The 65685-nt window shown below is 41.8% G+C and overlaps 1 protein-coding gene and 1 non-coding gene across 2 annotated transcripts; one reads left to right on the forward strand and one right to left on the reverse strand.

The window, feature by feature from the left end:
- Positions 1-25058: 25058 nt before the first annotated feature.
- On the reverse strand, positions 25059-60433 carry ACBD3 (acyl-CoA binding domain containing 3). Its single transcript, XM_043923276.1, has 8 exons — positions 59990-60433; positions 43588-43729; positions 42731-42871; positions 39690-39848; positions 37804-37978; positions 33225-33411; positions 30856-31140; positions 25059-27184 (listed from the first exon to the last, which is right to left on the reverse strand). The coding sequence occupies exons 1-8, from the start codon at positions 60273-60275 to the stop codon at positions 26973-26975; spliced, it is 1587 nt and encodes a 528-aa protein (XP_043779211.1). The 5' UTR covers positions 60276-60433; the 3' UTR covers positions 25059-26972.
- Positions 49929-50035, forward strand: LOC122708342. Its single transcript, XR_006345129.1, has one exon. It is a non-coding gene; the product is annotated as a U6 spliceosomal RNA (small nuclear RNA).
- Positions 60434-65685: the final 5252 nt, after the last annotated feature.

Below are 65685 nucleotides of genomic sequence, written 5' to 3' on the forward strand. Positions count from 1 at the left end.
GGCGGCGCGGGTGGCGGTGGGCGAGGAGGAGCCCCGCCAGGGCCCCCGCACACCAGCCCCCCGCCGCCCTTTGTCCGCCGCGAGCCCCGCCCCGCCGCCCCCGCGGCCTCCCAGGCCTCGCCCCTCGCGGGTGAGAAAAGCAGGCGGGTGTGATTGCCCGTCTCTGCCGCCGAGAACGCCTTCTCCGGGAGGGCAGGTGATGGCTCTGAGTCACACGGCACCGCCCGGACCCGATCGCAGGTCTCGGGGCCAGCGTGAGCCTTTGGCGGATGTGGGAACCGCACCCCTCCCGCGCCCAGTCCCCCGGGGGCCGAGGCGCAGAGGCGGGGACAAGGCCGCCCCAGTCCCTGTGAGGGAGGCAGTTTGCTGCCTAAGTCCCCGGCACCCTCTGGTTTTCAGAAATCGCCCTTTATTTGCAGAGCCCAGTCAGGAGGCGCCGCTTCCTGGACTGTGAAGTCAGAACAGGACGGGAAGGAGTTGCCGCTGCTGCTTCTGAGGATTTGGTCCCAGCTCCTGGGTGCTGCCCGGAGAAGACAGGCTCTTACTCGAGGGGCGGCTGCCGCCCAGACAGGGGAGGGGAGCGTTCCGCGAGCACAGGGGGCCTTGCCTTCCAGCGCAGGACCGATGCCGCCGGACGGACGTGGGGGGCAGGGGAGATGGTGAGGGGCCGGCGGGCGGGGTGGGGGGTGGTTGCTGCTGGAAGAGTCAAGAGGCAGATGGGGGACGAGTAGAGAGCCCCACCAGGGCCTCTGTCTGCCTGCGGGCTCCGGAACCTGGTACATGGCAGGCGTTCAGTAAACACACGTCTAAGTGTCTGTCAGGACGAAGGAGGGGCTTGAGCTGCCTGGATTCCTGCTGAGCAGAGGCGGCTGGAAAGATCTGAGAGGACTGTTCGGAGCCTGGCAGCCCAGGGGCTTCGAGGGGCAGTGAGGAGGCGCCTGGAAGAGAGAGGCTCGGGGCTGTGCCTGGGTTGGAGAAGATGGGCCCAGCGGGGATGACGTTGAGGAGGGTCTGAGGGCTGGTCGAGGGTGGTGAGGCACCCGGGAAGCGGCCCGCTGAGGGCTGGAGCTGACTGCTTGTAAAAGTGCCAGTCGACAGCAGTACACACAGAGGACTCCTCACCAGCAAATGTTTCCCGGCCCGAGCCTCTCTCCAGCTCCTCCCTGAAGAGTGCTCGGTGGTGCTGGCCATGGGCGGCCTGTCCAGGTGAGGCCCTGTCAGGCCAGGAAAGGCCCGAGTGGGAGCCCACCAAGCCTCTTAGATCCCCGAAAAGGCAGCAAAGTCATCTCCCGTGGTTGTAGGAACTGCCCGTCACTCACATGCTCCACTCTAACATCTGGGTTCTGAGGCAACTGCTTGCACCACCAGCAGCCGCTGGATGCATGGATCACGGGGTTTTGCGCTTATCAGGGTCCCTCACACATGTTACCTATGACACCTGAGAGGGACTCCCAGGGCTCAGAAAACAGAGAGACCAAGGGAGTCTAGGCTGCTGCCACTGTTTGGGCTACAGCGCTGCTGGACGCAGCCCCCTCACCGGCCATCACTCAGCTGTAAGCTCTGCTCCTGGGGGAGCTTCCACTGCCCAAGCTGGGGTCTGTGCTTGCACCCCATTGCCCAGGAGAGGGGGCACCCTACAGCCTCTGAAGTGGGAGGAAAGGCCCTGCCTCCTAGGATGACTCACACGTTGCCCCCAATGGGAGGGCGGCGTGATCACTGACAGCCCAAGTGTTTGATGCTGAGAGCTTCAGGGGTCTTCAGCAGGAGGGGCTGGACCCCATAAGGCTCTGAAAGGACCCCTCCCCACCATGGGGATGATGTCGTAGGGAGGCACCCCCGAGGCCTGAGTAGAGTCTCGGCTGCCAGGTGTGAGGCTGAGAAGGAGATCCTGAGGGGAGGGGAGCAGAGCCACTGGGGAGCCTGATGGCCCAGGACGGAGGGGCTGGGAATTGGATCAGAAGACCAGGGCTGTTTCCCCTGGGGGAGAAGCAGGAACTCAGGTTAGGTTTTTGTTTGTTTACTTACCTCTTAAAAACTGAAAAAGAGGACTTCCCCAGTGGTCCAGGGAAAGACTCCGAGCTCCCAGTGCAGGGGGCCAGGCTTGGATCCCTGGTCAGGGAACTAGATCCCACATGCCACAACTAAGACATAATGCAGTCAAATACACAAAAGAAAACAACACACACACACACAACTGAAAAGAAGATATACAGTAAAGATGTGTAAAATGAAAGGCCTCCTTCACTCTTCCCACCTCGCCCCCACCAGGTTGTGTGTCCTGACTAGCCCTCTTAGACATTTTAAACTGATGTGTAAGCCATAGGTCGGGTTTGGGTTGGTCTTTTTTAGTAACTGGAATCATGCTGTATATGTTGTTCTGTGATATGCTTGTTGGAAATGTTTCCAGTCCTGCATACTCCTTTTAGCTACTACATAATATTCCATAGAATCAGTGTTTGCTCTTTTTTTTTTTTTTTTCCTATTTTAACCAAATGATTTTATTGAAAGTTAGATAGCTCAGTTGGTAAAGAATCTGCCTGCAATGCAGGAGACCCCGGTTCGATTCCTGGGTCAGGAAGATCCCCTGGAGAAGGGATAGCCTACCCACTCCAGTATTTTTGGGCTTCCCTCATGGCTCAGCTGGTAAAGAATCTGCTTGCAATGTGGGAGACCTGGGTTCGATCCCTGGGTTGGAAAGATCCCCTGGAGTAAGGGAAAGGCTACCTACTCCAATATTCTGGCCTATAGAATTCCATGGACTATAGAGTCCATGGGGTTGCAAAAAGTCAAACTCGACTGAGCGACTTTAACTTTTCAGGAAACATAACCAGTGAATTGATAGTGCCTTGCTTAACATGCTGCTGATAGTCACTGGATCCAGACCCAAGCACCAATCCTCACAGCCATCCTAGGACCACACACTCTGGAAGGAGTGACGTGCCCCTGTCCCTATTTGGGTCATCTATCTCTTGCAGTCCTGTCCCACCTTTGAAAATGTTTAGTTTCTTTTTTTTTTTTTTTTTTGGCTGTGCCACATGACTTATGGGATTTTAATTCTCTGACCAGGGATTGAAATCATACCCTTGGTAGTGAAAGTGTAGTGTCCTAACCACTGGACCGCCAGGGAATTCCCCCACCTTTGAAAATGCTTCGGTTCCTCTCAGGTTGAATCCCCGTAAAGTCCCTCTGAGTTGGGAGGATGAAATATCAGTATTTTCCTTATATAGTTAAACCAGATCTTGATTGGGAGTTCCCTGGTTGTCTAGTGGTTAGAATTTGGCGATTTCACTGCCAAATTGGTCCATGTTCAACCCCTGGTCAGGGAACTGAGATCCCATAAGCCTTGTGGTGGGGCCAAAACAAAAACAAAAACAAAAGTCTTGATCAGAAGGGTTCATTGACTTTTCCAAAAGCATTCAGGGACTCCCTCCAGCACCTGCTGGGCCACCTGCCAGTTTGCACCACATTTTTCCAATTCCTGAGTGTACCTGTGATGATGTCTTTGAAAGGTGGTTGTTTACCTTTTCTTCTAATTATTAAAAACACTTGGATGGGAAGCTAGAAAGAGAGAAGGCAGTGAAGGAGGGGAAGTTCCGACTGGGGGAGGAATGAGCATCCTCATTCAGTTTTTCTGTCACTCTGGAAGAAGGGAATTAAAAAGCTGTGAACTTCCCATTACTGCAGCTGCAACAGTAGATTCCTGATGGCTGCTGGGTTAAAGGAGCATCTGATTGGTTTCTCACTTCAGCATTTCACACTGCAGGGCATATTCTCTTACTTGGGCTAATCTCATTAAAAAATATTTTCCCTTTCTAAATATTTTGAAAAGAAAGTCAGTTTTGTTTCCATTTTCCTTTTCTCTCCATGAAGCAACTTCTGGAGCAGAAGAATGTGAGCCTTGATCGACAGGATGCTGCTTTCTGGCCAGCTGCCCACCTTTCTCTCTGCCCCTGATTTTGTTTTCCTACAGTGTTCCCCGTCTTGATGGACATTCCGGTTGTGTCATTCTGCTCTGATTATGCCCACTTTTGTGCACACGTTTGAGTACAGTGCTGGGTGGGACTTGAAGGGGAGAGTCTTGGTGTGAGTCCCTGCCCATCTCAGGAGAAGGAGTGTTGACTTGGCATCCAGCTGGTACCCCACTGCCTGCCAAGACTAGGGGGAGACTGGCTGGCCTGTGGATTTGGGACTTAAAAGTCCAAAGGCAGCCGAGTGACTAGGTAAATCGCTGGGTTTGCTTCGGCCAGGTCGGCCCACTTGCGTCCACTAGATGGCGCCAAAGCCGGTAAGATGAGGCCCGGGCGTTGGAAGCCTCGTTGCAGCAAGGGTTCCAGCTCCTGACCCCTCAGTTCCGGCACCTGACCCCTTTCTCTCACTGGTGAAGATTCTCCCAAGGCGTCCGGCGCCTCACTTAAACACCTTGGAGGGCTTCCCTGGTTAAACACACAGGGCGCCAGTAAACAGCCTCGTTTGTACTCCTTTCTCAGTCCTGAATCAGTGGGTTGTTCCATACAAGTTTCTGTTGCTTCTTGACCCCTAAATAGCAGATTCATTACCAAAATCATATTGTTTTAGGTCACTACCTTCTGGGGGCGGTGTTGTTTCACAGCACTGGGAAGTGAAACATAAAACCTAAAGTTGGGGTGACCAACCATCCCAGTTTGCTGTGGACTGAACGATTTCTGGGGACTCAAGAAGTTCAGTACTGACACTGAGGGAGTCCAGACACATGGATTAAGCAGTGATTCTCAGACTTTCATGTGCTTCTGAAACAGCTGGAGATTTACTAACTCACAAATGGCTGGGTCCTACCCCTAGAATTTAGTGGGTTTAGAGTGGGGTCCAGTAATTTGCATTTCTGCCAAGTTCCCAGGTGCATTGCTATTTCTGGGTGGCACACAAACTTCCAGAAAGACTGGCCTGAATGAAAGACTTGAGTTCAGTATCTGCAAATCCCAGTTTACTGCATGTCCGTGTACTTTCTCTGTGTGATCCAGCAGTGTGGCAGGAAATGGAGGAGGCCTAGGTCCTCTGAGTGTCAGCCAGGAGGAACCCACATCCTCCTGGCAGGGTGGCCGGGTGCTATGGAAACAAGTCTGCACCCAGAAGTGCCCAGCCTCCTTGGCACCTGCTTCCCAGAGGGAACCTCAGCCCCTGGGGAGGAGCGAAGTGAACAAACAAATGTAGAGATCGGCCCTTGGCCAGGGAGGGTGTGTGCAGGTCCCTACCCTTCAGGAAGCAACCCAGAGCAACCTGAAGACAAGCAAGCCTGTGCAAAGGAAACCACCCACCTCCCAGAGTCATGAGTTTTAGAGCTAGAGGGGGTCTCTGCAATCATTGGGCCAACCTCCTCTTTTTAACGGGGCGGGGGTGGGGGACATGGGCTCAGGGGGAGCCAGGAAGACAGGCTGTGAGTTGACATGTCAAGACCACCCATCAAGAACGAGGTGCAGTCAGAAGCCTCTCCCAGCCACCTTCCGGGATAGTTCTCCCTCCTCTCAGACTCTGGCTGCAGCTCAGCCTGGACGCCCACAGGTCCTCACCCGACCTCATGGGCCCTCCACGCCATGAGCATCCCCATCCACGTCAGCATCTGGGGAGCTGCAGGCCGGAACAGAGGAAAAGTAGAAAGCGACTGCTGCCTTGTGCCAGCCGGGCCCCAGGCTGCAGCGTGAAGACCGTGGGTTCCTGGACCGTCCCCCCGAGTCTGCAGTGGGGCCCGAGGCACCAACCTTTTCAACAGGAGCCCTACACAATTTGGATGCAGGTAGCATCAGCCAGACTCTGAGAAGCCACCCCGCAGCATCTTCCACAGCAGGCCACCGACAAAGAGGTGATAAAGTGACAGAAACTCGACTCGAATGCACTTGGGAGGAAGTGGGAGTTTATTACTGGTTCTAAACCCCAGACAATGGACAAAGCAGAGCAAGGATGTCATTTGGCCTCATGGACAGTGGGAGCTGAGGGAGGCCTGGGATGCGTTCTCTCGATTCTCATGGCTGATGTTTCCATCCAGCTGGAAATAATCACCCACGGGCCACACCTGCCACCATGGGGACTGACTCCCAAATTAAACTCTGGGGGAGGGCGGATTGGGTCAGGTGCTTCTCCCATGAACTGTGATCAGGTGAGTGGGGCCTACGTGGGCCCCGGTAGCCCAGCCTGGTCAGTACCACTCAGGGTGTAACGGAGGGAAATAAGGAAAGAAGGGAAAACTTGGCTCCAGCCTGTGGAGGCTTCCCTCAACCCCTGGGTCTCCGGCAGGAGACCTGGTGTGGCAGCTAGCCTCCAAGACGGCCCCATGATTTTCGTATCCTGGTGTTCCTGGGCCTGTGCAGTCCTTCCCATACTGAACAGGGCTGACCTGCGTGACAGATAGGATGTTGCAGAAGTGATGGAGTGTCTTCCAAGGTTATGCTTTAACAGACTTTGCAGCTTCTTGATCACTGGCCCTGGGGAGCCATCTGCCATACTGTAAGGACATCAGTTGGCCCTATGGAGCAGGGCTGGAACCAGGGTGAGTGAGGCACTTGCCTCAGGCTAAAAAACCTTTTTTTTTTTCTTGGCCACACTGTGCAGCACATGGGATCTTAGTTTCCTGGCCCGGAATTGAACCTGTGCCCTTTGCCATGGAAGCGCAGAGTCTTAATCACTAGACTGCCAAGAAATTCCCAGGCTCAAAATTTAAGGGTGCGGGGGCTTCCCTGGTGGTTTAGTGGTTAAGACTCTGCTTCCATGGCAGGGGCACAGGTTCAATTCCTGGTTGGGGAACTAAGATCCCATGTGCTGGTCTGGGAAGATTCCAAATGCTTCGGGCAGCGAGGCCCGTGCACTACAACTACTGAGGCTATGAGCCACAGCTCCTGAAGGCCGCACACCCTGGAGTCCATGAGCTGTGACAGGAGAAGCCACCACAATGAGAAGCTTGTGCACCACAACTAGAAAGTAGCTCTCACTTGTCACAACTACAGAAAGTCTGTTCACAGTGATGAAGACCCAGAAGAGTCACACACACATCAAAAAAAAAAAAAAAAAAACCTTAAGGGGGTGCCAACAAAGTCGGTAATCAAAATTAATATTTTAATGTAATATAAAAAAGTAAAAACTCATGGGGGACTTCCCTGGTGGTCCAGTGGTTGGGACTCCATGCTTCCACCACAGGGGGCTTGGGTTCAGTTCAATCCCTGGTTGGGAAGCAAAGATGTGGCGGCCAATTAAAAAAAAAGAAAATTCCTCAAGCAAAAAAATCCATGATGAACAAAGTATCAAATTTCTCCATAAAGACAGGCTCAGTACTGTCTGAACCATATTGGAACTCCAAGCAAAAGGGAAAATCAGTAATAGTAGTCCAAATAGCAATTCTGGAGCCCTCCAGGAGAGTGGGAAGTCTCAGTCCTGGAGCTGAGGAGCTCGTGACATCCACTCACTCCCCCAGCAGTTGACTGGATAAGAAGAAGGCATGTGTATCATCTTCCAGCTCCAGGAAGATGGCAGATCTAGCAGGGCCTCCTGTGTCTGTCTGTACTAGGGCGACTGAGCCAGAGGTCCGCTTGGCCCAGCAGAACAGTAGCTGGCCAACAGTACCTGGTCTGCAGCCTGGTAATGACAGTGAACAGTACCAGCCACATTTGTGGATTGCGGATCATGCATCAGGCCCCCTGCAAAGCCCTTTCCCGGTGTTAACTTCCCTCCTCAGTGGGGACCTGAGGTACGTTCTGTCCTAATTACCATTTTACAAATGAGGGAATGGAAATACAGAGACTTAAGTAACTCCCCCAAGTTTACACAGAGAGTGGTTGGCATCTGGATTTGACCTCAGGCAGTCTAACTCTGGAAGCCACAATCTTCATTACATTTGGCTGAATCTGAATCTCAGCCCTGCCAAGTATTTGGTCTCTATATTGGGAAAACTGCTTCACTTCTTTAGGCTCAATGTTCACCTCTGTACAATGGGGAGAGCAGGTGAGCGCAGGCTTACAGCACTTAGCACCGCGGTTAGTACGAAACCATGAACATCAGCATTAGCCATTATTCTTCTTCTGTCTGGTGGATGTGAACTTCAGATGGTAGCCTCTATTCATGGACAGTTCTCCCCCTCCACTTTTTTTTGGCCACGCTGACCTGCTTGTGGGGTCTCAGTTGCCCCACCAGGGATTGAACCTGGGCCCTTGGCAATGTAAGCGCTGAATCCTCACCTCTGGACCACCAGGGAAGTCCTCTTCCACTTCTTTTACTGGCTTGAGTAACTATCATCCCTCACTCAGTAAGGACCCCTTGCTTCTGGTGGGATTGTATGTACTCCTCACCTACCCCTCATGCAGTGAAGCTCAGAAAATCCAGAAAGAGCTATGGGAAGCTGGGGAGAGACTGGTGGGTGGGGAGAGGGACAGGAGGCGTCAGGCTGGGAGAATGGGGCCTGGGGGCAGGAAGCACCCTTAGCTAGGGGAGCCCTCAGGGCCCCAAGTGAGCCGGCCTGCCCAGGGTGCCCTGGCCCCGCCCCGACTTAGGAGGAGACCTTTCTGAGAAGATACATGTGAACACAGACTAACCTGTCTTCTCCCCGCCCTGCAGCCACCAGGGCAGACTCCAGAGGCCTGACAGCGGGGAGAGCTGCAGGGAGATGGCGGAACCACCTCTGCCCTTCCTTCCCTGTCACCCTCCTCCCCCATTCATGCTCATAAAGCAGCTTGTGGGCACAGGCTGAGGGCCAGCGACTGTGTGGGCACTGGTGTGCTGGGGGCAGTGAGCTAATGTGCCAGGTGGCGCCTGCTGGTGCCACTCCCCCCAGCCAGGCCACCCAGCTATCCCATCATGATTTCCCAAGTCCATCAGGTATTCCGAAAAGACTTGCTCCCTTCTCTTCCTAGCGTCCTGCCTCCTCCCCTCCTGGGAAGGGATGGCATTCATCCCGCGATGGAGCCTGGTTCTGTGAGGAACCCTGAGACATCGGGATGAAAGGTGCTCGTGGGATTCTGGGTTCCGGTCTGCAGAGGAGGGGCGGGGAAGGGCCGATTTGGTACCTGTGCCTGGGCTGTGGTAGGAGGCCATGTGAGGACAGGGGCAGCAGAGAGGGTTCTGGAGTCCCGAAGCTCATGAGGGAGTAGAAGCATCCCTAGAGCAAAGGCCTGACAGAATAACCGGGGGGAGTTCTAGGGGCGTGTCCTGGGGACACAGATGGGGAGGTGGAGGAGATGGTGTGAGCTTTGTAATTAGCCTGCCTTCATAATTTTGTATTTACCTAGAACCCTCTGGGACCTGATTAGATCTGCTTTTTAGAAAGCTCTCTGGCTGTGCTGCAGAGAATGGATGGGTGGGTGGGGAGGTTAATGGAGAATGGGGGCTGGCCCTGGGGAGAGCCTGCTGGCTGCAGAGTGCTTGGGAGGTGGGAATCCACAAGACTTGGGGGCTGATGAGGAAAGAACCTAAAGGGGACACAGTCTGGGAATTCCCTGATGGCCCAGAGATGAGGACTCGAAGCTCTCACTGCTGAGGGGCCAGATTCAATCCCTGGTCAGGGAACTAAGATCCCACAAGGTACAAGGCCAAAAAAAGAAAGACAGTTCACTGACATGGGGGATTGAGGAGGAGGGCAGATCTGGGGAAAGTTTCCAACATCCACAGGAGAATCCAGAAGGGACCTGGAGAGCATTGTGTAACTGGGGTGTCTCTCCTTAGGAGCAGGAGGAGCAGCCCCATTGTTTGTAAGGATGTCATTCAACCCTCCTCCCCCAAGCCCAATAACATAAGCCAGAGACTTACCTTACTCTCCTCCTCCTCCCATGTGACTTAGACCTGCAAAACTACTCAGTTTAAAGGGTGGATACTCTGTGGCTTCCGATGGCTCAGTGGAAAAGAATCCACCTGCCAATGCAGATTTGATCCCTGGGTCGGAAAGATCCCCTGGAGGAGGAAATGGCAACCCACTCCAGTACTCTTGCCTGGGAAATCCCATGGACAGAGGAGCCTGGTGGGCTACAGTCCATGGGGTCGCAAAGAGTCAGACACGCCTGAGCGACAGGACAACAGAGAACTAAATCCCCATGCAGCAACCAAAGATCCTGCGTGTCACAAGGAAGAAGGAAGATCTTGTGTGCCACAGTTAAGACCTGGTGCAACTAAATACATATATAAAGCAGACCATGTCATACGTTGGTTTAACCTGTTTGCACAGGCTGTCTTCCCATTTAGGCCTCAGACAAAATAACCCCCGAGAGAAACCTTCTTGATCACCCCTGTCCAAGCCAGACTAGTGGCCCCCTGCTCAGTATCCCATCGCCTCCCCCCCTCCGCCCCATTATCTTCTTTACTTTCTTCATTACTCTTTCGTTATCTGACATTCTTTTTTCTTGCTTCCTTGGTCTGTCCGTCCAGCGTCCAGCAGGATGTCGGCTATCTGACAGCAGGGTCCTTTCTAGGCTTGATGCCCCAGTATCACCGGCGTCTGGCGAGGGTGGGCAGGGGGCGGGGGTAGGTGCTCAAGGGGTATCTGTGCTGCTGGGGCCCTGGTCCAAGCTGTCTCCGAGCCCTGGCATATGAGCAGCCTGGGTCAGGGGCAGGTTGAGGGAGATGTTGCCACCCTGCTCTCTGCGTTTCCTCCAGCACGGCCCTCCCTCCCTGCTGGCCCTCCAGCACCTCTCTCCTCTCCTACGGACCAAGTCTGTTGAGTCCTGCTCAGTGATGACACTTTTCTACAGAACCACCCATCCCTACTCTACTTGGGCAGTGAAGCCAGGAGCTGGCGGAAGCTAGGGGAGGGGCGTGGGCTGGGCAGAGCCGAGCAGAGCAGCAGCACTAACTTTGCTCAGGGTCCTGTGAGATCGGAGAGAGCTGAGAGCAAAGCCATAAATCCACATCTCCCATGCAGGTTTCCAAGGTCCCTGTGCCCTCACAGCCTCTCTATGGGACCTGAAGACCAATCAGGAGGCTCCCTCCCTCTGATTCTCCAAACCACTGTTTACTACAGAGGAGCTCCTGTTTCCTGGACTACAGAGGAAGCGGCCCCTAAATCATGTAGGTGCCTCCCCTGGTGCACAAAAGGGGTGCAGCTAGAATCCTGGGAACACTGGCCTTTAGGTTACAAATGGGAAGAAGCGGAGGTTAAGAAGATGAAAGTACCTAAAGGCTCAGAAGGTCGGGAGAGGATGCTGGAGGCCAGTGCAGCAGAGGATTTCAAGAAGGAAGTTGCAAACAGAATCAGTATGGCAAAGCAGTCCAAGATGCAAATATGTCAAATGGTTAATCACAGAGACTGCTGGTAACCTTTGGTGAGGGCAGAAGCCAGACTGGCACTGTAGGGGCAAGAAGTCTGGGACTTCCTGAGTAGCTCATATGTGTGTGATGGACAGGAGATGGGGCAAAAGCTAACAGGATTCAGGAGACATGAGCCTTTTATAAGATGGAAAGTGATGGGACTTCAGTGGTGGTCCAGTGACCAAGACTCCATGCTCCCAATGCAGGGGGCCCAGGTTGATCCCTGGGCAGGGAACTAGATCCCACATGCCGCAACTAGAGATTCCGTGTGCCACAACTAATATTGAGGAACTGAAGATCGAAGATCCTGCATTGCAGCCAAATAAATAAATTTAAAATATATATATATACACACACACAGGATGGAACGTGAGCATGCTTACACGGGAAGGGGAAGGCAGCCAGGGAGGAAAGAGAACCTAAACAATGCTGGGAGGATCTGGGGGATGGGGATGGAATGGGACCGGTGGAAGCAAGGCAGAGAGGTGAGGTGATGTGGAGCAGAGATGGAAGGGCCTTCTCACTTGTTGGAGCTGGGGGTCGAGGGGTGGCAGGCCTGTAATGGTTGTTGTAGGGGAGCGAGGGTTGTGCAAGGACGTGGAGGGACCTGAGGTCACATGACCTGGACCAACACCCTCGAGGGGGAGCAGGAGACTTTCTCTCCAGAAGCACCTGCCAGCCCAAATGTAAACAAAATCAAGGGTTTTTTCTCCTCCTCCTCCTCCTCCAAACCCTCATTTTATGGAGGTAGCAGTATTGTCTGTACTTTGGTAGCAGTGTGGTTCCATGAGAGCGAGTGTTAACAATAAAACCAGCTGGATAGAAAATTCTCCATAAAAGCCAACAACAGCAAAACTAGCCAAAAAAAAAGAGAAAAGTTTCCCTGGTGGCTCAGCGGTAGAGTCCGCCTGTCAATGCAGGAGACACAGGAGACTCAGATTTGATCCCTGGGTAAGGAGGACCCCCCCACCCCCACCCCCAGAGGAGAGCATGGCATTCCACTCTAGTATATTCTTGCTAGAAAAATCCCACGGATGGAGGAGCCTGGCAGGCTACAGTCCACAGGGTCCCAGAGACATGACTGAAGTGACTGGAGCACAAGCCAAAAAGAGTCGGGGGCAGGGGCCGGGGGTGGTGGTGGTGTCAATAGGTCTACATTTATGGTGAAATAATAGTAATGCCTCTTGCAAAATGACTGGAGAAAACCGGGGTATCAAAACAGGTCTCCGTGTGAATGACTGGTTAGCTCCAAATCTAATTTTGGTTCTACTGCAAATGATTATATGCTTTTAGGTAGGTGCAGTGTTTCCTTTTGTTCTTAACGTATTGTTAAAAGGCAGTGGAACTAGACAGCTGCAGACTCCTTGGGCTCGGAGGCTTCCAGCCTGAGAAAGTTCCATGAGTCAGCAGCCCTGGGAACAGCCTCAGGGCTCAGTCTGGTGGCTCTGCCTGCAACTGGCAGCAGATCACCGGTACTGTGGCCACCTCCTCCCTGAGGTGGTTGTGAGTCTGGAACTTGCTTTAGGCCCTCATTTTTCCTTTAAATTTGTCTCCAGAACTTGGGGCCCTTTCTGGCCAAGATAAAGAGCTTCGTAGTTTGGATTCCAGAAGGAACCACGCCCTCTCCCAGAATGAAAGAACTGCCCAGGAGGGAAGAGGCTCTGTCCTAAAACATCTCCGCGATCAGTTCATTTGGTCCAAGCTTCCCATTTCACAGGCTGAGATACACAAGTCACCCCCCAAAAGCTGTGTTTTGTGAACCTCACAGATGGTGTTAGCATGTATGTGCCCTACATACGGGACAGGGTAGGTGGGTGGACAGGGCTGTCTCAGAAAGACTGGGAAACTGAGGAAAGAGGGAGGCAGCCTGTTCAGACACTAGCAATTAGTACCCGGAGCCAGAATGTATTAGAGATCTGTGGCACACCCATTTTGGGGCCAGAAGAAACCAAATCTTCCCTTTAATCTTCTATGATCTCCATGGGTAGCTGGTCTACAGGTGTACCCAGTGCTGTTGTATAATACGGAGATTTCCCAAAGATGCTATAGAGGCATATAATCCCTCAGGCAGAAATAGTATTCATAGAATACTAATAAATGAAACATAAGGACAGTGTTTGCCACAGGATTTTTAATTCTTTAAGGGATTTAATTGTATTAAAGAGCTAAATGAATCTGTTCTAAGAAAGATTCCATTCCCCTTTCACAGCCAGTTCATGGTGAAAGGTTTCTGGAGACAGGTAGCTGTCCTCAGAGACAATTAACTGGGGCTTCAGGCTTTGTCGTGGTTGCCTTATTCAAAAAGGCTGAACTCTGCCTCCTTTCGAAGACAATGGGCTGCTTTTCTGGGCGCCTGAAATCCTCAGCTATCAGAATTTGTTTTGTGAAGTTTGCTCAGCATTCAATTGTTCTTTCGATGAATTTGTAGGGGAGAAAGTGGTCTCCCCGTCCTATTCCTCCGCCATCTTGGCTCCTCCTCCTCAAAGGCTGAACTCGGAGGAGTCCCTGACAATCACTGTGGGGGACAACACAGGCAGAAACCTCACAGATTGTTGAGAAAAGGACCTTTAAAAAAAAAAAGAAGGGCAGAAAGAAGATGCTGGGAAGCTAGGTAGTCAAATAAAGGTCTTTGAGGAGACTACAGACGGATGACAGGCTTACAGAATGCACAGCTCAAAGTATAATTGCCAACTGGCTGTGACAAACTTTTGTCCTCACCAGACCCTGGACTCTGAAGCTAGCTCTCATTATAATCCGGAAGCCCAGTGGATGGATGTGGGAACATCACTGCTCTCTATTCCCTCTATTCCGCAATTTTGCTTATGCTGCAAGTAAGAAAGCAAAAGCCTTCAGAAAATCAATCTGGGGACTTCCCTGGTGGTCTAGTGGTTAGCAGTCTGCCTTGCAACACAGGGGATGTGGGTTCCATCCCTGGTTGGGGAACTAAGATCCCACACGCCACACTCGAGCTCACGCCCTCTCGAGCCCGTGTCACAGCTGGAGTCCCTGGTGCTGCGATGAAAGAGCCACGTGATGCCAAGGAAGGCCCTACGGAGTCAAATGAATTATTAAACAGAACAAAACAAAAAAACATGAGGAGGTGCTGCCTTTCCAAGTGACTCCTTCAACTGAAAAAAAAAAAAAAAAAAATCAATCTGTCCAACACGAAGAATTAGAGAAAATATTTGCGTATCATTTTATCTGTGAAAGGACTGATACCCAAAATATATATTATAAAGAATGTCTACAACACAGCAACAAAAAATCAAACAACCCAGTTTAAAAAGTGGGCAAGAGACATGAACAGACGTTTATCCAAAGAAGACATACATGGGTAAACCTTAAAGACAGATATTATGCTAACTGAAGTAAATCATAAACAAAAAGGACAAATATTGCATGATTCTACTTATATGAAGTACACAGGAGAGTCAAATTCATAGAGAAGGTAAAACAGTGATTACCAGGGGCTGGGGCAGAGAAGAAATGGGAGTTACTGTTTAATGGGAATGCAGTTTCAGTTTGGGATAATAAAAAATTTCTAGAGATGGACACTGGTGATGGTTTCACAACCCATGAATATACTTAATGCCGCTGAAATGTACACATAAGAATGGTTAATATGGGAATTCCCTGGTGGTGCAGTTGATATGAACCCACCTGCCAATGCAGGGACACAGTTCAATCCCTGGTTTGGGGGATTCCACGTATTTTCTAGGTTTACCATTCTTTGTTTTTTGGCCATGAGCACAACATGTGGGATCGTAGTTCCCTGACCTCATGCACTGGCAGGGCGGAGCCTTAACCCACTGGACCAGCAGGGAAGTCCCAATTCACCATTCTTAAGTTGTAGAAATGCATTAACAATGAGAAAAAATAGTAACTTTCCTCGAGCCCATCTCAGAGCTATTACAAAGCACCTGAATAACCTGAATTCAAAGGGGTAAGAAACCCATCCACGCTGAGAAGGGCTGTACTGAGCACGCTACGTTATGCTGAGCATGGAAGAAAAAGGTGGGTGCCACTGGAGATAAGGAAGAACTAAAATTTAACAAGATTTTAAAAGCCAAGTGTGGGTGAGTGTATCAGTTATGACAGTCGGGAGGACCAGAAAAGAACTCACACTCATGTGCAAACTGTTTTCTAGGCTGGGTGTCCAAAGGTACAGAGCAAGAGAGAGCCACCCTTGGCAGCACATGCATGCCGTAAGGATTGACAGCTCTAGGGGGAACAGATGTGAAAACCCACCTCCTTTGAAGGAAAGCTTTCCTGCACAGCCCAGGCAAAAAGCTATTCCAAAGCTACTAGGGAGGACATGAAGTATACCGCTGTGATGTTTTTACACTGTACATGAAGTGTATAATATATCCAAAAGTAGACTGTGATATAGTAAAGACATATGTTATGAACCCTGGCACAAACACTAAATAAATCAAAAAAGCTAAATATAAATAAGTCAACACGAAAATTCCCAAAAAGGCAGCAAAATCATCCAAAGAAAAGATGCAACAAAGAGAAAATAGCAAGATTATAGATGTAAATACAACTCTACCAACAACAATTAAGTGTAAATTGCCTAAACACTCCCATTAAGAGCAAATGATCAGAGTGGATTAAAAAAAATCCATCTATATGCTATCAACAAGAAACCCACTTTAAAGACATAGACAGGTTAAAAGTAAAAACATGGAGTAAGATATATCCTGTAGACATTGAAAGAAAGCATTAAGTGGTAGTACCAATACCAGATGAAACAGATTTTAGGACAAGGAATGTAACTTAGGCATGAAGACATGAATAATTAAAAAAGAGGTCAATCAATCTAAATCTATCCAGACATAACAATCATAAATGTGGATACCCAAAAACAGAGCTTCAAAATAATCTAAAAATTGATTAAAAAAAAAAGATTCAAAATAGACAAACTAAGAATTTAGTTAGTTTCAACACTCCTTTGTTGGTAATTGATAGATCAAGTGTGCATAAAATCAGTGAGGATAGAGAAGACCTTAACGCCAGTATCATGGAGAAGGAAATGTCAACCCACTCCAGTATTCTTGCCTGGAAAATCCCATGGATGGAGGAGCCTGGAGGGCTACAGTCCATGGGGTGGTGAAAGAGTCGGACACTTTAGCAACTCAACACTACCACCACTACCAAGCTACCAGACCGGCTTGACATTTACAAAACCTTCTACCCAACAACAGTAGACTACACATTCTATTTAAGTGGAACGTGGAACATCTACCAAGAGAGACTATTTTGGGATCTAAAATAAGTCTCAATAAAAAGGACTGAAATATACAAAACATGTTCTTTGGCTACATGGAATTAAACTAGAAATCAACAACAGAAAACATCTGGGAAATTCCCAAATATCAGAAAATGAAACAAAGCACTTTAAAATATTAATAACATATATCAAAAGACGACATCACAAAGGAAATGAGAAAATATTTTAAATAAATGCAAAAAATTCTTCCAATATATCAAATTTATAGAATGTAGATAAAGCAACATTTGGAGGAAAACTCATAGCTTCAAATGATTAGATAAAGAAGATCTCCAATTGAAAACCTAAGCTTTAAAAAAAACAAAACTAAGCTACCTTAAGAAATTGGGGGGTTGTGTGTGGAAACAAATTAAACCCAAAACAAGCCAAAGGAAAGAAGTAATAATAAGAGGTAAAATCAATTACATTTAAAAAAATCAATGAAACCAATAGCTGATTCTTGAGAACCTGAATAGCTCTCTCTATATATCAAAGAAATCAAATTCACAGTTAAAAAAGAAAAAAGAAAATTCAAGACCAAGATAGCTTCTCTGGAGAATTCCACTAACATTTAAGAAAGAAATAACAATCCTCACACATTCTTCCAGAAGAGAGACGAGAGTATACTTCCCAACTCATTTTAGGAGGCCTCCATTACTCTTGATACCAAAACCAGACAACAGTATCATCAGAAAACAAAGCTACTTTTCAATATTCCTCATAAACATAGAAATAATTTTAGCAAATTGAATCTAGCAATATATTTAAAAAGGTCATTACCAAGTGGGGTTTATCCTGGAAATGCAGCAGAGTTGGTTCAATATTCAAAAAGCAATCAATATAATTCACTGTATCAACAGGCCAATAAAGAAAAGTCAGGTACAGCTCATCTCCATAGATGAAGAAACACATTTGGCAATATTCAACATATAAGCTCTCAGCAAACCAACAGAAGAGGACTTTCTCAACTTGATAAAGAAAAACCTATGGCTATCATAATCTTAAATGGTTAAAAACTAAGTGTCTTCTCTTTAAGATGGAGTCAAGAAAGATGTCTCACTCTTACCACTCCATTTAAAAGGAGTGTTCTGCAGGGTGTTGAGCTGTTTAGACAGTGTGCACCCCGAGAAGTGAGGGTGGAACTGCCGACCTCCTTTCTTGGGAACTACACTCAGCATCTCAGCATCAAGCTATCATACTGAGCATCTCGACTTTATCTTGATTTATTTTGTACAGCTGTTAGCAAGGTATGTCCTAATGTAACTGCTTCTTTACTTTTATGCACTTCAGCTTACGAAAGGTCTCGGAGGAATGCTCTACCTTCAGTGGAAAAACCTGGATGTGATCAACGAATTTTTTTTTTTTTTTTGGCGTCAACTGATTTTTGACAAAGATGCCAAAACAATTCAAAAGAGGAAAACAATAAGTGGACATTTATGTGCAAAAACAAAACAAAAATTATTACCTTACATTATGTACAAAAACCAACTTGAAATTCATCATAAAGTTAAAATGTAAAACCTAAACTATAAAACTTCCAAAGAAAATACAGCAGGAAAAACTTGAGTTAGGCCAAGATTTCTTAGGACACAGAAACCATAAAAGAAAAAAACTGATGGAGAAGGAAATGGCAGCCCACTCCAGTGTTCTTGCCTGGAGAATCCCAGGGATGGGGTCACACAGAGTTGGACACGACTGAAGTGACTTAGCAGTAGCAGCAGTAAGATTAAGGCCACTTTTGCCTAGGATGAGTACTATGGTCCCTGGTGGAATGGGGCCTCAGATCCCAGTAGGGATTGCTAAACGAGGATCCGATTCACTAATCTGAACAGTTACTCTGACTGGGAGGTCCAACACAGCACCTCTGCTGGTAGCAGCTGAAAGACACTCCAGCAAACAGAATAATAGTGATAATCTATGATGTATTTTCAATATTTTAAAGAGCCCAATGAAAATTCTCTATTGACTCAAAAAAAAACAAAAAAACAAAAAAACTGAACTTCATTACATTAAAATGTCTGCTCATCAAAAGGCACTGTTGAGCAAATGAAAAGACAAGTCAAACACTGGGAGAAAATATTTGCAAAACCCACTCCTGTAAAAAGTTTGCATCCTGAAATATAAGGAACTCTTACAAGTAAACGGTAAGAAAATAGCCAGAAAAGGGGCAAAAAGTGTGAACTAAAACTTCATCAAATGATAGACATGGATGGCAAATAAGCACATGAACAGATGCTCAACATATATTGAACTGCAAATGAAAACCACAATGAGATACTACCTGTTAAATGGTCAAAATGTTTTAAACTGACAAAGTGCTGGTGAGGATATGAACCTACTAGAAATCTTAGTGTTGGTGGGAATGCAAAATGAAAGCTACTTTGAAAAGCAGTCTGGTAGTTTTGTTAAAAAAAAAGAAGCTACACGTATACTAACTATACAACTCAGCACACCCACTCCTAGATATTAACCCATGAGTAATAACATGTGTCCACACAGATACCTATACATGAATGTTGACAGCAACTTAAAAGGGTGTATTTTCAAAGCTTGTAATTTATATCTCAGTAAGCCAAAAAAGGCCCATCTAGTCAAGGCTATGGTTTTTCCAGTGGTCATGTATGGATGTGAGAGTTGGACTGTGAAGAAAGCTGAGCGCCGAAGAATTGATGCTTTTGAACTGTGGCGTTGGAGAAGACTCTTGAGAGTCCCTTCGACTGCAAGGAGACCCAACCAGTCCATCCTAAAGGAGATCAGTCCTGGGTATTCATTGGAAGGACTGATGCAGAAGCTGAAACTCCAATACTTTGGCCACCTCATGCAAAGAGTTGACTCACTGGAAAAGACCCTGATGCTGGGAGGGACTGGAGGCAGGAGGAGAAGGGGACGACAGAGGATGAGATGGTTGGATGGCATCACTGACTTGATGGACATGGGTTTGAGTGGATTCCGGGAGTTGGTGATGGACAGGGAGACCTGGCGAGCTGTGATTCATGGGGTCACAAAGAGTCGGACACGACTGAGCGACTGAACTAAGAAGTTAAACGTAAAATTCTCATGTCATGCAGCCATTCTACTACTATACACCCAAAAGAACCAAAAAGTATTCAAATAAATACTTGTTCACAAAGGTTCGTAACAACACTATTCACAACAGCCAAAAAGGTTCACAACAGCCAAAAAGGTTCACAACAGCCAAAAGGTCCAGCAACAAATGAGATAAACTGTGGTATATCCATACAATGGATTAGCTTTCAGCCATAAAAAACACTGAAGTACTGATACATCCTATATATAACTTGGCTGAACCTTGAAAACATGCTTTGTGAAAGACACAAAGCATCACATATTGTATGATTCCTTATATACGAAATATCTACCAGGCAAATCCATAGAGACAGAATGGATTAGTGGTTGTCAAGCCAAGGGATGGAAGGAGCAGAGAATGGGCTCATTTTTTAACAGCTCTGGGTGTTCTTCTGGGCAGATGAAAAAATTTTAGAGGTACTGGTTGCACACTGTGAACATCACTGAATCACACACTTTAAAATGATTAAATGTCACTGAATTGTATACTCAACAATGATTAACTGTATATGATCTTCATCTAATAAAAAGAAAAAATGCATTGGTCTATCCAATGACATATATATTTATAAAAAAGAGTAAAGCTATTATGTATTTTTGCTGTTGTTGTTGATAACCAGGGTTTTTAATTACATTTTAAAACAGCATTCTGAGCTCTGCCTATGGCTCAGTGGAGACTGAGCACCATGAAGCAGCCAGGCCATTATGTATTGATAGAAGATTACGCAAGTAAATTTTTAAGTTGAAAAAGCTGTCGAGTATATACAGTAGGGGAGAATTTATAAATATGTACTCCTTTACTTGGTTTTACAGAACACGAATGAAACCTGTAATATTGCTTGCCTTCAGAGAGCAAGGTGAGTGGCTGGGGACAGGGCAGAAGCTATTTTTTATATAACCTTGTACCTATACACTGTTGTACCTTTTGTATTTTGAACCATGTAAATGCATTAATATTCAAAAAATTAAGAGAAAAAATAAAGTTAACATGAAAAAGCAAAGTACAAAGCTAATCAAAACAATTTTGAAAATTAACGGGAGATGGGACCTTCACTCTTGTAGATATTTAGACTTGTATAAGAGTAGACCAAAAAACAAAGAATAGAGAAAAGTCCCAAAATAGACAAATACACTCACAATATGAATACATACATATGCTGTCTCTAAATATCAGACTGATATAAACAAATAAATATAAAAATACACACAGGGTAACTAGTCTATGAATGGTGGTGGAATAATCTTAGTTATTCCTATAGAAAAATAAATTAGTAACTCCTACCTCACACCAAAAATAAATTTCATGTGTACTTGAGACACAAAACACATTTTAAAGAAGAGAATCTTTACATCCTCTGGGCTGAGGAAAACTTCTTAAAGTGGATATGGAAAACACAGACCAAGCAAGTTTAATAAATTTAAAGTAAAAATTTCTAAATAGTAAGACATTGTAGAGTAAAAAGACAATCTGAGGTCTGGCATCAGTTATTTGGATGCAAATGACCAAAAATAAATGGTAGGATCCAGAATATTTAAAGTACTCTTATAAATAAAAGCACAAGATAAAGGATATAAATATGCACTTCATAAATGGCCAGTAACATAAAGAAAGAGATGCTTATCCTCACTGGTTATTAAGGACATGCAGTTAAACCACACAAAAGGTTTTAGTTTTACCTCCATCCAATTGGTAAAATACCAAAATCTGACAATTGTCACTAAAGATGTGGAACAAAGGCACCTTTGTATATTGCTTTTGGGAATTTAAATTGACACAATCATTTGAAGACAATTTCGTATCATCTAGAATAGTTGCAGATCCATGCAGCCTATGACTTAATTCTATTTCTTGATATATACACAGGAACTTGTTGCATATGAGTATAAAGAGACACATACAGGAATATTTATAATAGTGGAAACCCGAGAACAATCCTAAATATCCAATAGCAGGAGAATGACTCCGTGGTGTTATATAGTATCCACATGATGAATTACTCTCAGCATAGAGCTATATGAAGCTAATCACTAAAAAAAAATGCAGATCAGAAAAAACTATCAAATGATATCATTTTATATAAAATCAAAAGCATTCTGCAAAAGCACACTATTTTGGCAACCAAACTTTTCTGGCAACACACAATTATTATAAAAGTCATATGGAATGATAAACACCAAAATTAGAATAATGATTATGTTTGGGAGCAAGAAAGAGGAACGGTAATCAGGGAAGGTACACAGAGCTCAACTCTTTCATTCATGTTTTATTACTTTGGCAAGATCTGAAGCAAATAAGGTAAAAGGGCACATGTGACCAAAAGGGATTGTGTTCTAATGTACACTAGAACTGTATCATAACTGAAAATGAGAAAAAAAGATCAGAAGGAAAATTCCCAAATGATAACTATTATTTCCTAGTTGTAGGTTTATAGTTTTACTCTTTTACCCTATGCATACTGTCTAAATCTTCTATAATAAATGGGTATGGCTTTTATAATGGAAAAAAAAATCAATGAAAGCTATATACTTTAAAACTCACCTGATAAACTCAAGTCTGCTAACTGTCCACTAGAATCCATTTCCTTTTCCTAATAGCCACAGACAAGAGTGCCCAGCAAGAGACACTGCAGCTAGAGGAGGCCATGAACTAAGTACTTGCTAATGGAAAATGAACCATGAAATAAGGGTTTTCCTCTTCAAATTAGGCTTGAGTCCCACCCTCCTCCCCTGGTTGAATCAGGAATGTGATCCCTGCAGCCTGAGTAAACTACGCACACAGAAGCGAGACCACTGCTCGGACAGTGGGGCAGTAACCCTGTAAGATCTGGGGCTCTGGGAATGTGGAGCCCACCTGCCCTGCAACATTCGCCTCCTCTGGCCTGTTTGAGACAGCAAACTATCTTACTTGAACTACTTGATTTTTGAGTCTCTGTTGTCCCAGATTAGCCAGTATTCTAATTAATAATGGCAGGAAAGACAACTTAAGGGTTGTACCTTTCATTTCTTCTCTTGAAGTTACCATTTAAGAACAAAGAACTGTCTTAAGGGCCATCCAAAAACTACAATAACAAATCAGTGGCTGAATCTCTACCAATTAATCTAGAAATTAATGAAGTATTCCAATGTAAATCCCCAATAAGATTTTTCATGAAATACAACCACCTAAAGATTAAATTCATATGGAAGGTACAAAAATAGCCAAGAAAAAGTATCAAAAGAACAGAGGAGATTTACCATGTATCAAAATGTATTTCAAAACTATAATAAAGTGTAGTATTAGCGCACAAATGGCCAAATAGATAAATGGAACAGAATTCAGAAACAAACTCATATATATATGGAAATAAGCAAAACATAAAGGAAAAAACTCAATAAAACTGACAACATAGTTTATAATATATAATATCTACGACCATACAGACACATACACACACAAAAAACACCATAAACAAAATTAACAAACCAGCAATAAACTGAGAGAAAACACTTAGATATAATGTATGATCAGTATATAAACTGTATTTTTAAATACTAATAAATCAATATAAAATTACCCAGCTGAAAATGGGTAAAGGACATAAACAGGCAATTTATAGAAGAGGAAATACATATAAGCAATAAAAATAGATGCTTAATCTTACTAGTTAACTGGGAAATACACAAAATTTCATTTTCCCTCCATCAGATTAACCAAAATTAAGTCTGATAAAAGAGAAAAAAGCAGTATTCTCATACATTACCACCCATAGTGTACTAGAGGGGAAAGTAGTCAGCCACTTTGAAGCACCATTGATAGGGTCTATTAAAATTAAAAATGCACAGAATTTATCCAGCAATTCCACTACTTGGTATCTACTCTTGAAAAAGTCATGCACATTTGCAGAGACATATAAAAGAGTGTTCACTGAACATCATTTATAATAAAAATTAGAAGTAACTGAAAAATGTTCACTAACAAAAAACGGCCAGAGTCATTCCATAGCACACACAGCAGGTTGAAAGAACACAGGAGACCCATACTAACCAACAGGAAACATTCTCCAAACACAACCTGAAAAAATAAGCGGCAAAGTGTAGACCTTTTGGAAACATGTTTACATTACTGTATTTTGCCATGCTTCCCCTTCAAAAAAGTCATGTTATCGGTCATATTAATGATCTTAGAAAAGGGTAAAAATTGTTATAATTGTACAGATATGCCATAAAGGTTTAAAAAAAAATCAGCAACTGTAACCGAACTTGTACTTGCTCTTTTCAGAAACAGACTTTCAAGTCACCAGTTCACTGCAGGATTGAACTGAGCCACCATGCACAAGCTTTCATCACAGATGAGTACCTGCTCAATTTATACTTTACCTATGTTTGGACTGCCTGGGTCCAAATTGCCAAAGTCAGTTCTGGAAATGTCATCCACTTAGTTTTCTGGTATAAAATTAAGTACCCTAATCAATTTGCATCTTACAAGTGGCAGGTCAACTAATAAAAATAGAGTCAGTGCTTCCATCTTCAATTATAAAACAAATCAGTTAACATAATAAGCATCTGAAAAATGTAATATACTCAAAGGTGTTGAAGGGACAATAATCAACTTGGTCTTGAAAAACTTTCAGTAAGGAAGCTGAAGAACCCTAGGCAAATGTATGGAGACGGAAGTCCAATATTGATTCACAGATGTTTTTAGGGTCAAGGCTCCATAGCATGGTTTCCAAGATGTGCTCACATATCAACAACTCTCTTTAACTGTTCCATGATCTGCCTTCATGGTAGCAACAAACTACACAGGGGAAAAAAATAGGCAGTAACCTCACTGAGCCTCTCCGAATTTCCAAAGGGGAAAAAAAATTTAATGTCCAAGTCTCCTGACATTTCAGTTGGGTCATTTTAAGAACAGTTTGTGGCATTTCACATCACACTGACTGTGGCAAGCCTCACACTGCCACAAGGAATATGCTATACCAACAGTTTGATAGGGGAAATATAGTTAAGTCATTTTAAATAAAAGTCAGTTGTCTTCCCTTCCATCAAGAAATCTGGGGATTCCCTAGTGGCTCAGATGGTGAAGATTCCGCAGGCAGTGCAGGAGACCTGGGTTCGATCTCCGGGATGGGATGCAACCTGCTCCAGTATTCTTGCCTGGAGAAAACCATGGACAGAGAAGCCTCATGGGTTACAGTCCACGGGATCACAAAGAGTTGGACATGACTGAGCAAATAACACTTTCACAAGCTACAGGACACTTAAAAAAAAAAAAAAAGTCTGAAAAACTGTTAACCTATTTTAACAAACTAGGGTAAACCACAGCAGAAACAAAAATAATCAGCCAACAATAATTTGATATTGTTTAACTTTTTAAAACAGATCATTTAAAACATTTCTTCTCCTCCTACCCAAACGATGAAATACAGAACTAATGCTTCAGAGAACACTATATTAATGAAACGTCAACAAGTTACAGATAAACATTTTAATTGATTAAATATATTATTTTCAAGATCTTTTGGAAATCGCACTTGTAATATTCTATTCGACAGCCAAAGGCAATAAAAAAAGTTTAAAAGCAAAAATGTTCTGACATGAACATGTGACAGGAATTGCTGCTATGTGAAGTAACATACACTGCTCCCAGGAACAATATTTTTAGAGAATAATTCATCTTAACATGTGCAAGGACAAATCTGTAATCAAAGGCTGGAAGAAATATATATTAGTGCCTGCTTTTTAAAAGTTTATTTTACATTTTAAATACAGTATTTTCTCATTAAAAAAAAAATGCCAGGAGGTACCTAACCCCATGGTTTCTATACCATATACACGAGAGCTGATGGACAACGTGACAAAGCTTCTGGGTGTAACAGAATGAACACCTATAAACTGGGACTACTGAATCGAAATTAAAAAACACAAATTAAGCACTGCTTAGGAGAAAACAATCCAGTTTCCAAATAATCAAAAGAGAACAGAGTTAGATATGTACAAAACCAGATATTAAAAAACAGAAAAAAAATGCAGCACACAAAAAAACAAACAGCCCCTTATGTAGTGAACTGTATACACTGCAGCTAATCAATGGAAACCCTCCTACAAGAAGTGATTTATGATCAAAAATTTTAAAAATCTAAGTATTTCAGTAAGAACATATAATAACAACATTATGTGTATATTGCCATCTTTATAATTTTCTATCTATACCACCCTTCTGAAAACAAGAATCTCTACACTAGTCAATCACTTACACAAATTTGAGGCAATTAATCCATATTTGATTCCAGTAAGGGAAACAAAGATGTACCTCCTTCCATCAATGAAGACATAATACAGATTAAAGCTATAAAAAAATTTAAGCAAGGCCATATGCATTTCCAATTCTTTCTATTAAGTAATTCCCAACTGGGATCATGTAGGATATGTGCCTAAGTAGTATCAAATCAAAAGAAAATGGACTATCTCTGGCAGTGATTTCCATATTAGTGCAATGTTATTCACCATACACTGAATTATATTTAAATGACTTTATATATTTTAATTCAGTAGGTGTCAATTTGTTTACAAAATCCCTAACTATATGCTTGTGTAGAAAACAGTTTCAATTTGAGATGCTCTATAAAGCCAAATCAAGACAAAAATGAATTACTTTTTTTGCTTTGCTACTGGTAGTATAAATACCAGATGAGGAGAAAAGGGCCAAGGGTTTGTGGAGGCTTGCTAAGATGGATGTTTTCAGTGTTCTATGTGTCTTGATACTTCAATTATCAATTAGGTTTGAACATTCTATATTAAGATTATTCAGAAAATAATTATCTGTAACATAGCTCTTAACTAAACGGCCGAACCCAAAGCAAAACAATCTGGGTTATTCACAATAAGATCAAATTGAGGCAATTTCTTTTCTATTATAATCTGTGACATCCTAAGTTTCAAAAATGGTGACCTTCGATGAAAGTGAGGTGTCCTCATGTAGACTATTACAGGACTTCAAATCAGAGGGCACTGTAGCTATGGGCTCTCAGAAAACACAGAGCAGGTAGCAATGGACTAACCATCAGCCAGGTGGGGTCAATGTTGAGCTGCTTTATTTTGGAGGCTTTAAAAGATTTAACACGTAGCTCGTGTGACATCAGCATCCACTCGTGACACTGCTGGTCAGCACCGAAGGGCTGGATGAGTCTGAGGAGTCCCTTTCACCCCAAAGTACTAATGCTCAAAAGAGTTTCAAGGAAATCCTGATTCCCAGCAAGAGTCACAAACCATCAGACCAAAATCAACAGGGTAAACACTGACTGCAATGCTCCACAAAAGTCAAAAGAAATTTTCGAATTAAATGCCATCTTCCGCTCAACCCTAGACTCCAGACTCTGTAACATCTTTATCTAGTATAATAGACTCTGTAGTAGACTGATTTTGACCTCCACAAAGAGTAGGAGTTGTCAAACTTGAGGAGGTAGACTCCTCTCCCTGGATATTGGTGGCTGCCGGCATATACCTCCTCGTGACAGTCCCGCCGGTACACAGGCACAATCTCATCCAGCAGGGGCTTGTTGGCATTCTTTTTGGCCTTCTCTTCAGAACTGATGTTCTCTGTGGAGAAAACAGAGACACGTCAGAGCGGAGAGATTCAGGAAAATCCCACACGTCTGCCTCAGGCATTTTAAACTCCATCCTTTGAGAAATTGCTCATTAGGAATTCTCTCAATCCACTCTACAAATTATGTGCATGTGAATGTGTACTGATTCCTCCTTACATCTGAGCAGCTGCTATGTACCAAGCGCAGCACTCTCTGGGCCCTGGGAGCCCAGTGGCAAGCATCTGGTGGCGGCAGCAGTCAGCAACCTCTCTCCCTCTGTACATGAGCCACTGTTCCTCCCCCACCATGCCCCTTCCACATCCACTCAGTTCCTAATTCCTCCCAACAGGCAGGATATCACTCATCTGAGTAAGACCACGGAAAATGCTGCTGTGACCCTCTTCCTCCCAACAATATGGAAGTCCTCTCTTGTTTTAGGAATGGGGAGAGGGAGCTTATGAGGACTATTATTTTCTATTGATCTAAAATACAAAGAGTAAAATGAGAAAGACACAGGAAAGAGGTAGACATTCAGAGACACTCTGAAAATGCAATCACTTTCACTAGGCCTGTGTAACCTAGGGATGATCCCAGTGGCAAAACATAGGCTTTGATTCTAGGTTTGCCCCAGGTTAATAGTTTTTTGAACTGTAGTGATACGAGGTTAGAAAAAAAATACCTGTAGAAACCTGTAGGAATGAGAACTTACGAACCAGCTGAAAAGTCTTTGTTTAATACAGTAATATCAACAGCCTCAAGGAAAACTGCTGTTGTTTAGTCTCTTTTGAGACCCCCATGGACTGCAGCCTGCCACGCTCCTCTGTCCATGGGATTTCCCAGGCAGGAATACTGGAGTGGGTTGCCATTTTCTCCTCCAGGGGATCTTCCTGACCCAGGGGTTGAACCTGCATCTCCTGCATTGACAGGCAGATTTGATACTACTGAGCCATCAGGGAAGCCCCTCAAGGAAAACAGATCAAGGGAATATTCAGCATAGATTTTAAAAGACTTTCAGGTTTGCAACACGGCAGAATGACTTACAGGCACATGAATCAATTATGTGATGATTGTCAACGGCCACTATTAGGAATTTAAACCAGGAAGGTCTAAGAAACTCTCTGTTGAGAGGAGCTTAAGGAGACTTGTTACTACAATGTGGCACCCTGGATGGGATCCTGGAACATTCAGAAAAACTAAGGAAATCTTAAGAAATATGGACTTTAGTTAATAATATATCAATACTGGTTCATTAGCTAAGATGAATATACCATGAGACAAGGTAAGATGTTAACAATAGGGGAAAACTGGGTTTCAGAACTGTTTGTACTATCTTTGTAATACTTCTGTAAATCTAAAACTATTCTAAAATAAAAAGGCCCAAATCAGATTTGTTTTATCATAGCAATACTACTTAAAATTAAATGTCCTTCATTTGCAAATGAGAGATAGAAGTCGTTCTAAGTACACATTACTGCCCATAAAGATATCCATGAAATAGATTATTGGGCCCATTAATTCAAGATCCAAATTTTGCTCAAAAATCTACAAAATTAAAGGTTATTAGGAGAGATGAAAGATGCATCTTTCTTCAATCTAAGCAAAGAATTGGGACCTAGAAACAGTAAGTGGAGAATTACAGCAGAAGGATGGATTACTATCATGTTTTCCTCAGAGAAAACAAACTCCTCCATCTTTCAAGACCTAATGAAGAAAAACTAAAAACAATAAACAAAAAAACTGGACTTTGCTTCCATTTTAAACCAAGCTAAAAGGACCCCACATAAAATAAAATACACAATGTGGACAAGACCTGGTGGCACAGTAGCCTCCATAAGGAGACACGTGGCAAATAAAACCATTTGAGTTAAATCTTCACTGTTGTTACTTTTTTTTCTTTGGTGGGGGGGGGGTGGGCGGGGGTGGCTATGCCATGTGGCTTGTGGGATTCTCAGTTCCCTGACCAGGGATTGAACCTGGGCCATGGTAGTGAAGCCCAGAATCCTAACCACTAGGCCACCGAGGAACTCCCCTCACCGCTGTTATATCATGAGCACAGAGGCTTCAATGGGTCAGTTTAGTTGCAAATCATGTTACAGGTAATCATGACAGGTAACGCCATTTTCCATTTGAGGCTATCATACATTAGTGCAAAGATCAAAGACGTCCAGCTTCTCACCTCGAGTGAGGCACTGAACCTTAGCCATTTTGATCAGTGCTCTTCCCAACAGCAATAACACAATGATAATCAGCTGAGGGCTCAGATTACGAAGTATCCTGCTTTAAAAGCTCTCAAGCTTACAAACCAGGAGAAATAGATTACTTCAACCCACTTAATAGAGAATTCTCTTATTATTCACAAAGCTCTTTAAAAGTACAGTAATTTGCACATACTAAAAACTTCCCTTCCCAAGCATGTGCAAATCAGCTGATTGTAATGAGTCCCCGTGTGCATCAGAAAGACTAATAAAAGGGCTTAGTTCCTGTCCTGATGCTGCTGAGGGGCACCTGAGACAACAGAAGTGGCACCTGCCCTGCAAACTCAGGCCTTAGTTTTTTTTCCCTCCTTACTCTGACCTTTTTTTGGTCTGGTTCAGTCAGCAGTATTTATGTGCAACGCTTTCCCTTGCTCGTGGAACTCAGAATAAAGACTGCTGAGAATAAAATGCTAAAAGAGAAAGCAGCTCCTAAATGACACTGGCCCGTGTGTGTGCTGCCATACACAACCTGAAGGCCCGGGCCCAGAGTATCTTGGTGATAAAACTGAATCACCGAGATTCAGCTTGTCTATCAAAAGCGGACTGAACTTTCAGCCTCTCTCCATGTACCTTCAACAACTACCTCTAAACTTATCCCCGTGTCTCTGTGGTTACCTACACTCTTCAGTACGCAGTTCACTTATAAGTCACCTGAAAGGTTAGTTGTGGTCAAGAATTGAAGGTGCTCTCCCATTCTCCCAGTCAGAGCACTCCTTCCATATTACTCCCAATCAAGTCAACAAATATTTAAGTGCTTATTAGGTGGATACAAAAGCCCTGTGTTCTAACTTTTCTGGATAATGACAAAATTAAGACGACTATCTTCTCAATCAGTAAGCAATACATTTTACAACTTACTTCCTAGACCAAGATAGTTTTGTGGGGTTTTTTTTGCCCACACAAGACATGTGGGATCTTAGTTCCCCAACCAAGTATTCAACCTGTGCCCCTTGCCTTGGAAGCCTGGATCACCAGGGAAGTCCCAACATCAAGACAGGTGAAACTGTCACTGGAAACATTTCATTGTGTCTAGTTAGAGAAAATACATCTTAGAATAACAACCTAAAAAGCTGATATAAGAAATATAAATTCCAGAGCTGGCAGAATTTCTTGCTTGCTCTTTTGTAATTTTTCAAAATGACCTTGCACATTTGGCTTTTCAACACACAAGGCTGAAAAGTATAAAAGCATTCAGAAAGCAGTAAAATAAACTGTCAAACAGACTTCCCTGGCATTCATAAAAATTCAGGCCCCAATCACTTGGGAGGCTAGCTTCTCTCACAATCTTCTCAGCCTAAGGTCCCACCACTGAAATGTTTGATCCCTGTCCAGGAAGTTAATCGGGGAGCATGAGGTTGGCTGACATCGGAACTGCTACCATTTCTGCCAACGCACAGCCCAGCTACTGAATATGGACCAATGGCTCTACCTTCCTCCTCCTCGTCGTCATCGCTGGACTCACTGACATGCACGCTGACAGCAGTGTTTGGAGAGTCTGTCCATTCAAAGTATACCCCAAACCCAATGTCATAATTGTCTGTAGCAAATTCCCAAAAGAGATATGATCCTTCTTCATGGGTGGGTACTCGAACAGTGACTACTTCTCCTCGGCCCACTGTAATCACGGAATCCGCATCCTGCCGAATCTTCTCTTTAAAGTCTTTGATCTGGGGTCGTGTCCACATGGATGGAGCTGCGATTACTGGAAGAGATTCTAAAGGCAACAGGAATTACAAAGGATAAAGAGGATGAGCCTTCACCTGTAGGCAGCAATACCTGCATGGGACCACCTGCTCAGCCATGTGCAGGCACCAAGTGCAATCTGGTCTACCTTAGACTGAGGACTTTAAAAGCCTCCCCGTGGAAGTCTCCCCCCAAACTCCTATACTTAATACCACCACAGGTATTCAGAGGTCAACATTCCATTTTAAGTAAAAATGCAAACCATATTCTTAAGAAGGATTTTTTCCCAGTACTCTAACTGCATATGGGCATGGAACAATGACCTTGGAAACTTCCTAGCTGGAAACAGGAAAACAGTCAAGCAAAGAGAGATGTGAACTTGAAATAAATTCATTTTTGGATGTGAACAAAGAAGGCTGGGCTTTGACTTCAGACTCTCTGTCAGAAAAAAGTCTTGACCTTGGATTAAACCAAAGCTCTAAGAGAGGGGTTACTCTAAGGAAACTCAGAGAAAAACTTGGATAGGAATGGAATTGCTAGCAACTGAGGAAAAATGGGTAATGTCTTGTTACTGAGAAATATCTATGTGCACTCAATAGGTTTTCCAGAATTATTCACAGCCTTTGACAAAAGATTTATTTGAAAATACTGGCAAACTTGCAATAGGAAAAAAAGGGGAAGAGAGGAATGAATCAAGGTATTTCAAGGTCTTTTCCGAACCTATTTATTACTTGTTTTAAAAAGACAAGGAAACCAACTTTCTTATGAACCACGCTACCACCATCTCTGATCAGTCACTGAAATGGTCTCTTATTCCTTCTTACTTGGGAACTGGTACTCTTGATTCAGACCGCTCAGCTTAAGTGTCCCTTCCCCAGGAAAACCTCTGGTGACCTAACTAGCTCATATCTCCATATTATGTGCTTTCACACTGTAATGGACCTTTCTCTCCACACAGTACTTATCACGGCCACAATTTACATTGTATGTGTGTTATTTTGCTTCACCTGTAGCCCAACACCCAGAGAATCTTGAACCAACTATTGAATGAATGAATGAATGAGCTGCCCATGAAAAGTTAAGTAGACTTTTGAAAATCTAAGTTATCTTACTGGTAACATGGTACTTCTGTCTCAAAAAATATATTGTGAATATATGGTAAACAGCCTACAAGTTGGCCCCCAGTGATCCTCACCTTGGGTATTCATGTACTTGTAAAGTCACCACTCAAAATTCACCAGGACCAACAGAATATGGCAGAAGTGCTGACGTATTACTTCCAAAGCTGGGGCATAAAGAACACTGCCACTTTTGCCTTGGTTTCCTTTGCATCGTGTTCTCTGGAGAAGCCAGCCACTGTGTCCAGAACACTCAAGCAGCCCTTTAAGAGAGGCTCCATGGGGCAGGAATTGAGGTCCTCCTGCAAATGGCCAGCATGAACTCGCCAGTCATGTGAGGGAACCATCTTGGAAGCAGTCTCTAGTTCCGGTCAAGCCTTCACATGACCGCAGTCCTAGACGACCTCCTGACTCCAGCCTCATGAGAGACCAGAACCACCACCGGTTAGTGTTAGTCTCTCAGTCGTGTCTGACTCTTTGCGACCCCGCGGACCTGCAGCCCGCCAGGCTCCTCTATCCATGGGATTCTGCAGGCAAGAATACCGGAGTGGGCTGCCGTTTCCTTCTCCAGGGAATCTTCCTGACCCAGGGATCTAACCCAAGTCTCCTGCATTGTAGACAGATTCCTTACCATTTGAGCTCCCAGGGAAGCCCACCACTCAGCTAAGCAGTTCTTCAATCCCTGACCCACAGAAACTGTGAGATAATAAACGTTTAATTATTATTTTAAGCTGCTAAATTTGGGTACAGTGTGTTACACAGCAACAAATAACCAGTATATAAAATAAGACAACCCAAAGGACATCTGATTTGCCCTTCTAAACTATTCTAAGAGTCACCAGAAGCATCAGATTCAGACTAAAAAGAGTGAAAAAGCATTCAACTCTCACAAATATGTAATTGCTCTCAAAAGCTAATGAATCTGACTTCCTGACTTTTGCTTTTCATGAGTCTGAATTACAGTATCTGGATGGAAGTGCACATACAACAACCACACCTTTTGGTCCATTCTCCAGGGCTTCTTCGGCGGCTTCTGGTTCAATCTCTTTTTCAGCGCTGTCAGGGTGGGCTTTGGCCTGTCCGTTAACTGACATCATGTCACTTGGTATAGTTGCATTCACTTTTGATGATGTAGGAGAGGAAGCCCCAGCTACTGCTACTTCCTGTTGTTTCTGTAATGCTGCCTATAAGTCAAGAAAAAGTGAAGACACACTGACTAGGAAGGCTAAAAATGGGACATTTACCCTGAGACATGTTCTGATCCCACCAGAATTTTTGCCTCATCAAGTAACTCCAAGAAATTACTAATAAACTTTATCAGTTTTTATCTTACCTATAATGAATACTAGTATAATAATATTCTGAGGACCACCTTCTTGTGACCTGAGGATCACTAGAAAAACTAGGAAAAAATTAAAGTAGGTAGAAATAATCATCCCACATAAAATTATTATAGGTAAAAACTGAACACGGAAACATCTGTTCTTAAAACTGATAGAAAAAAAACCTTAATAAAATTCAGATACATAAAATTTTCTTCAGAAAAATTAAACTTGGTAGAAATAAATGGTAACAGAAGAAAATTCACAAAGGCAGAAGCTGCAAATGGTGAAACCTGGTAATGGCCCCAAAAGTAACCAACAAATCAAATATGGACAAAAATAATTAATAAATCACATCTTTATACACATAAAAATTATCACAAACTAAAAACTGCTAATCAAGTAAAAAAAATATTGACCTAAAAATTAAATAGGCTTATAAAATGGAGTTTGAGGTCAAAATAATTTCTTTAAGAAAATGCATCACTTTACATAATTATAATTAAAGTATGTATTTTCATAAACATAAAATTAAAAAGTCCTCTGAAAAATGGAAAATAGAAACAGCTTAAATCCAAAGGACAACTATTTTAGGACATTCCTCTCATATTAAAATGAATCAATATTAGTATTAACACTATGAGAAATGCCTAAGTATTACTTACATAACTTTTGGGGAAACTTTAAATAAAATTAATTATAACAAACATATAGAAAAGTATACAAATCACAAATGTACAGCTTCACCAATTTTCATTATAGATGAACATACACATAAAACCAACACCCAAATCAAAACATTATCTGCATCCCAGAACCCTTCCTGGTGCCCCTTGCCAGAAACTCCTTCAAGGGTAATGACGAATCTAACCTGTAAAATTATAGGTTTGGCTCTGCCTGTCTTTGAACTTTAATATACATGAAATTGTATATTATATGCTCTTTTTTCTGTCTGGCTTCTTCTACTCAACATTTGTTTGAGAGGTTTATCTATAAAGTCATAAGTATATAACTGTATTTTGTTTGCTTGCATCGCAATAGAATATATTATTGTGGAAATAGGAAATTTACCCAATCTACTGTTACGCATTAGGGCATTTAAGTAACTTTAAACTAAAACATTAAGTTATAATAAGTGAGCATATACTTACAACAGTTTAAAGAAAATAGGGGAAAAAAGCCTGTATAATTTCATGGGTTAGGGATGATGATACATTTTGGCCTATCTGAATATAGATTTCATTTAATGAAATCACTACATTACTGATCATTTACAAATCAGTTACTTAAACAGCAAAACCTCTCTCTGCTGCTAGTGCTGGTTACCAAAACACTTAACATTTTGAAATACCTTCTTCCAAAGCCTAGATTCTCAGTAATTTCCACATCAGTTTTCTAAGAGTACCAGTTTCCAGAAAAAAGTACAACCAAAACAAGTCAGCACACTTAGAACATTTCACTGCATGACAGGAAAGCAAAAAAAAGGAATTTCTGTTGATGATCAACTGGTCAGCTCAAATGGTCCCTCTTCACTTTAGGCTTTTGTTGAAACTCTCTAGCAGAATGAACAACTCCCTACCCTCTGATCCCACTGAATATCAGCATACATCTATTATACATAATAGATTACCATTATTTATTTACATAATCTCTCTTCTATACTCCAGGAAGTTTTTAAAAGCACAGAAAGGCACAGGGACAATGAAACACTTGTGTAACCACACCCCAAACTAACAAGTGTTCCCGTTTTTTGTCATTTTGCTCAAATATAAAAATAAATACTTTATGGGGCTGAGGTTCTCTTCGTTCCTCCCCCAGTTCCTCTTATTCTCTCTTATCAGAGACAACCAATCAATCTGATAAACTGAGTCTGATCACTGCACTCTAAACTATGGCCTTCCAATTCTATTTCAAAGATTTTTGGTTTTACCCTATTTGACTGACTTTGTTCTCACTACGTGATAGCAACCTGTAAGCAGGACAGAGTGTATGAGCTAGCCTATTAGACAACTCTCTCAATACCCATCAAAGCAGCAGGAAAAGGGAGTGATATGCTTAAGTATAAACAGTCTCTGGAGGACAGAAATCCCTCAAAAATACCACTTATTATCCTGTAACTCTGGTTTGACATCCTTTGCCTCTTCTCATGAATTACACAAAATCTGCAGTGCCTCTTAACTGCTTCACTAATGCTAAAGACTCAGGGGAAAACATATTTTAGGTAAGCATATGGATTTTCAAGAAGTTTTAAAGAGCATGGCAAAATAACAAAGATTACTTCACCTAACAAGAAATGTGGGGCAGCTAAAACACAACACGTTTCCTTTTTAAAATTTTAAGACATTTTATTAAATTTATAGAGAAACATAGTTTGTGTTTTGGTTTTTACTTTGGCCTTGCTGCCAAGGCAGGCGACTTGCAGGAATCTTTGTTCCTTGACTAGAGATGGAACCCAGGCCACTGGCAGTGAAAGTGCCAAGTTTTAACCACTGGATTACCAGGGAATTTCCTCACAACACTTTTCTTCACTCAGATATTTTGACAAGTCGTACCTGTTTTATAACTGAAAATTAAATAAGAAAACTTACCTTAAAGTAAAACTTAAAGTTAAAGGCTAACTTTAAGGAGGCATTTTATGCCTCTGCAAGATGTAAAAAAATTAATGTAAAATCAGCTATCTTTCTTATGTATCAAATACCTTCACAGAGTAACTATTTTTTCATTTCATTCCTCTGATAGTCCTGTGAGGTTAACAAGACTATATAACAGGATTTCATACCCCATTCTTACTGGTTGGGAGAAAAGGTAGAAATATCAGAGCAATAGGTAACTAGACTGAGATCAAACAAGATAATGAATGGCAAAGCTAGGACAGAATCCAAGTGGCACGTGACCTCCAGTGCTGTGTCCTTCCCCTCAACCACCTAATCCTGTGTGGAAGCAAGACTGCAGGGGCAGGAAGCCACGGAGGACTACCAACGTGCTGCAGACAGGCAGTGTTGCTACTGCACCCAACAAAAGGGGCAAGACAGACCCAACCAAGCTCCGCCTTAGGGACTGCGGGTCCTCCAATTAGAAGCTGTCCAGGACTATGACAGCAGTTGGCCTGAAGGCTGTCCTTGAACTAACACTAATCACCCAAGTCTCCATGGTTCTGGGACCACGTTTTGAGCTATGTCAAACTCACTGGGATAACACTCAGTTCAGTTCAGTTCAGTCGCTCAGTCGTGTCCAACTCTTTGCGACCCCATGAATCGCAGCACGCCAGGCCCCCCTGTCTATCACCAACTCCCGGAGTTTACCCAAACTCATGCCCATCGAGTCAGTGATGCCATCCAGCCATCTCATCCTCTGTCGCCCCCTTCTCCTCCTGCCCCCAATCCCTCCCAGCATCAGGGCCTTTTCCAATGAGTCAACTCTTCGCATGAGGTGGCCAAAGTACTAGAGTTTCAGCTTCAGCATCAGTCCTTCCAATGAGCACCCAGGACTGATCTCCTTTAGGATGGACTGGTTGGATCTCCTTGCAGTCCAAGGGACTCTCAAGAGTCTTCTCCAACACCACAGTTCAAAAGCATCAATTTTTCAGCACTCAGCTTTCTTCACAGTCCAACTCTCACATCCATACATGACCACTGGAAAAACCATAGCCTTGACCAGACAGACCTTTGTTGGCAAAGTAATGTCTCTGCTTTTTAATATGCTGTCTAGGTTGGTCATAACTTTCCTTTCAAGGAGTAAGCATCTTTTAATTTCATGGCTGCAATCACCATCTGCAGTGATTTTTGGAGCCCAAAAAATTTAAGTCTGACACTATTTCCACTGTCTCCCCATCTATTTCCCATGAGGTGATGGGACCAGATGCCATGATCTTAGTTTTCTGAATGTTAAGCTTTAAGCCAACTTTTTCACTCTCCTCTTTCACTTTCATCAAGAGGCTTTTTAGTTCCTCTTCACTCTCTGAATCAAATCCCTTATGACTATACAGTGGGCTTACACTAGGTCCATACAAATTCCAAATACACTTATGACAATATAATAGAGGCCACATCATCTGTTGCTTTGATATTATATACTTTCTTTCATAACTGCCACTGCAATGTTAAAAATCTCTTTTATTAAAGGTCACCTAAAAGTTACTTTATAGCTGAGAGGCTAACTAATGCAAAAGTCATCAGCAACTGTTAAAAACAGAACTTTCGTTCCAGTGAAGCTAAAGCCCTTTCTAAGGCTGAATTTGGGTGTTAGCTATCGTACCTGTTGCTGTGCAAGCTGGACTTGATACAACTGCTGCATGTACTGCTGATAGTGCTGCTCCTGCAACTGGCGGATGAGAATCTGCTGCTGCTCGTAGTTCCCTGGGTACTGCTGGGCTGCGTACTGCTGGAACTGCACGGCAGTCTGGGAGTTTAGAGCTGCCATTATCTGCTGCCTAAAAACATTAAAAAATATACACTAGTCTGACTACAGGAGATTGACTGTTCATGACAAAATAAAATGTCTTTGTTATTTCGTTTTATAACGAATACCTCTTAAAAATGATTAAGGTAGTAATGTATACCAAGCAGCATGTGTCCAAGGTCCAGAGAAAGATTTAAGAAAATAAACTTGGCTTCTAATTTTTCACTTAGGTTTTTCAAGGCCAACTTGAGATGGAAAAGGAGAAAAATAAGCATATCACCGTCACTGCCATCATCGTCATCACCATTTATTGCGCCCTTACAATGTGCCATGCAGTTTTTTCAGGATGCTTCTATGTGCTAACCCACCTAGTTCTCACAACCACCCTGTGAGGTAGGGTTTCACAAAGCAGAAAATGGAGGATTTCAAGTGACTTGCCCAAGATGCCAGTAGACGCCAGAGCCAGGATTCAAGTCTAGGCAGTCTGGCTCCAGCCTATAGCTTTTGCTGTAAGAAAAATGGATTGTCATTTATTACAGAGATCAGATATTTAACTGCTGGCCATGGTTTTTCTACATAAATATATGTGAAGTAGTAAAAGGCTGAATAATAGCTAAAAGATGTTACAGGTGGCTCTGGTAAGTACAAATAAAGCCAGTAGAAATCTGAGCACCTTGGTATTTAATGTAAAGCCAGTCTTAAACAGTCTTAAACTGAAGACAATATCTGGGTACACTGGTCTAGAGATACTGATTTCTGTGAACTATTACTATTCCTTTTTTTCCCACAGAGGAACTGTGTGCTTAACTCAGTCACGTGACCAACAGTAACACCCTCTAAGCCATCTGTTAATAGGTAATAACAAAGATAAATCTCACAAAGTCCCAAACAGAACATGACACCGGGTCCAACCAGGGCACCCCTCTCTCCCAAAACAGAATAGTATTCTTAGCCTCTCTCCAAGGTAGACATAGACCCTGAGTCAGTTTGAAGTTTTTCTGAGGAAGTACTCAGAAACAATGGGGAGAAAACAAAGGACTTGCATGCTGTCTGGTTGAATCTACATGTTACCCACCTCTAGAACCACAGGCCTTCTCTTTGTTTTATGGGCATTAATCCCTTCCTCCTTATTCCCACAGCTCCCTCCTGAACTAATCCCTTCTGAGACAGTGGCTCTCACAGCCCTTACTGAATAAGAAATGGCTTCAGCTCCCAGGTCCTATTCTAGGGCACTAGGAATAGACATCTGACATAGGCTGAACCAAGAGATTCTCTGGCCTGGGAATTTTTAACCTGGTTTCTCGTACTCTAGCCAGTCTCTATCAGATGCATGAAAACAAAGACCACATAAATCCAGCCTGAAACAGCCTTGCATACGCCAAAGCACAGTGGCAGTTTGCAGAGAAGAGGCAGAATGCACCAGAGACACAGCTGAGAGAAGCAAGGACAGGAGATCATTATGGACCCAGAGACAGAGAGCAAGCAAGCCACCTCAGCCCCTCTTCTAGCGTCTTGGGTTCTGGGAGCAAATCCCCCATCTTTCTTCTTTTTGCAACCAAATGATGCTTAAGATGAGGCCCTCACCTTGGTAACACATCATTGGTACAAATGGCAATAGCTAATGCTGATCTACCTCCCAGGTGAACAAACAGAGAATTATTCCAAGGCACGCAAGGTAAACCGTCAAGCACAACAGTGTGGTGGTCCACTTCTCATTCTTAAACAATACATGACAAGCATACTTCTGCTGCTCCAGCCGAAGTCTCTCTTCTTCTATCCTCCTCCTCTCCTCTTCCTCCCGTCTAAGCCTTTCTTCTTCTTCTCTCCTACGTCTCTCTTCCTCCTTTTGCAGACGCTCTCGTTCTTCCTCTTCACGCCGCCTTCGCTCCTCCTCCTCCTTCCTACGAGGTAACAGACAGAGAGAATGAACCCTAAACAAAGAATCCTATTTAAAAATAATTTAAGACTATTTCCCAGTGAAGATTGACCCAGGTTTCTTGGAGAAACATGTGATAATTTTATCACAATTTGAAATGAACATTTCCAAGAGGAGAAATTTATCATATGGAATCAACCTCTAACTGTACAGATCACAACAAGAACTATGACTGCTACACGGCAACAGAAAAAGGAGTGTATCAGTAAGGTACCACTTAAACCATTACAATACCTCGAAGGCTCATGTCTAAGATATGCTGACAGCATCACAAGCTTTTCCTTCATACTACCTGCTGTCATTGCAAATAAATTTATGTGATAAATTTAGCAATATATCTGCCTTACTCATCGAAGTACATGCTACATGAGGGCAGAGACTGCCTGTCTCACACAACTGTAGTCTCAGGGTTTATATATTCATGTATAATTTCTGAAATTTAAAAAAAAATAAAGTTTTAAATTAAAAAAAAGAAAAGAACAGTTGGACATCTGGGTGCAGCTAGATTTTTATCTAGCTCTCACCCACTCCTGCAACCCCTTTCTCAAGGGAGAAAAGATACACTAGGAATGAATGCCACACAGGTAACAGAGTGAGGAGGAGGACAGGGAGGATGAAGATATGATGAAAGAGCAGACTTCCAAAGTTCTCAGAGAAGACACCATTTCATGGTCCTACCATGAGAAATGTCTGGATTACCCCACTTATCTCCCCAAACTCCTGTAAGTGATTAACACACCTGAGTCACAACCAACCAAGACTCAAAACACAGCAGTAACGTGACCTAGTTTCAGTATGTGGCAGTACACAGGGCAAGATGCTCCAAAAGCCAAAGCGTAAGCTTCGGGATAGAGGAAGTCTTATCTTAAATGCTTTAAAAGAATTCTACATGGACCTCATCTCATGATAGGAGTATATTTTTAAAAGGAAAAACACAGTTTTACATGTTCAGTAGTAACTTAAATATTCAATTTATCACTATAAAAGAACTTAAAAAGCAACGTGTACTCCTTTCAAAGACACAGCTACACCTCAATGATCCAAAATCACTACACAATGGATTGCAGCACATAGATCAAGTCTCCAGTAAAGGAATCTCCTTCCATTCTAATAAGAAAACTTTTTCTTTGGATAAGAACTATATTCCTTTGGATAAATATTTTCTGGAAATATATTAGGATATGTTCTATCCTTTTATTTATTTTATTTTTTTTGGTTCTATCCTTTCAAAGACAGACAAACTATACCCAGTGCTCTGTCTATTGAAAACTCAGGAGTTTTAACTCCAAACATAAATATAGTACATGTTATAAAACAGTGACAGTTTACTTTCACATTAAATGACCCCTGACTGCCATATTTTTGTAATTCTTAGAATTATTTTTTGTGGTTTCTGTCTTTTCCTTCACTGTCAGGCTATTTTCCCTTCTAATATGTTATTTTCAGGATAAAGTGGGAAATCAGGAAACCGACTGTTTCTAAAGCAAGTAAAACATAATTTGAGGGAAAATCAGCTTTATAGAATTTTTCTTTAAAGGTAAACTTAGTTTATCTAACCATTCTGTCATTATAGATGCTGACTGCTAGCATTTTTTGTTTTTTTTGCTGTTATCTACAGAATTACAATGAACATCCTCGAAAATGAAGTGAAACTGTTGGTTGCTCAGTTGTGTCCAACTCTCTGCAACCCCGTGGACTGTAGTCCGCCAGGCTCCTCTGACCATGGGATTTTCTAGGCAAGACTACTAGAGGGGATTGCCATTTCCTTCTCCAGGGGAATCTTCCCAACCCAGGGATCGAATCCAAGTTTCCTGCACTGCAGGCAGAGTCTTCACCATCTGAGCCACCAGGGAAGCCCTTAAGTGTTTGCAAACATATTCTGGTATTTCTGTAGAATGGGTTTAAGTGGGATTGCCGGGTAGCATTTGAACTTTTAATAAATTCTACAAAATTGTCCCCTAAAAAGTTTGTAATTATTTGCAATTGTTTGTAAATATTTACACTCACTACAAACAACAGTATGTGAAAATGATCATTTCAGGATGTTCTCACAGTGACTGCTATAAAATGGCACCTCATTTTTTCCTTTTAATCATGAACTTTTGGAACAACATATTCACCATTTTATTCTATGACTTTCTGCCATTTTTCAGGCAACTTCATAATTTCACCTTTTCAAAACTTTTTCTTTTTGAGCAAAGAACTGTTTCAGAGGCCTCTACAGCATTATTTTCATTACCTAGAAATTTCAGATTATTCTTGAAAATATAACTTCTAGATAAATAAAGTGTTAACTGTAATTCTGCTGAATTCACAATCATGACAGAAAATCCCATAAGCATAAACAGTGCATTCAATAGCACCCCCTGCAATCTCTGGAAGTAATTAATGAGCTACCTGGAAGCCACAGCCAATATGTAATGCCTACATAAGGCATACCATGTAGCACAGCTGATAACCATGATATAGAGTATGAATATTCTAGAAAAACAAGAGAGGCAGCAGCAAAGGGTGTGTGAGACCAGAGTGTAGGAGGAGGGGTGGCTGAGCTTACTGTGTTTGCTCAGAAACTTAGTGCAGTAACACAAAAGGAATGCTGCCGTGATGAATGGGTGGTTCCTTTTAAAGGTATAGCCAGACGGAAGCAGTAAACCCTCTCCCTTCAAAACTCATAATAAAAGCACCTGCTCACATCAGAAAGTTTTGAGCAACTGCCATAAGAAGTGGGGACCCAACGGAAGGTAAGACACCTGACTGAGAACACACACTCCATAAAGCAAAAGCATCAGGATACCACGCAGCAGACGGGCTGCACAAGGATCAAGTATTCCGTGCTCTCAAATTCACCTTTTTTTTTCTTGCTCTTCCTTCTCTATTTTGTGGGATGCAACATATGTTGAAAAGAGATGGCAACACCTATTCAGGAGCTTGACGAACTCTACCATGGCATCTTCTTTAGACATGTTTCCCAGGGCTGCCCATTCTCTCCTGTAAAGAACAAGAAGGTTACTTGCTACTCTTAAAAGAGTAAGAATTTGATTTCATTTAAACCTACATATAAACAAGTCTCAATTATAACTAAAATGAAGAATGACTCGACTATACAGATTCAAAACTTCAACATGTATGGACTGGTTTACTAAACTAGATAGCCTACATACAAACCAAACCTATACCATAATTTAACTGCATTGCTGATAATTTCCATATCAGTAAAAGGGTATCGAAGTTCTAGTTTTCTTATAGTTTAGCCTTAGTTGAATAAAATGCTTAATATATTCTTTCCTGTCACAACTCTGTACGTGTCCCAACAAGGGAATCAACTACCATACTGTAAATTGCTGTTGTAATATTATTTTGGAAGAATCAAATGAAGTTGTCTTATGTTTATAATCAGATGAGTAAACATCTTTCACAATATTTAGCCATAAACATCTCCAAACCAAAAACAGATAAACATCTGACGACTCCAGAAGCTGCAAGCAAAAATGTTTGCTTTGCTTTTATTCTAAAGCTAATGAGCCAGCTATTTACATCTGAACCAATTTACTCTGTACCATTCTCTCCACTCCAATATTCTTGCCTGGAGAATTCCATGGACAGAGGAGCCTGGTGGGCTATAAGATCATAAAGAGTCGGATACCACTGAAGCAACATAGCACGCACTCACTCATTGAATTCATTACACAATAAAACACTGTTACCTCCTGTCATTCCCCAACACATCAAAGAATCCAACCTCAGGACAAGTGTCTGGATTATATGGGCCCATAAGAACCTGCTTATGCAGTGCCACAAGTTTCAGTTTTTCTTCATAAGTTGGATGAAATGCTTTGCCATCTTTTTCTATAACAAAAATAAACACAAAAACAATTAGCACTGGCAAAATACTACATTTTCAGCACTCTATGTTGAAATTCTGGTATAAGGTATATCACAAATTGCCTGTGAAATTTATATTGCCTATAAAAACCACTGTAGGAAGATTTTTATTTCAAGTACTAAATTTTAATAATCAAAGCCAAGATAAAAAAACTGCATGCTGAGTTAATTTTTTAAAATAAAGTTAAATAGTAATATTTATGTTAAAACTACTACGAGTAAATCAATTAAAAAAAAAACACTACTAAAGATAAACCAATGTCAAGCAACAGTAAGGCATACACACACCAGTGTACCACTTAACATCTTTTTCAAATATTAAAAATGTTCAGAAACCGTTTTTTAAAATAAGTTCAAAAAATTTTATATCAAGCATTTTAAATAAGAGACATATGCATAGGAGATTACATATAATTTGAAAGACTATATTCAAAATGTATCCATCCCACTGAAACAGTACAATGTGGTGGAGGGGACTTTGGAATCAGACATCCTAGGTTTAGATCTTATCTCAGACACTTCCTAGCTATAGGACCACTGAAACTCTTAGTCTGTTTATCAATAGAGTCTTTTCTACTTCAGAGGTAATAGGACAGTATTAATGGTAATAACTGTTGGATCTTTCTGCTGCTCTGGCAGGTTGCCAATGGGCAATTACAGTGAAGCCAGTATGACCCACAGAGACTTAACTACCACTAGAACACTTAAAAGTAGTATGAGACCGGGTGCTGACAAAACAGGAAATCCTACTTCTGTGATAAATGGAAGTGTTAGTTACTGGTTGGTTCTAATGATAAGAGACTACCAAATTTTAAAACAAAAAGGAGGTAAAAAGTAGTGTCTATTGTCTACAAATTTTATCCATGTACAGAACAGTCACCAAAAGAAAATTACTCATGATAAGAGAAGAATATGGTTTAAAGAATAGTTCATATACTGTTCAAAGAATCTTAAGAGGAGAAAAAAAAATACAACCTGCCAATAAGCATCCCAAAACATTCCATTTCACTAGTCAAGGAAATGGAAACTGAAAACATTAGATACTTAAGATGCTGTCTACCATCAGATAGGTCAAAAAAGTTAGGTCATCAAGAGTTGGTAAGAACAGGACAAACAGGTACCCAAGCTCAATACACTAATGTTGAAAGTATAAATTGTTTGTTAGTTATCTTAGAGGGAAATCAGGCAATATATTCCAAAATTGTAAATACAGATGCCCTATGGCCCAGTAATGCCAATTCTCATCATCTACTCTTGATAAGCATTCCCAAATACACAGAAGGAGGTGGACACAGGAGTATTTTCATTGCAGCACTCTTTTCTTATTACTGTAAACAACTTAAAAGTTCATCAATAAGGAAACAGCCAAATAATGTGGCATAGTCAGTCTATGGAATAAATGAAGTAAAGGAAATATCTAGAGTAGGAAATGGCAACCCACTCCAGTATTCTTGCCTAGAGAACCCCAGGATAGAGGAGCCTGGTAGGCTAGAGTCCGTGGGGCCGCAGAGTCAGACACAACTGAGTGACTGAGCACAAAGGAAACATAGTTAAATGAAAAAAGCAAGCTGCAGAAAACTATATACAATCACACAGCACAAAATATATTATCTTCAATTCTAAGTACTCCCCCAACCCACACTTTAACATCTCTAAAATCAGATTAGTTTTTATATCTATTGTATTTTATAGTTGTAACTGGCAGTTTTTCTTTCTTTACAGTACGTAAGAGTAAGTCTTAGAATTGATGAAATACAGCATGTAGCACACCCACATATATATTCTATGGGTACATTTACATGCATGTAAATGCAAAGAAAAAGATTTAGATGGAGTCACACTGAAGAGATGAAGATGAGGAGTAGTGATCAGAGAACTTAAAACTAGAAATATTTCAATCTTTCAGAGGAAAATATTCAGAAGAACAAACCAAACTGTTAAAGAGAGTGGGGACTGAAAAGAATTACATCTATGTACTGCTATATAATTATATATACTTATACTTCAATCTGAATTTTTTTCAGTAAGAACTCATCAATACTTGAAAAAAGACAAAACTATGGCACTGACCTTACTTATATTTAATAAAACTTGTAACAACTCAGAAACCTGCGGACCTGCCATCTGTCTTCCTTACTGAGCAAACAGTATCCCTAAACAATCAGCACCAGAAGTAGGGACTTCCTCTGAAGTTTTCAGAACAGGATCATGCATAAGTCTATATATACCAACTAAAAGGCAGTTCCCTTTTTAAAATCTAACTCTTAGAAGTCTGTTTCAATTATGAACACTACAAGACCTTTTGTATATTCACTCGTTCAACTTAGTAAATATTTATTGAGCCCGTGCATGCAAATCATAGTGCTAGACACCAGGATTCATCACCCTCCCGGAGTTGACAAACCACTGAGCTCAATTAAAAATGTGTAACTTGGCAATCCAGTATATAATTATGTCCAGGTGTATATTTCAGATATAAATACACTGCAAACAAATTATTAAAAATTATATTGAGATAAAGTAACAATTATTTTAGAGTTTAGGAAAAAAATGTCAAAAAGGTAATAACATGACTTGTTCCAACTGTTTAGGCTGGACCAGTAGTTACGTTTAATTTCAAGGTAATATATAATAAAAATAGAGGAAAATAGATAAGTGTAGAAAACCAAGATACATCTTTACATATCTCTCATGAAAAAACCAACAAATCTAATGAATTCTTTTCTAAATACTGCCTTGAAAAATTATCTTAGCAAGAAAAATGGTGTTACACCTGTTCACTGCTGCGTTATTTAAAATCTAATTATTCAACAATAACACAATACTTAAATTACAGTAATCCACTGAATAGACTATACAGCTATTTAAAATGACAATATAAGGACTATATATCATTTCAGAGAATACTTATGATGTATTAATGAAAACAAGCAGAATAAAAAGATACTAAAAAATAATTTTATGCTTACAACCATGCAAAAATGGGGGATTACACATATAGATATTTCTTTTTTAAAAACAAAATTAGCCTGCCAGAACTCTGTATTCTAAGATAATAGTGTTAAAAAATGTGAAATAGTGGCAACTTTTTACCAAAAAGCCTTTTTCAATTTTCAAGATTCTCATAAGCTTCTTTTAGCATCTACCTTAATTTTGTACATTTTAGTCACCAGAAGTTTTCTTATGCTAATTACCTCTCAGAGAAACATAGCCCAGACGACTTTCTTCCCACACCCCCCCGAAAGTGATGATTTGAAAAACAGCCCCAACTTTGATCTTAGCTTATGAGTTGAAAGATAAACCAAAAAGGTGCCAACTTAACTGTTCATGTTATCTTGAGCCTTACAAAAGAAAAATATGCTGCTGGTGATCCGAGAGAAAAAAAAAAGAAGATACAGTGAGCCTGAGAAACAGTGAGGGTAGACAGCATACCCTCAAGGGTAGACTCTTTGCTTTGTTCCATCAGGATCCCTGGAATTTCGTTTCTCCTTAAAAAAAAAAAAAAAAAAAAAACCTAAATTCTGTTAAAGTGGTTGCTCTGACTCCCTCAATAAAGATAAAGATAAAAATCAATAAAGATAACATCAAATGGAAACTTTATTTACTGAAAGACCACTTTACTGATCAGTCACATAATACAGCAATTTTCAAATACACACACACACAAATTCTTATTTGCTTCAGGGAGATGATTTGAAGCTAACAGATAGGACTAGTGGGTATGAAAAAAGTATTTTAGGGCTTCCCTGGTGGCTCAGTGGTAAAGAATCTGCCCTCCAATGCAGGAGACATGGGTCCAATCCCTGATCTGGGAAGATCCCAAACGCTGCAAAGCAACTGAGTGAGTGTGCCTCAACTATTAAGAGCCCATGCTCTAGAGCCCAGGAGCCGCAACTACTGAAGCCCGAGGCCCCTGCTCTGCAACAACAGAAGCCGCCGCGGCGAGAAGCTCGGGCACAGCAGCTAGAGAGGAGCTCGCTCTGTCAGAGAAAAGCCTGCACAGCAACCAAGACCCAGCACAGCCAAAAATAAAATCAAAATTAAAAGCACCTATTTTTTAAAAAGATGGCTCCTATAAAGTTACTTTAATGGAGGGAGGGTCCATTTCTTACCAAGAGATAAATCTGCTCCTTTACTTCAAATATTCGGCAGTGCAAACTAGAATTAGCGGGCCACAGGAGAGGGTGAGTCAACAAGGAAACTACCCATTATTCAGCAAGGTGTTAGTCTAACCTTGACCCTAAAAGGTGACTCATCAACAGGGGGGGGGGGGGTTTCAGGATATTTAGATGCCATTTTAACATCTGCCCTTTATATGCCAGACAGGATTAAGAATATACTGTCAATCCATAAAGGATTTTTCAAATGAGGAATATGTTTTTAAGTGTAAGTTCTGGTCAAGCACTCAAATTTGCTCACCACCATGAACACCAGTGCTAAGCACAAACTTTGTTAACAGGCATTCACCGCACCAAAACCATGCCCAATAAATCGCTCTAAAGAAGAAACTGACTGTAAAGGTCAATCTCTGTGAGAATAAAACAGTACATCCATTCTCATAAATTTTACTGGTATTTCCACAGAATCTTTATACATTTGCTAATTTTTCTTTTTTTTCCCCTCTTATTTGATTCTCTGAAATGACAAACAAAATTGATAAACCTTGAAAAACTTATCAAGAAAAAAAGGGAGAGAACGCAAATCAATAAAATCAGAGAAGAAAAAGGAGAAGTTACAAGCGACTCCACAGAAATACCAAGGATCCTAAGAGACTCCAATAAGCAACTATATTGACCGCTAAGGGATTAGTCTCCAAAATTTATAAAGTTGCTTCAGTCTGTCCAACTCTTAGACACCCTATGGACTCTATCCTGCCAGGCTCCTCTGCCCACGGGATGCTCCAGGCAAGAATACTGAGTGGGTTGCCATGCCCTTCCCCAGGGATCTTCTTGACCCAGGGCTCGAACCTGTGTTTCCTGTGGCTCCTGCATTGCAGGCAGATACTTTCTTTTTTAACGCTAAGCCACCAGGGAAAAGCCCAGCCACAGCGGCGGGGGGTGGTGGGGGGGAACACACCAAAAGTTAATACTAATAATTATTCCTAAAAGACGGATTACAGATTTTTTTCTTCTCTCACTTTTATTTTCTGATTTCCAATATGCATATGTACTTTTATATCAAATGCACATATGCTTTTTTCCTTTTATAGCAAACATTTTTAAAATGTGAAGGCAACTTAATCTTTCAGCCTTTAAGATGAGACTAACAGATCATTTATTTTATCCTGAGAACTATACAAAACCCAGGAGGATAAACCAAGAATCCCAACCACCTTTAGTACAGGACAACCCACTTCATGATGACATTCTAAACCTCAAGGAGAACAGAAAGTGAACCCCCCGACCCAGGTCAGTATCATTAGGCAGACTATCACAGAGTTACAAAAAAGTTACCTCTCTGTCACTTTTCAGATGGCTCTAGTTCACACATTAGGAGGGTTTATTTAGGTTTTCTGCATTAGATGAAAATAATTTTCTCTTGAATTACTTTTTAACTATATTTTATTTATTATTACTTTTAAATTTGTCTGTACCCTTAGGCTTGTGAGATCTTAGTTCCCTGACTAGTGAAAACACCACATCCTAACCACTGGACCGCCAGGGAATTCTCTCTCCTGAATTATTTTTGGTTCCAAAGGCATTAAACATAGCAGAAAAGAAGTTACTACCATAACTGCATAGACAGAAAAAGTCTTGCTGAAACTCAAAAATCTTTAGCGAGGGCCACAGTCCTAAAGAAAAGCTCTTTCAGTCCTGCCATTAAGGAAGAGAGCCGTCACCCTTGGCCCCTGCATTTGTAGAGTTAATTAATCCAATCAATTTGGAAAACTGCCTTCTATGGCAACCAAAAAGACAAATATAAATTATGCTGGAAAGAAGCTGCAGAGCTATTGTTCAGATGCAAGCGTGTGAAAACACATCAATGAAAAGCAGAAAATGACTACTTCTACTACCTGGAGAAGCTGAGTACAAAGCTGGCCATTTTCAATCAAATGGACTAAAAGGGATCACCTGTTAGCATCTGTCCAGCAATACTTATATTAGAAAAAGTTTATTTTCAATAAAATTGAAGACCAAAAGTCAGGTTAAAAATCTATTTTACCGTGCTCGCTTCAGCACCACATATACTAAAATTGGAACGATACAGAGAAGATTAGCATGGCCCCTGCGCAAGGATGACACGCAAATTCGTGAAGCGTTCCATATTTTAAAAAAAAAAAAAATCTATTTTACCTAAAGGAGACAGACTAAAGCAGGGACCGGCTAACTAGACCAACTCTGCCCACAGTTGTTTAAATTCATATATCTTTAACTTTTTCCCATCGGTTTGGGTAATATCCACTTTAACTAGTAGTTAGTCATACTCAGCCATCATTCTCCCCCGCCCCCAACTGTTTTTTAAGACCTGTGAGCTAAGAATTTTTTCAAAAAAATCTTTTAAAAGAAATCTTTTAAAAACAAGCAGAAACAGACAAACAAAAAACAAAGAATACGAAGACAGACCACATATGGGTCCTTAAGGTCTAAAATATTTATATCTGACCTTTACTGAAAATGTTTGCTGACCCTGGACTAAAGGAAGAAATGCAAAAGCCAAACTAACTTCAATATTTTAAATACTGAATTTAAAAAACTCAAAATAAAGGATAGAAAACATACAGTTAAACTTCCACACCAGTATTCTTGCCTAGGAAATCCCATAGACAAAGTCTAAGCCTGGTGGGCGACACATGGGGTCTCAAAGAGTCGGACACAACTCAGCAACTGAGTACAAACTTCCATTAAACCTGGTGAACTGAATATACACAATTACATCTGATCCTCAATGATACCCCACTAAAAGGAGTAAGGAAGCTAATTTAGAGAACACTGAAAAGGCTCAGGAATTGAAGACACCAGGTTCATTAAAAGCTGGAGTCTAGATAAAAATAAGGATTTTGGCTTAAAAATTATCTAAAGAGCAGGTACCCCTACCTATCATTTTGTTTGGCAACCCCAAGCAGGCAGATGGCCTCCTTGCCCCTACTTTAGCAGAGGCAGTATATATTTAGTAGACGGGTATATTCGAGAACACAAATCACATATACTCAGGTGAGGGGACATCAGTAAGCTGCAGGACTAAAAAGAGAAAAGAAACGAACATTACCCTAGTAAATGGTAAACAACTTCCACCCATACTTCCTTCTCCTGTCTAGTGCCAAAATATTGGCAGCTAGATTCATACACTCCAGGCAGGAGAAAGGAATATTTTCATGAAAAAAAACTGGCCTAAGATAAAAGGCCGGCACGTACTGGTTTGAAAAGTACTGATATTTAGAGATCCTCAATGAAACTTCCACCGCATCACCTACATTAAAAGCTGTACTCAAGGTTACAGTTGGCTCTCCAATGCCTTACCTTTAACAAGAATGAATGCCCAAGGATCACCCAACATTTGAGAAAGCTCTCAACATGGTGGGGGTGGGGGTGGGGGGTGGTGTGTAAAAGAAATTTTCCAATCGGAAAAAAAAAAGTCTAAAAGAAAAGGAATTCCAGAAGAAATTTCAACATCACAGAGAGGTGAAAGAAATTTTCAGGATGACAGGAAGCAGAGACTCAACAAAGGAGAAAGCTAAGACTGGATCAAAAATTTAAGAACATCTAGGAGAGATGTTTTTAAAAAAAAGAGTTTACCTGAGAACAAAGAAAACAAATGGTAATTACTTCTAACCACACAAAAGACAAAGAGTTTGCATAAGAACCAAAATATAATCAAAGTGCGTGATCTGTCTCAGCTGTAAATAACACAAATAGAAACAACTCTGATTTAATCACACACGTGGTATCATAAAATTGGGAGTCTGGGAAGGAGGAAAAGAGAGGCACATATATATAAGTTGCTTTAAAAAAAAAATAAAGAAGCAGCAAGAAAGTGAAGACAAATAAAATACCAGGAGAAACAGTTAAAATAATGGAAAGTGGCAGCCTTGGGGGAGAGGGTCTTGGAGATGGGAAAAGAAACAGGGGATGGCTATTTTTCATTATAAATTTTATATGACAACTTGGCATAATTGCCTTGGTTTCCACTTTGATAAAAAGGTAAAATGAATAAACACATTTGCTCCATTTCAGTAATCAGTTCATAAGAGATTACAACGTGTGGTAGGCATACTACTACTCCCCTCAAAAGAATCCACATCCTAATCCCCACAATCTATACTATATTCCTATGAATATATTAGGTTACATGAAAAGGGGGAATTAAGGTTGTAGCTGACCTTACCCTAGACTACCCATATGAGCATAAAGCAATCACAAGAGTCCTTATAAATGGAAGAAGAGAAAGAACAGACAGAGGAGGCATGAAGACGTTACACTGCTAGCGCTGAAGATGGAAGGAAGAAGTCACATGTGAAAGCATGTAGCTGGTCTCCTGAAGGTGGAAAAAGCAAGGCAACAGATTCTCCCCTAGAGTCTCCAGAAGGAACATAGCCCAGCTGACACTTGGATCCTAAGCCAGTGAGACCCATTCTGAACTACTAACCTCTGGGACTACAAAATAGTATGTGTTGTTTCAAGTCACTACATTTGTGGTAACACATTTCCCCAAGTTAATAAAGACAGAAATGGCTTCTAGATTTGTTGTTGTTCAGCTGCTAAGGCATTTCTGACTCTTTGTGACCCCCATGGACTGCAGCATGCCAGGCTCCTCTGTCTTCCACGATCTGCTGGAATTTGCTCACATTCATTTTAATTGCATCAGTGACGCTATCTAACCATCTCATCCTCTGCCACCCTCTTTTCCTCCTGCCCCAAATCTTTTCCAGCATCAGGTTCATTTCCAATGAGTAGGCTCTTCACATAAGGTGGCCAAAGTATAGGAGCTTCAGTTCTTCCAATGAATATTCAGGGTTGATTTCCTATAGGATTGACTGGTTTGACAGCAGTCCAAGGCACTCTCAAGAGTCTTCTACAGCACAATTTGAAAGTATCAATTCTTGGGCTCTCAGCCTTCTTTTACAGTCCTACTCTCACACCCACACATGACTACTGGAGAAATCATAGCTTTAACTATATGGATCTTTGTCAGCAAAGTGATGTCTCTGCTTTACAATACGCTGTCTAGGTTTCTCATAGTTTTTCTTATAAGGAGCAAACGTCTTCTAATTTCATGGCGGCAGTCACTGTCCACAGTGATTTCGGAGCCCAAGAAAATGAAATAAAAATGTGCTTTCACCTTTCCCCCTTCTATTTGTCATGAAGTAATGGGATCAGATGCCATGATTTCAGTTTTTTGAACGTTTGGTTTCAAGCCAGCTTTTTCACCCTCATCAAAAGAACCCCATGACACTATGAAAAGGCTTCTAGATTACACTCCTATTAAATTTTACCTATTTAACTTTACAGTTCTAATAAGACAGCATAAATAATTTTGATAATAGTGTTATAATCACAGCCACCAAGCCCAAAGCACTGAATGATTACCCTTCCAAACCGAAATTAATTATACAAAAGGTTATTAGTCTCACACATCAATTGTTAGAGTAAGTTTACTGAAAAATATTTTTCTCTTCTCTCTGGAGGGAAAGAGAGAGAAACATAACAAATTATTTCAATGTTCTTTCTAGCCTTTATCTTATGAAATGAAAGCTAATAAAATCTATGGGTTGAAAAGGATATTAAAGATAGATGACTGAATTGCACAATCAAAGTTCAAATCCTCTCTACATAACCACTTGGTCTACAATAATTTGTTACTGGACATATTATATAACTTATGTGAGGAAGGGAGAAATGAAAGTATAGAGTTTCTGTATGTATGGAAGTTATCAGCTTAGACAGTGTAACTATAAAATATTTTATATATGCCTCACAGTAACAGCAAAGAAAAAAATGAGGTAGATACATAAAAGATTATGATAAAGCAATCAAAAGCATAGCCACCTAGCAATTGTTAACGTATGCTTGAACACTTCCTGGTGATGGGAATTCATTGTCTCAAACAGTCTATTCCATGTTTGGATGGATAGCTCTAATTTTTAGCTCTTTATTCTGATGAGATTCTTCTCAATTTTACCCACCGGGTCTATTTCTAGTCCTTGGCATTAAATAAAACACATACATCTAACAGATCAGACCTCAAAAACAAACACCACGAAATACCACATATCATACTTGCCCTGAGTTCTCTATTCTTTAGGCAAAATATTTTCAGCTTATTCACTCATACTTAACTCCTAAAGACTTATGTTTAAATCTCAGTTCTGTTATTTACTAAGTACAAAATACAGACAACCTTTCTGAGCCTCAGAGCTGCCATCAAAAAATGAAGAAAATAACTTATCTTTCTTGTGAGGGGTGGAAATAACATGTTCCAAAGTCTTGACACAGTGCCTGCACAGAGCAGACATTTACTAAGCAGCAGCTATTGTGATGATGGCGGGGATTCAAATTCCCACAATACAGAAGTTGCTCTCTTCTGAATTAGCTCCATTTTGTCTTTAACTCTATGAATGATCCCTCAAGCTGAAAGCAGCATCCAGCAATTGTCTGAACTGTGTGGATGAGAGCAGGACCATCTCTCTCCTCTCTCATTCCAGATACTGTATTTCCACCAAAGCAACCGAAGCTCAAACCTGTTTTCTTTTGTGGCCCTATCACTGTTGCCTGGCAGAGAATACACATCGAATAAAAGCCATCTTTCAGAAATATTAAAATTAAAACCACATCTCTCCCATGTTCAATTAAGAAAAAAAGTGATATATTTTTAATATAACGGATATATTCTTGTACTACTTATAAGAAAGTATAATAAATGCAGTATTTCTGAGTTAATGAATAGGCAACCCTGTAAACTGCCTAGCCTGCATGAAGTGCTTAATAAAAGTTGATTTCCTCCTATTAATTCAACACACTCCATAATAAATTCTTGTTAATCTCTCCTCTTCAACAACATAAGCAGTCACAGGATACCAACTGCTAGGTTCTCTGCTAAGAGTTTATAAATAATTTGAGTAAAGGAAGGCAGAATTTAAACAACTGAGTGACAGAACCAGGAAGTAGTATCCTAACAAAGGTCCGTCTGGTCAAGGCTATGGTTTTTCCAGTAGTCATGTATGGATGTGAGAGTTGGACTGTGAAGAAAGCTGAGTGCCGAAGAATTGATGCTTTTGAACTGTGGTGTTGGAGAAGACTCTTGAGAGTCCCTTGGACTGCAAGGAGATCCAACCGGTCCATCCTAAAGGAGATCAGTCCTGGGTGCTCATTGGAAGGACTGATGCTGAAGCTGAAACTCTAGTACTTTGGCCACCTCATGCAAAGATTTGACTCATTGGAAAAGACCCTGATGCTGGGAGGGATTGGGGGCAGGAGGAGAAGGGGGCGACAGAGGATGAGATGGCTGGATGGCATCACCGACTCGATGAGCGTGAGTTTACGGGGGGGAGCCTGGCGTGCTGCGATTCATGGGGTCGCAAAGAGTTGGACACGACTGAGCGACTGAACTGAACTGAACTGAATCCCAGTAGTATTCACTCCAGAGCTCAACTTCCTAAATAGTGAAGCAGAGAAGCTCTCATTTTAGCTAACTGATAAAAGTAAACATTATCTCCTTCTGAGGGTTGGTTACCAAAGTGTACTCATTTGCAAAAATTCATCAAGCATCACTTATGATTCGTATACTTTTCTGCAAGGGTAGTAAACAAAGGGGAGGCCTCAGGTAAATATTAAAATCACAATAAAACATCCATAAGTATAAACATATATATGTATATATCCTTGAATACCCCATATTCAAAGGAAAATTTTAGTTCAGTTCAAATCTAATATGAAAAAGCAAATAAGAAGATGTTTAAAAGGCATTACATTCCTGGTAGTTATAATTTTCTTTGTCTCAAGTCTATACATCCTCCTAGGCTATACACTTATACCTAAAGACAATAAGGAAGAGGAAAATATACTCAAAATTTAACAGATATTCAGTAGTAACAATTAAACCTGAAATTATCTGAGGCTAGTCCACTTAAGTCCAGGAGGCAGACACTAATCATATGTGTCACCGAAGAATAAATTACAGCTTTACAGTAAAACATTAATGGAGCCATTTATAAAAGTTCTTGCAAGTGCATATGTTTAAGGACAAAAGAAAATGGAACCATTCAGTATGTCCACATAATTGCTTCTCTGTTATCAGCAATATAACACCATGTAATAGATAGCAATGTTAGTGGAAATGTATTAACAATCCCATAGAAAAGCTGAATCTAAAACTTTACTTCCCTCCAAATTAGACTACAGCTTCCTTTTACATATCATACTCTCAAAAACTTATCACTCCACACACCCCCACTCACATATACACATCCCTAGACCTGTCTACTGAAATAATGACCAATCTAGTAGCAATGAGTGCCCACTGCTAACATTCTGATTACGGCTCTTCAAATGCCACTTTCCACTAAAGGAACCAAGTCTCTTTGGAGAAATGGCTGATTCCAATGGAGGCAGGAAATGCATACGATGAATCTGGACTATTTCATTACACCAGAGAGCAAAGGAGCTATGGAAGACTACTAGTCATGTCAAAGGAATTTAGGAGCCAATCTGAAGAGACCTACCACTTGCTAAAGATGGTACAATTTGAGCATCAATAGTAAGAGCTCTCAAAATAGTACCTGATATTTAGCAAACATCTGCTCAATAACTGGTGGTAATTATTAGTCTAGAATTTTAAATGAAAGCAACCACCTACCAACTAATGGAGTGAGGTAATAAAGTTATTAGAGAAGGAAAACCTCACTTCTAAGAATTTTAAAAACCAAAACACAACTTCCCAGGTTAACTATATCCAAGAGGTATAAAGGCTTCAGTAAAGGCAACCGATTTAGTCCTTAACCCAAAGAGAGAAGAAAATCAGCTTAATCTTGCTAAACTAGAGTAGGGCAACTTTGCTCCTCCTTTTGAAAACCTTCAATGGTTCCTCACGGTCTGACAAACAGGCTATTTACAATGCCATTCAAGTTCTTACATGGATATGACACCAATTTAGCTTCCCAGTTCTGTCCATCACATTACCTAATCCCTACTTGCCATTTCCTAGACACACAGAACTTTCCCTTCCCTGGAAGGGTATCTGCCCTCTGGATCCTCCACACTGTGTTGTAGTTGCCACTGAGGCTTTAATTCCTTGGACTATAAATTTCATAATAGCAAAAGGGAATATACTATTCATTTACAGTGATGGATAAAACAGATTATGGATAAAACTTTATCCATAGTAAGGATTCAACAACACAGCTTAGGTGATAAAATGCTAACTTACATTTGCCAATATTTTCACCTATTATTTCACTTTTACCATCAAAAACTAAGAGGATAGGCAGTTGACACAATGGGTTCAGTCACTGGCCTATGATCACTGTGATAGAAACAGAATAAGAAACAGGGTTCCTGATTCTTAATCCAAGTTATTTTCAATTGAAAAAGATGCCCATGCTTTCAAGATTCATATTTATTCCACAGCAGAAGATAAACTGTAATGTTATTTCTAATCCATGTGAGATACAAAACCATAAAATAGTGATTTATTAAAGCCCCAAGACTGATAAAAATGTCAAGTATTATGCAGGAAAAAGGGTTTTCACACATTAATTCAAAGGCAGCAACACTTGACTCACCCCACTTTGCATAACCCTTCTGACAGCTTTTAGATCCTTCCTCCCTCCCCCCCAACCTATATCGGGAGCCTCATATACTAATAGCTTCTTCACTGCTAACTATGTAATGATCCAGGCAAAAATGTAGCTTTTAATCGCCAGACTGTTGTTTCTCTTTTAAGTACCTGGATTCCACTTTGAGAGCTTAACTTTGGAACTTCCTGAACCATATCTATCAATGTAGCTTTTTCCCTTTAAGGTGACTATAACTAGGTTCCTAAATTACTGGTTCCCCTAGGAGTCTTTCCATCTGACAAACCTGTTAAAATAATGGGAGGTTTAGAGCACTAAATTGTAAATGTGAGATGTCAAATTTCATTTAATCCAGCCATATGTATCTTTATCTATAAACAAATTGAGTCTGAAAGAAAAAAGTTAATTGGCTAGCAGTAGGTTAATAGAATTGAGAGGGATTTCCCTGGCTGTCCAGTGGTTAGGACTTAGTACTTCCACTGCTGTGGCCTGGGTTCAATCCTTGGTTGGGGAATTGGGATCACGCAGGCTGCCTATTTAAAAAAAAAAAAAAAAAAAGTCCTCTGGAGAAGGGAAAAGCTACCCACTCCAGTATTCTGGCCTGAAGAATTCCACGGACTGTATAGTCCATGGGGTCGCAAAGGGAGTCTGACGTGACTGAATGACTTTAAAAAAAAAAAAGTCCAGAGCTTCTTGACTCCCTTATTGCACATTAACAGTGTTTTAATTTTTCAAAGAAGAAAAATTACTACTACTACCTTCAAATAATACAGACTCAGAAGATACAATTATCCATTTATTTCTTTGTTAGTCATATGGCAAAAGTTAGGATTAGAAGTTCATTCTTCTCTATTCTTACACATTGTTCTGCTAAGATACACTTTAATCTTATCGTACACTGGAAAAATCAGTACCAAGAATAAAAATTTAAAATAAAATATAGTTATATAAATGGTACAGAAACCACCAGGTTTTTATGTAAGCGGTAGTATATCCTCAACGCAGGAAACTCTAAATTCAAGCGAGTGATCTAAGGGTCAAGTGATCCAAAACTCAGTAGCCATTACCAATTCCCCAAACTAGCAGAGGGCTGAACTCATGGCCCAACGACCAGGAATATTTAAAGGGTAAACTTTTTAATAGAAAAAGGAGTATAGATACCAGAAGGGGAGCTAGGGGGTGGGATGAATTAGGAGAATGGACTGACACATACACATTACAGTATATAAAATAATCGAGACCCGCTGTAGAGCACAGAGAACTCTACTCAATGCTCTGTGGTGACCTCAAGGGGAAGAAAACCCAAAAAACAGGGGATATATGCACACGAACAGCTGATTCACTTTGCTGTGCAACAGAACCGAATACAACATTACCGAATACATTTCAAAACCATTTTTTACTCCAATAAAAAAAAATTTAAATGCAATGAATGGAGAACGACTAATTTTTCTGTAAAATTTATACAAGACAGACTATCATCAGTTTGCACAATTATTTTCAGACAAAACAAGTAACTTTTGAATGTATCACTAGTTTCAACGACTCAACTTCAGCTAGTAAACTATGTACTCCAAAAGGTACTCCCTCTGGGGAAAGGTCATAAATATGCTGTTCTGGAATGTATATAGAACCTAGCAACCACTTTTAAAGTTTCCTTTGCCGAAATTTCTCCCTTTTCGTCTGCCCCACGAGATCCAAATATCTCATCAGTCTTTCCCACTGACAAGGTCATGTGACTCACCATTTGACTAAGTGAATCACTCCCCCGCCCCCCCCCCAAAAAACAAATCCAGGACCACAATTTTGCTCTAAGACAAGATTTACTACAACTAATTCGGTGAGAAATAGAGAGGCTACTTTTAGGCCTTAATCTGAGAATCCACTCTTGGACACTGGAAAAATTTTAACCATCTAGAAGTCGCTAGACCACAGCAGCTATCCCTTCTCTAATTTAGAGTTTGACAATCTAGAAGGGATTAGCTGAATGCTTAACTTCTTCCTCTCTGCCACATCAATACTGCCAGGTGATTAAGCCCTATTCGAGTTTATGGATCCCCAGAATGAATGGAAAACGTAAGAATGGAACCCATAAAAAAATTTCTTCCACTATAGAAGGGCAAAAATCGGTGGTTCTGACGTGCCAAATATACAAGAAACAAGAAAAAGAACGCGACGGTTAAAAAAAAATCCCAGATAGAGACCCTCTGGGAAAGAGAACTCATTCTTCCATCCAGGATCCTGGAAAACCGAGAAGCTAAATCCAGGTAAGATGCCTGCTAACCTCCGGGAGGCAGGACCCGGAAAGCTAAACCAAGGTTCCAGGCCCCTAGGGGTGTGACCTAGTGACCAAGCGGATAGTGACAAACTTCGATTACTCCCAAGGACAGAGCCCAGCTCCGGTCGCCGGGGTCCCGCAAAGGGTAGGTCAGGGGTACTCGGGTCCAGTCTCTCCAAGGCACCGCAGAGGCGGCGGGGGTGGGGCCTGTCCAGCTCACCTTTGAAGAAGCGCAGCGCCAGGCCGTATAGCTCCTCCAGGCCGAAGCCCCAGCGCTGCTCCAGCCGCCGCGCCTCCTCCGCCGCGCCCCCAGCCACCGCCTCCCCAGGCTCCGGCTGCTCCCCTGCGGCGCCCGGGCCCCTGCCGGACCCTGGAGGCGAGGGCGGCGGCAGCGGCGGCGGCAGCAGCGGGGCGCCCTCCGCGCCGGGTCGCTCCTCCGGGTCCGGGCTTAGCGTGAGGCCGTCGACGGAGACCTCGAGTCGCTCTGCGTTTAGCACCGCCGCCATCTCCGCCTGCTGCGCCTCCTCGGCGGGGACAGGCGGCGGCCACGTATCGACTTCCTGCTGACCTCTGACCTCCGCTCACCAACACCGGAACTTCCGCCGCTGAGTAGGCGATAGAGTTCCCGGAGAGGGGCTGCGGCCTGGTGCCCCGCCCCCAACCCGGGGGTCGTCGGTGGGCTGCGCTCCTCCACCACCCGCCCCGCCCACCATCCCGGCGGCCTTTGAACGCCCCACCCCCAGCCTCACCCGGTTCCCTTCCGGCCCTCGTTCTTCCCGGAGGGCTGGTGCTACGCCCAGCGGCCCCGGCCCTGCCGTTCTTTGCCGCAGCTCGCGGTGTCCAGCAGGGGCGGGGTCGGATGGGACCCGCGTGCAGTCTGTGCGGAGAGGGTGACTCCTGGCGGACGCCCTACCCTTCGGGTCAGACCCTCCCCATTTGTAGAGTTGTGTGGTTTGGTTGGAGAAACTGTTGGTAATTCTTAAGGAGATGCCGAGCAAATGCCTTTTTTATTTTTTCTGAGCAATAAACAGGCTGCAGAGAAATCCCGAGGTTTCTGAGACGCGTAGAGCACATCCTGGTTTTGCGGGAACTGAAGCTCATACAATTTGTGGGGTCCCTATTTAGTTAAAAAGCAAAAAGTTAGAAGCAGAGAGTTCGGGAAGTGAATATATAGAATGAGAAAGAATTCAAAAGTGACATTTGAAAGGTTAGCAAAACTCAAAAACGTGACACAGATAAACCATAAAATTTTTTAGTAACTACCTGACGCACTTCTACAGGGTGTCAAAAAATCCAGAAACGTAGTTTTTTTTTAAGATTAAAAATGCTCTTGACAACTATATTTACTTATCTGTGTGTCTAGACTTCCCTGGGTGTTCATTGGAAGGACTGATGCTGAATCTGAAACTCTAGTACTTTGACCACCTCATGCGAAGAGTTGACTCATTGGAAAAGACCCTGATGCTGGGAGGAATTGGGGGCAGGAGGAGAAGGGGACGACAGAGGATGAGATGGCTGGATGGCATCACCTACTCCATGGACATGAGTTTGAGTAAACTCCGGGAGTTGGTGATGGACAGGGAGGCCTGGGTACTGCGATTCATGAGGTCACAAAGAGTCGGACACGACTGAGCGACTGAGCTGAACTGAACTAAAGACTTTGGGGCACCGTTTACAATCATTTTTCCCACTGTTTTTGTATACTTTTGATCACTTTCCTATGACAGTTATTTTTTAATGCTTTCTGTAAAGAAAATAGAAAAATCACTATTGATTTTTTAACATGGTGATCACAATTTGTTGTTTATTATTTATAAATTTTAGATTCACAACTTACTACTTTTTTAGGATTATTGTGAAATTTGGGAAAACATGTATGAAGCATCTCATATATGAGCTATAATATTTCAGGACTGTTTGGCTGTTTCAATGGCAATTTATTGCTTAGTTTTTCTTGGATCTCTAGTACTCTTCAGGGCAAGATTTATCTATGTTAAGACAGGGTCTCCTTAATCAAGATGAATAAAACATGTGACTTCACATACAGACTTACTATAGTACAACTGCAGTGGAGCAGGGCCATATGCCTGCCTTTTTTCTGTGGAAAACTTTAGTCAAAGAGTAAGTTTAATCTGAAAAGTGAGAAATGCTGAAACAAAGGAAAACAGTATAAGGAGACTAAGTAATAATAATGTAGTCATCAAGCACACTCAAGGACCTTTAGTTCTTTCTCGAGGGCTATAGATAATATTCTGAGCCATATCCTGTGAGCTGTCTTATAGATACTAAAACACCAGGAGAAGTTAACTGCATGATGACCAGACTGTACCTAGGGCTTGAGCTGCCACAGTTCTGAGAAATGTGCCCAAAGAAATGGGAACAAGTGCACCCCAGAACTGAAGATTAACTGTACCTAAAACAACCAAGATGATGCTAGTCAGACCACTGATGACCAATTTGAAGATGACTGTGCTGTTTCTGCATGTAGCCCCCCCCCCCCCCCCCTGCCCACTCTGTCTATAATGCTCTCACCCCCTGCTTGTTGCTGGGGGAGTCGGTCTTTGGACAGATGTCTGCCACCCTCCCCCCGAGTCGCCAGCATCTGAAATAAAGCAAACTTTCTTTTCTACCAAACTGGCCTGTTGACTGGCTTTTGAGTGCGGAGCAGCTGGACTCCCCAACGCATACATTTCGGTAAAACAACTGCAAGTTTGTTTTCCATAGGTATAAGAATTCCAATATATTCCATTTTGTATGATTCACACAAAAACAAAAATACAGTGCACTTACAATTGAATATATGACATTACTTAGATTCCTGATGAATGAGAACCTTCATTTTAGGTTAGGCATTGAGAAAATTGATCCCTCCACTTAAGAGTTTTTTACTTTTGAGAGTGGGAAGGATTTTTTAATGGACTAGTTTTTCCTTTTCTTTCAAACCTTGTTTCTCCTCTGTCACCCATGTATTTCCTGTGCCCGGCATCACAGAACTCTTCTGCCTCTAGCCCTGTACCTCTGTGACTTGGTGCTGGCTGAGTTGGCATAATGGGCAGTAGGTGAATTCCAGAAAGCCATTCCTACACCCACAGTGAATAATTATTTAACAGTAGACGGAAATGACTGCAAACCATAAATGCATGCCTCTAAACCCAAATGAAATGTATCCCTAAGTCAATCAGTGTTCCCTTAGCCAGGTCTCAAAAAAGCCAGTAGCTATTCCTGCACCATTTACTGCAGAAGAGAAATGATGGAAGTTTGAATACAATGTGATGATGGTCTTAAATATCTTAATTTAGAAACTTTTACAGAAACTTTTGACCTAGTGAATATATTGCCAGGGTCTCTCCAAGGGTTTTGGAAGTGACACGTGCAAGTGAGGCGCCCTGAAGCTTAAGCTTCATTAATCTATGGTAAACCCATGTCTCAAAATGAATTCTGCTATTCCAAGCCCAGTGAGTTTTTCCACTTAGCTGGGATCTTTAGATTTAGCTTTAATTATTTAAAAAATATGCATGTTAGAATATAAGGCGTTGCCTCCAAGAAGTCATATATACATTACCTTTTTGTAGACTACCTTTAGTATTCAGTAACTTTTGAGGGTGATAATGAGATGTTTAACTATAACTCTACTTCCTAGAATTACAGATTCTGTTTCCCAAGTTTACTATAATAAGCATTTCTTTTGTAATCAGAAAATAATTTTTTTCCAAAGCACTGTAAATATTAAAGCCTATAGAACACACCTAGAAAGATGGACAGGTAAAATATGATACACTAGTAATTATTGACTTTTTAAAATTGGTTTGGACTTTAACATATTGAAAATTCTTGAAAATCTGCTCATCCTCTAGAGCAAACTTGTAATCCTCTTAATGTAACCATCAAAGAATGCCCAGTAGGGAGTTGCTCTTAGTGACTAAAACAGAGTAGGGACTATAATTTTCCGTTAACAACTCATGGTGGGAAATGAGTTCCAGACATTCACTACAAGAGGTCAAATTTAACGTGTATGAGAATCACACACAGGTCATGTTAAGCTGCAGATTCTGACTTAGGAGGGAGGCCCAAGAGTCTGCATTTCTCATAAGCTTTCTGGGCTTCTGCTGCTGTCTACAGACTACATCTCAAGTGTTTAGGAAACTTTTTCTCATAGCTTTATTGAGGTATAATTAACATCAAATAAACTGCAAATATTCCAACTTCACAATCTGATGAGTTTCAACATATGCAAATACCTGTCAGACCCATTACCACAATGAAGATGACACACATGTCCATCACCCTTTCTTTAACGCCTCCCTCCCCCAAGACATCCCAGTAAATAGTTGTTAGGATGTGCTCGTCACAGTGGAATCTGATTTCTATAAACAGTTTAAGGAAACTACCTCTATTTCCACACTCCTGTCTTTTAGATGTGAGGAGACACAGACTTAGCAAAAAGGTATATTTTCTGAAACCTTTCAAATATCTTCCCTAAGTCTGTTTCTATACAAAAGAGTGCTTTTTAACCAACCAACTTTGTTGTGTGGATTTCAGTTAAGCACCATCACATTCAGATGAAGTATTACCATTTGAAATTTCCCAAAAATTTCAAATGCTTTTGAAATTTCTTCCCTAAAATCAACCTTTCCCTTTGTTCTCTCCACATATTTTCATCTTCTCTGTAGACGTTTAGATCACCAGACAGAGATTAGGTTGAATTGTATGTTTCCTGCTTCATCTGGTGAATTCATTATTTGTCCTTGGTGAAATTTTGCAGTTGGTCTTATTTAGTAATGATAATTATGGACTTCCCTGGTGGCCCTGTGGATAAGAATCCACCTGCCAGTCCAGGGGACATGGGTTCGATCCCTGGTCTGGGAAGATTCCACAGCAAATAAGCCTGTGCACCACAACTACGGAGCCAGTGCTCTAGAGACTAAGAGCTGCAACTACTGAAGCCCGCATGCCTCAGAGCTGCACGCTTGCAACTACTGAGCCCAAGTGCTGCACCTGCTGAAGCCCGTGTGCCGAGAGCCTGGGCTCTGTAACAGGAGAAGCCACTGCAATGAGAATCCTGTCTCCCGTAGGTCAGAGACAGTCTTGCACACTGTAATGAAGAATAGCCCCTGCTCGCCACAACTAGAGAAAGCCCACAAGCAGCAACAAAGACCCAGTGCAAAAAAATAAAAATAATAAACAAAACAAATTGTTAATGATAAATACTATAGTGCTGCTGCTTAGTTGCTCAGTTGTGTCCAACTCTTTGCAACCTCATGGACTATAGCCCACCAGGCTCCACTGTCCATGGGATTCTCCAGGCAAGAATACTGGAGTGGGTTGCTATTCCCTTTTCCAAGGGATCTTCCTGACCCAAGGATCAAACCTGGGTCTCCCACATTGCAAGCAGATTCTTTACCATCTGAGCCACCAGTGGTAATTATTTTGTGCTCCTTGATTGGAAGCACCTGGAGAACAAAGACTATGTCCCATAGCCCCTAACACAGGACAGGAAGCATGGTAGTCACTCCAGATGTTTTACTGAGTGAATGAATGAAGGTATAATTACGTCTATTACATGCAGTTCAGCTCAGCATACATTGAAGGACTGTCCCATATGGTATTGTAGGGAATACACAGATGAGAGGTTCTGGTGTCTGTAACAAAAGGATCACTGTTCAGTAGTTAAGAACATAAAAGAAGCACTTATATTAGGATCAGGCTGCCAGTACTGGAATGAACTCAGCAATTCGGTGACTTTTTATAAAATGGGGATGATAATAGTATCCACCTCTCAGACTGTTGGGAAGACTGTATGCATGAATACCTGTAAAGCACTTAGAAAAGGACCTGTCAGGCATATAGTGAGCATTTAGCAAATTTGGCCACTATTATGTACAATGTTTTATTAAAATGTAGAAGAGAGGAGTTCCC

The sequence above is a fragment of the Cervus elaphus genome, chromosome 14, assembly GCF_910594005.1.
Source record: "Cervus elaphus chromosome 14, mCerEla1.1, whole genome shotgun sequence".
Classification (NCBI taxonomy): Eukaryota; Metazoa; Chordata; class Mammalia; order Artiodactyla; family Cervidae; genus Cervus; species Cervus elaphus.

What these genes read in the sequence shown, in the direction of transcription:
- ACBD3 (XM_043923276.1), bottom strand. Translation starts at nt 60,275, where the DNA reads ATGGCGGCGGTGCTAAACGCAGAGCGACTCGAGGTCTCCGTCGACGGC. An exon ending in GAAGAGCAAGAAAAAAAAAG is followed by an intron (nt 39,849 to 42,730) that starts GTGAATTTGAGA and finishes GTTACCTCGTAG; the next exon opens with GAAGGAGGAGGAGGAGCGAA. An exon ending in CCTGGAGAATGGACCAAAAG is followed by an intron (nt 31,141 to 33,224) that starts GTGTGGTTGTTG and finishes TGTTGCCTTTAG; the next exon opens with AATCTCTTCCAGTAATCGCA.